Here is a 59,592-nt window from a genome sequence, read left to right as displayed (position 1 = left end):
TACACATGTAAGCACAGACATAGGGCTTCCCTGGTGGCTCAGCAGTAAAGAATCCACCTGCAGTGCAGGAGACCTGGGTTCAGTCCCTGGGTTGGGAAGATCCCCTAGAGAAAGAAATGGCAACCCACTCCTGGGAAACCCCATGGACAGAGGAGCGTGGGAGGTTACAGTCCATGGGGCCGGAAAAAGAGTTGGACATAACTTAGTGACTGAACAACAATAAACCACAGGTACAGATTTAGGCAAAACTGGAGACGGACTTTGAAAATTGCTGCATGTGAAGAACATAATGAGACAGAGAGGCATGACTGCCAAAGGCCAACTGTTTGGTCTTCTCAAAAGAGGCCAGGATCTGGTTAGAAATTATCTTCTAAATGGCCCAAAGATCACTTACACTAACCAAGTTCACAAGATACTGATGAATAGCTAATATTAACTAATATTTATTATTGAGTACTTAGTGTGTGTCAAAATATTCTAAGCACTTTTTATTATGCTATCCTCAAAAAAACACTGTGAAATGTGGTTATCTCCTGCTAATATCTCCATTTCAAAGATGAGGAAGCAGGCAGATATTAAACAGCTTTCCCAATGTTATACAGCTACTGAGTGGTAAAAAGGTTAGTCAAAGTATTATAATTAAATTGTTGTAAAAACCTCAGAAAGTAGGACAATACACAAAGAATCAAAGGAAAAAAAAATTTAAATACAGAAAGTTAAATCAGGGGAACTAATTATTGGCTACTAGGATATCCAGAGAAAACAAAGATTTTAAATTATGGGGAAGAAATTAGCAAAGAAAAAAAATGAGAACTTCCCAAATTCAAAAGATGAGTTTTGAGTTTCAAAGTGTCCTCTGTGTACCCAGAACAATGAAAGAAAAAGGTTCAATACCAAGGCAGATTAGAAAATACCAGAACACTGGAGGTTAAAAAAGAATCTCCTGTAGTACTAACCCATGTACTAAATAAAAGAGGAAGTAAAAATGGACTTCTCACTATCACAACAAATAATCCACTGAAGAAATTTTTGCTTTTCTTCCCAACAATGTTGGGCTCATGCTTTTTGAGATCTTATATCTAAGGGAGGAATGCTTCCATCAGGATTCAGATGAGTTGGAAGCTGAAAGTTCCCCTGGCTATCTTTGGCTTCTGGAGCTATAGAATTAAAGGCAGAAAAGGGTCACCATAGCCATGTGGTGATTAATCCCAGTCATCAAAGGGAAATTCAGTTGCTGCTATACATGAGACATAGATGATGTTTGAAATCCAACTGAGGCAACTCAGTGGAAATAGCCAATGTAAGTCCAAAAATAACTCCATAGTGGACCAAAATCATTTGGGAATTAAGATTTAGGCACTGAACTAGATAAAGAATGCAAGGTCAAGATGCTTAGAGGGAGAAAGGGATGTGAAATGAAGGGTTGAAAAATGAAGTTATGAGTATCAACTTAGGCCTCATGGCCACCTACAGAAGGCAGGATTCAGTAGCTGCTATACGTTACATTATTCTCACTCCCCACCCTACCCCCACCTTATATGAAGAGCATTGGCATTGGCTAACATTTTAAATTTAATTATGTGATGATATGATACCTGATAGGACTGTGTGTGTCCAATGCATTGGGGACATTGATTGCATACAAGAAATAATGTGTGGATTTCCTGTAGGTCAAGAGACACCAGGAAGATATTAGGAATTATTTTTGCAGTGTTCCACCAAAAGGGAAGACTCCTTAACAAAGCGTTGAGTTGGCATGGCCAAAAAGTTTGTTCAGGTTTTTCCATAAAATGTCATGGAAAACACAAGTAAATAAATCCAATAAATAACACAGAAAGGTGCCAGAGTTTCCTGTGAGGGTGTTGGTACAATACTGAGGTCCCTTCTGCTCACTGAAGGAATTGATGTGTGCTATGGGAGAGGCAGTTTGGAACACTGAGGGCAGTCAGTGTCAGCTGGAGAGGGATAGATGACCAAGACAAAGAGCAAGATTCACTTCTCCTCTATTCCTACTTCTAGCCCTCAATACCAGAGGAATTAGCCTTGCAAAAGAAAGAGGAAACAAATCCTAGAACCAGACACCCAGCCCAGTCTTTAGGGGCCCGATGAGGGAGAAGGAGTGAAACATTGGTTATCCTCCCCTTCCTCATTTCACGTCCTCTTGGCTACAAGTCTGGAGGGGGTTTTAGGACACCAAAATTTTAGAAACTAGGCCAGGCTGGACTTTGAGTAACTTAAAAGAGCAGAAAACTATGGAATCTGACTGTGGAGAAAGGGTGTTTATTCAACATAGTACAGGGGAGCAGTGACTAGAGGAAAAATACAATATTTTATGTTTATATTCCCACCAAGATCAGATTTCTTACTAACTGGTCACATAAGAGTAGAATGCAGTTTATGATATAATGTTAAATGAATTAATCAGAACTTGAAACTGTGCATATATAGCATGTACAATTGTATGAGTAATCTGAATATATTAAACAAGACCAGGAGCAGATAACTGAATTTTCTCTAAATCACAATTTTTCATAGGATCAGCAGTGATCATATATCTAATTGAACATGCATGCACGTATGCTCAGTCTCTCAGTCATGTCCAACTCTTTGCAACCCCATGGGCTGTAGCTCACCAGGCTCCTCCGTCCATGGGATTTCCCAGACAAGAATAGTGGAGTGGGTTGCTCTTTCCTACTCCAACGGATCTTCCCGACCCAGGGATCAAACCCGGGTCTCCTGCATTGTAGGCGGATTCTTTACCACTGTGCCATACTATCATGCACACTTCTTTTTGCCATTTATTTAAGAAGTAAAATAGGTTTATTTAGTAAGATTGCTTTTCACAAACTCATATTAGACAATGGAGACTTGACCACCCTCTGTGGACTTAAAATTAAGGGTTTTTTGTTTGTTTTTTTTTGCTTTTGGTTTTGTTTTTCAAAGATTAACACCATGGCATTTCAAAGAAGACTAAACAGGGTGTAATCTTCCAGTTCCTCCCTTTTCCATTAAAAATTGAGTATTATGCTTGACTTTTTCCATTATCTGCAATCATTCCAGTTTGCAGGGAGTCCATACATATAATTGTTAATATTGTGCAGATATTGCACAAAACATGTCTTTGAGCCCTCTAGTAAAGATTCCTTTAGGCCCACCTGATGTGAAATCATCTACCATAACTTATTCTATCTTCCATTCCAATTTCTGTGGCATTATTGGTATATTTATACACGTACTCTAATATATGAAGTCTTTCTCCCACATTGGAATATTTTAGGACACTGGGGCAGGGTAAGAATTTCCTGTGGCATATTGATACCACGCATCAGTTCAGTTCAGTTCAGTCGCTCAGTCATGTCTGACTTTTTGCAAACCCATGAATCACAGCATGCCAGGCCTCCCTGTCCGTCACCAACTCCTGGAGTTCACTCAGACTCACGTCCATCGAGTCCGTGATGCCATCCAGCCATCTCATCCTCTGTCGTCCCCTTCTCCTCCTGCCCCCAATCCCTCCCAGCATCAGAGTCTCTTCCAATGAGTCAACTCTTTGCATGAGGTGGCCAAAGTACTGGAGTTTCAGCTTCAGCATCATTCCCTCCAAAGAAATCCTAGGGCTGATCTCCTTCAGAATGGACTGGTTGGATCTCCTTGCAGTCCAAGGGACTCTCAAGAGTCTTCTCCAATACCACAGTTCAAAAGCATCAATTCTTCGGCACTCAGCTTTCTTCACAGTCCAACTCTCATATCCATACATGACCACTGGAAAAATCATAGCCTTGACTAGACGGACCTTTGTTGGCAAAGTAATGTCTCTGTTTTTGAATATGCTATCTAGGTTGGTCATAACTTTTCTTCCAAGGAGTAAGCATCTTTTAATTTCATGGCTGCAGTCACCATCTGCAATGATTTTGGAGCCCCCCAAAATAAAGTCTGACACTGTTTCCATTGTTGCCATTTGGCACTCCTGATTGCCAAATTCAGGCTTAAATTGAAGAAAGTAGGGAAAACCACTAGGCTATTCAGGTATGACCTAAATCAAATCCCTTATGATTATACAGTAGAAGTGAGAAATAGATTTAAGGGACTAGGTCTGATAGATAGAGTGCCTGATGAACTATGGACGGAGGTTCCTGACATTGTACAGGAGACAGAGATCAAGACCAACTCCAGGGGAAAGAAATGCAAAAAAGCAAAATGGCTGTCTGAGGAGACCTTACAAATAGCTGTGAAAAGAAGAAAAGCAAAAAGCAAAGGAGAAAAGGAAAGATATAAGCATCTGAATGCAGAGTTCCAAAGAATACCAAGAAGAGATAAGAAAGCCTTCCTCAGCGATCAATGCAAAGAAATAGAGGAAAACAACAGAATGGGAAAGACTAGAGATCTCTTCAAGAAAATTAGAGATACCAAGGGAACATTTCATGCAAAGATGGGTTCGATAAAGGACAGAAATGGTCTGGACCTAACAGAAGCAGAAGATATTAAGAAGAGGTGGCAGGAATACACAGAAGAACTGTACAAAAAGATCTTCATGACCAAAATAATCATGATGGTGTGATCACTCACCTAGAGCCAGACATCCTGGAATGTGAAGTCAAGGGGGCCTTAGGAAGCATCACTACAAACAAAGCTAGTGGAGGTGATGGAATTCCAGTTGAGCTATTTCAAATCCTGAAAGATGATGCTGTGAAAGTGCTGCACTCAATATGCCAGCAAATTTGGAAAACTCAGCAGTGGCCACAGGACTGGAAAAGATCAGTTTTCATTCCAATCCCAAAGAAAGGCAATGCAAAAGAATGCTCAAACTATCATACAATTGCACTCATCTCACACGCTAGTAAAGTAATGCTCGAAATTCTCCAAGCCAGGCTTCAGCAATACATGAACCGTGAACTTCCAGATGTTCAAGCTGGTTTTAGAAAAGGCAGAGGAACCAGAGGTCAAATTGCCAACATCTGCTGGATCATGGAAAAAGCAAGAGAGTTCCAGAAAAACATCTATTTCTGCTTTATTGACTATGCCAAAGCCTTTGACTGTGTGGATCACAATAAATTGTGGAAAATTCTGAAAGAGATGGGAATACAGACCACCTGACCTGCCTCTTGAGAAATCTGGATGCAGGTCAGGAAGCAACAGTTAGAACTGGACATGGAACAACAGCCTGGTTCCAAATAGGAAAAGGAGTATGTCAGGCTGTATATTGTCACCCTGCTTATTTAACTTCTATGCAGAGTACATCATGAGAAACGCTGGGCTGGAAGAAGCACAAGCTGGAATCAAGATTGCCAGGAGAAATATCCACCACCTCAGATATGCAGATGACACCACCCTTATGGCAGAAAGTGAAGGGGAGCTAAAAAGCCTCTTGATGAAAGTGAAAGTGGAGAGTGAAAAAGTTGGCTTAAAGCTCAACATTCAGAAAATGAAGATCATGGCATCTGGTCCCATCACTTCATGGGAAATAGATGGGGAAACAGTGGATACCATGCATAGTAAAGCCTTTTAACCCCTTCTTAAGCCAAGCCTGCTATTGCTGCTAAGTCACTTCAGTCGTGGCCGACTCTGTGCGACCCCATAGGCAGCCTACCAGGCTCCCTCATCCCTGGGATTCTCCAGGCAAGACACTGGAGTAGGTTGCCATTTCTTTCTCCAATGCATGAAAGTGAAAAGTGAAAGTGAAGTTGCTCAGTCGTGCCTGACTATTTGTGACCCCATGGACTGTAGCCCACCAGGTTCCTATGGCCATGGGATTTTCCAGGCAAGAGTTCTGGAGTGGGTTGCCATTGCCTTCTCCAACCCAAGCCTAGTAAGAGATAAAAAGTTTATGGCTATCTTTTTTAAAATTTCAACCCTTATGACCCAAGGAGAAATATATATGAACAAGATAGCATAAAAATAAAATAAAGCTCACTGAAGAATGACCTTTCAAATTACAGCTATTATTCTGTTACAGTGACAATTTAGGTAAGTATTTATCTACCTTTAATAAATGGATAACATGTTATCCATGTTTTGAGTTTTTAATATTTATTTTTATTTATTTGGCTATTCCAGGTCTTAGTTGTGGCATGCAGGTTCTAGTCCCCTGAGCAGGATCAAACCCGGGGCCTCTGCATTAGGAGCATGGATTCTTAGCCACTGAACTACCAGAGACGTTCCTAACTGTGCAGCTCTCATCTGTGCTTAGATAAGGGCTCATATACAATTAAGTCTCCTAATAATAAATAAAATTGTCATTTAGCATTTAAACATATTATCTAATTTATTTTATTTAACAGAAAGCAAAGCAAAACCTAAGGTAATTAAATCATACTAATATTATTTAAATGAATTGGACGTTTGTCATCTCCCTGATGCAGTCCTTCTGTGCATTTTACTCAAAAGAACAACATGTAGTTCAAGGTCTGAAAATAAAATAACTTGAAAGGCTGCTTGACAAGGGAAGAAAAGCAAGAATTACCAAATGAAAGAAACAGACAATTTAGCTTAACAAGGCTCTATACATCCAAGGGTAATGTAGATGTGCAGTCACACTTTTTTGAAAAATAAAAATTTTGTCCTGCTTTTTCCTGTGATCTTGGTCTAACAAAACTTGTATAACATAAGATGTTATAATTATTTGTTGATATTTTAAAATATTTTAGGAATCCCTTGACCTTATTCCTATGACTTTTTTAAAAGGGAAGTTTTCACTTTTCCAAGTATTCATTCTTAATTGAGAATATTACATATTTTTTAAAGTTAATATTCAAACTTTTAGATAAGATTTCATAAATGGAGAATATAAGATAGTATTGCAGTAAATAGATAATTTTGCTTATATAAGAATAGACCTTAAGGACCAGACAGAGAAGGGGAAGGAGACAAACATGAGAGCGGGCCTAAGAAGAAAGAATATAGGCAAATTTAAATGTTAATGTATTCAATACAACAGTTAATTTGAATAAAAATCTTTAGTAAATGTTACTTAAAAAAATTGTTCTCACTTCAGGAAGAACTTGAAGATGAAGGCAAAACAGTTTCAGGTCTGGAGGAGATATCAATAAGAAGTAAATAGGTTTAAGAGTGGAGTAAGTGATCATTCACAATTATTCCCTAGGAGGACAGATCAGAAAGTGAGGCAATCCTTCTGTGATAAGCAGGCTCACTTTGCTGAGTGAACACAGCAGACCCCAGATAGGACAGCCCTCAGCGAAGACAAGTGCAGAGAAGTGAGGGAAGGGAATAAAAGCCTCAGTTGGGGTGAAGTGTGGGGCTGCTGCCAGTTCTAGCATGACCACATCCCTGTCTGTTGTGGGAAATCCAGGGAGAAAAGAAAGAACAGACTGTTACATCCACCATACCACTTATTCAACATACACTTCTCTTGGACTGTGTAATTAGATTCCAAATAGGGCCTGGGTTTGGGGAGATGGCAGTTTACATTTAGTGCCTAAACATTTGGGTGCTGAACTGATTGAGAGAAAGAAAGAGGTATAGAGAAGGAGGGTAAGCTCCCAATTAGGAAGCTGGCTAGATAGGCTTAGAGCTGTGTAAGAAAGCCAGAACTTAATCTAAGTTAAAATTTTCTGGGGAAAGCCAAGGATACTGACGATTTGGGTTTGTCTATAAGAATACCTGTGTCCCATGGAACCTTGTCTTTTCAGCCATTGTACTGGGGATTAATTTACTCTGGCAAAAGACCATCTCCTGAGGATTGTATTGATCACTCCCTACTCCCTGATGACATCCAGAGAACAATTTAATAGAAGAAAAACACCTGTGTTTTATACATGTTGGTAGTAATGGGTTAACATGGATAAAGTAGGGACTTCCCTGGTGGTCCAGTGGCTAAGACTCTGCACTCCCAGTGTAAAGGTTCTGGGTTCCATCTCTGGTCAGGGAATTAGATCCCAACCACCGCAGCTAAAGAGTTCTCATGACCCACCGAAAGATCATGCATGCTGAATTGAAGATCGAAAATCCAACACGCTGCAGCTAAGACCCAGCACTGTCAAATAAATAAATAAAAATACATATTAAAAGAAAAACCCAAACATGGATAAGTTAATTTTTAGTCTCTTTGATTCTAATCACATGCTCATGGATGTTTTAAAACAAGGAAGGAGCAGTTTCCAATACCAGAAACCATGGAATGCTTGAACAAAAGTGGAAGTTTAGATGTTTGGGGGATTAATTGTGTTCTTGATGGTGTTACTGCAAAGTCACTTAACAAATATTTATCAGATATCAATCACATGCTAGACCCAGTAACTTTCTTTGCAAATTAAAGCATTTCATGAAGGAAATAGCCCTTTGTATAGAAAGAAAGGAAAGAAAAAAATGGGAAAACATAGGACCAAACTGAGAGACAGGTCACAGTATCAGCTTTGCTAGTTATTCGCTAAAGAACCTCAAGCAAAGGGTGTTTTAAGTCAGGGATCTTCAGGGGTGCACAGGTGAACAACTGAGATAGAAAATATTAAAAAATGAGCATTCATATTCTCTTTTGTCTAAAAATTTAAAAATAATAGCAATATTTAACACAGGAATTAAAAGGAGATATGAGCAAAAGTTTTTATGCACATGCATACCAAATTTTAAAAAAACCATGACAATGACTAGATTACCTGATTTCTAAAATCATTTTGTTCTAAAAATCCTGATTCTATATTATTTAAAGCACCTTAATTGCTCTTAAACTATATTTAAAAATAATACCATATCTATAATATAAACTGCCTCATATACAACAAAACTTTATAAAGATATGTGAGAGAAAGCCATTTATTGTTTAAATGTATCCTAACCCTACCAACATTTGAGAAGGAAATGGCAGCCCACTCCAGTGTTCTTGCCTGGAGAATCCCAGGGACGGGGGAGCCTGGTGGGCTGCCGTCTATGGGGTCGCACAGAGTCAGACACGACTGAAGCGACTTAGCAGCAGCAGCAACCCTACCAACAAGCCCTTTTTATCTGATGACACAGGTTCTCTTTGTATTATACGGTGCCAGTTAGCATGACAGTTTCTTTGCTCATTAAATTCTGGATTCCCTCTAGCAACATTTTCAGAAAGAATTAATGTTACTAATTTGCCCCGTGATTGGTAGCTCTAGCTTGTTAACAACTATATGTTGATATATTCCCTCAAAATTCTGATTTGAAGAAACATTACTATAAAGCTGTCTTATTTTATCATCCTTTTAAGGAACAGTTTTAGGAACTAAACACTTAACAGTATTATATAGCTGGTATAAAAACTCTTCACTTTGTGTATCCAGGTCATAGGAAGTTAACAGTCTTGTTTTGCATAGTGATATGAGTAAACAGGTTACAAAAGAGGTGGCTGAAAACCAGTCCACTAGAATGACATGTTCACAACAATGTGAATATACTTAGTGCTACTGAACTGTATGCTTACCAATGATGAAGATTGTCAATTTTATGTTGTGTATTTTTTACCACAATAAAAAAAGACAGAATGATTGAAACAATGTATCAGTTTAAAATGAATATTACTAGTCATAATTTTCACCACTTTTTATTCTTAATTATATAATATTCCCTGGTGGCTCACATGGTAAAGAATCTGCCTGCAGTGTGGGAGACCTGGGTTCGATCCCTGGGTTGGGAAGATCCCCTGGAGAGGGCATGGCAACCACTCCAGTATTCTTGCCTGAAGAATCCCCATGGATAGAGGAGCCTGGCGGGCTACAGTCCATGGGGATGCAAAGAGTCAGACACGACTGAGCAACTAAGCACAGCAACGTTTAATAACAAAGTGGCTTTGGTAGTTTTCTTCACCCTCCTCCTATACTGAAACTCTTCCACCTTAAGGCACAACACAAACAACAGCAAAAAAGTTTAAAGCAGAGAAGTAATGGCCATTTTTCCATTGGCTAAACCTGAAAAAAAATTAATATTTGAAGCAATAATTATGAAATGTGAACTGTCATAAGCATTATTATATTACTCACCCTAAGTAGATGTATATAATTAAAGCATTTTTTACAAACTACAGTTTCAAAAAGTAAACGGGGCATCCCTGACTGGTCACTTTGTAAACAAGAATAAGCAATTATAGTCCTCTTTTCTTTCTGACTATTCTTTGCTTATAAATAATGACAGAATGCAAAACCAGAAATATTAATTTTCAACTAATGTTCTTTGTGCCAATTAAGCTGCTTCTCTTTATTCTATGTGTCATAATTTACCAGACATAAAGAAGAGTGTAGTTAGCCACCATGTCTAAAAACTTCCAAAAGATTGATGTTTTTAATTATAAAAGAAACCAACATATCCTCATTAAAAGAAGAAAACTTTTTTTAAAATCCCTGATTAATCCTCATCTCCAAATTCCGTCTCTTACAAGTAGCCACAGTTAAACTAGTTGTTTATGCTTCCAGATGTTTTCTTTGTTTATATCAGAATACACTGCTTTATACAAGTAAAATTGGGCTTCCCTGGTGGCTCTGATGGTAAAAATCTGCTTGCAATGCAGGAGACCTGGGTTTGATCTCTGGGTTGGGGAGTGCCCCTGGAGAAGGAAATGACAACCCACTCCAGTATTCTTGCCTGGAGAATTCCATAGACAGAGGAGCCTGGCCTATATTTCCTGGCATCGCAAAGAGTCAGACATGACTGAGCAACTAACATTATGCACTATACAAGTAAAATAGCATTATAATGTTATGTAACTTACTTTTAACTATGTAATATTCTGAAAGAGATGGGAATACCAGACCACCTAACCTGCCTCTTGAGAAATCTGTATGCAGGCCAGGAAGCAACAGTTAGAACTGGACATGGAACAACAGACTGGTTCTAAATAGGAAAAGGAGTACGTCAAGGCTGTATATTGTCACCCTGCTTATTTAACTTCTATGCAGAGTACATCATGAGAAATGCTGGACTGGAAGAAGCACAAGCTGGAATCAAGATTGCAAGGAGAAACATCCATAACCTCAGATATGCAGATGATACCACCCTTATGTTAGAAAGTAAAGAGGAACTAAAAAGCGTCTTGATGAAAGTAAAAGAGGAGAGTGAAAAGTTGGCTTAAAGCTCAACATTCAGAAAATGAAGATCACGGCATCCGGTCCCATCACTCCATGGGAAATAGATGGAGAAACAGTGGAAACAGTGTCAGACTTTATTTTGGGGGGCTCCAAAAGCACTGCAGATGGTGAATGCAGCCATGAAATGAAAAGATACTTACTCCTTGGAAGAAAAGTTATGACCAACCTGGATAGCATATTCAAAAGCAGAGACATTACTTTGCCAACAAAGGTCTGTCTAGTCAAGGCTATGGTTTTTCCAGTGGTCATGTATGGATGTGAGAGTTGGACTGTGAAGAAAGCTGAGTGCCGAAGAATTGATGCTTTTGAACTGTGGTGTTGGAGAAGACTCTTGAGAGTCCCTTGGACTGCAAGGAGATCCAACCAGTCCATTGTGAAGGAGATTAACCCTGGGATTTCTTTGGAAGGAATGATGCTAAAGCTGAAACTCCAGCACTTTGGCCACCTCATGCGAAGAGTTGACTCATTGGAAAAGACTTTGATGCTGGGAGGGATAGGAGGCAGGAGGAGAAGGGGACGACAGAGGACGAGATGGCTGGATGGCATCACTGACTCGATGGAGGTGAGTCTGAGTGAACTCCGGGAGTTGGTAATGGACAGGGAGGCCTGGTGTGCTGCAATTCATGAGGTCGCAAAGAGTCGGATATGACTGAGCAACTGAACTGAACTGAACTGAACTGATAGTAGGCATTTCCTCAAGTCAGTACATATTAGCTAGCTCCTTTTGATGAATGTTTCAGCCATAAAGAAGGCTGAACCAGAAGAATTGATGCTTTTGAACTGTGGTATTGGAGAAGATTCTTGAGAGTTCCTTGGACAGCAAGGAGATCAAATCATTCGATCCTAAAGAAAATCAATCCTGAATATTCACTGGAAGGACTGATGCTAAAGCTGAAGCTCCAATACTTTGGCCACCTGATGCAAAGAGCCGACTCATTAGAAAAGACCCTGATGCTGGGAAAGATTGAAAGCAGGACGAGAAGGGGATGACAGAAGACGAGTGGTTGGATGGCATCATTGACTCAATGGACATGAGTTTGAGCAAGCTCTGGGAGATGGTAAAGGATAGGGAGGCCTGGCATGCTGCAGTCCATGGGGCTGCAAAGAGTTGGACACGACTGAGTGAATGAACAACTGTAGTGTATTTCCCCAAGTCAGTGCATTTTAGCTAGCTCCTTCTGATGAATGTTTAGACTATTTCCAATGTGCCAGTAAAATTAATGCTGCCTTGAACATCTTTGATTATTTATCTTTGCATTCTTGTGCAAATAGCTCTGTAGGAGAAATACTTTTAAGTGGAACTGCTACTTTAAAGATATACAAATTGAAATATGTTATATTTGTTAAAATTGCTAAATTGCCTCTCAAAAAGTACTAGTTGACACACCTATAGGTAGTATATGAGAACTGAAAAATGGAATGTGTAAACTGTTGGTACTGTCCCTCTTAAGCTATTCCTCCAACATTACTTTTCACTTTTTATTTTCTTTCATCTCATATGAAATTAATCTATCTGGGTAGGAGATTCTGGATAATTGTTCTGGGAACTGACACTCACACCCCACATCCCCACCATTTCCACTATGTGTTAAACAAATGAATTAACTGGTTATTGTTATTTGTTTGTAGACAGGCATATATTTTGAAATAAAGACACGTCAAGTACCTGCATTTTTCTTTTGGATCTGAAATTTCCTCCATCCACTTTCTGATAACCATCTTTTTAATATCATGTTTTGTTTTATTTTTATTTTATTTTTTTAAAATCCCTTGTGGAGGTTTCAGGATAGGATGACAAAATTTACTAGCCCATATGCACTTGAACATGTACAAAACATATGGTTGCTAGTTCATTCCTAGCAATGTAATATGACTATTTGGTATGGAGAAAAATGCCTTTTCCAAATTTCCTATTCTAGAATGAATGGTATACTAATACCACCTCATATTAATATCAAATTTTTATAGTTTATAAACTTCTTTCCTAAATATCGTTCCATTTGCTTTTCACAACAACCCAATGCGATGAATGGGAAGGAAGGTATTATTATCTCCACTTAATAGAGGAAACAAGGTCTACCAAGGAGTAGAACTGAACTTTTCATACCACAATGCAGCCTCCTCCATATACCTCAGAACAGCAGATTCCTTTTGCAGAAATTTTACTCTGTGGCAGTAATATTCACTTCCTAAATCCCCTTTAGAATAAAGTAAAATATAAATTTAAAAAGAAGGGGAACACCCTAAAAAATATTTTTTCCTTTTTGGTAATTTTACTATTACTTTTCTGAAAGAAGTCATTCATTTGGCTTTTAGCTAAACTAGTGAAACACATATTCTGTGACTTTTTTTCCATTTTATTTTTATTTATTTATTTTTGGCTGCCCTGTGCAGGCATGCAGGATCCTAGTTCCCAGACCAGGGATCCAACCCATGCCCCTTGCACTGGGAGCACAGATTCTTAACCATTAGACCACCAGAGAAGCCCCATGACATTTTAATGAATATGCATGAACAGTTCTAAAACAAGGGCAATTTAAAACTGTAACCTCAATTCTGCAAGCAAATCATAATACTAAATGTCACAAAATACATAGGTGTCATTTTTTTTCATATTCAGCTTATTTCTTACTCATCATATGTATGCTGTGCCGTGTTTAGTCGCTTAGTCATATCTGATTCTTTGCGACCCCATGGACTGTAGCCTGCCAGGCTCCTCTGTCCATGACATTCTCCAGGCAAGATACCAGAGTGGGCTGCCATGCCCTCCTCTAGAGGATGTTCCCGACCCAGGGATCGAACTTGCATCTTGTGTGTTTCTGGCATTGGCAGGTGGGTTCTTTACCACTAGTGCCACTTGGGAAGCCCACAACTAACTATGAAGTCACATGAAGTCATAAACTCTGTTTCAGATTTGCTGCATTAAGACAACTCCCTTTTAATTTCTTGTTTTAAGAATCATAATTGCCAGTCAGCTATTGACCAATCTACAGGTAAGGTAGTTTTGGAAAGAAATGATGAATCTTGTCATTTTGAAAAAATGATTATATAAAAAAGATTGTTTTCCATTTTTGATCAATAATGTCATTAGTGACAATGATTTCAGTTTCCTTAATATTATGATCATAATTTCTTATGTTTCATTAAGGCTTAAAGGAAAGGGATCTGAGCATTCTCAGTACCTTTTCTGATCTTTATCTTCACGAGGGCCATATCCATGTAGTGAAATACCTAGCTGAGAATCTGGAAACCTGGGCTTTTGTATAAGCTGTATACTGAGTATGAATTTGGGTAATTCTCTTTTCTAGGTTTAGTTTCCTCGTCTTTAAAAGGAGGAACTGTGTTAGTTCTAGATTGTCATCCCAATGGTCCATTTTAGCTCTAGTATCATCATCATAAAACCTATTAACCAACATTTGTTGAGACAAGGCATTCTAGTATATAGACATGTGGGAATAATTGTGGATACCTAAACAGGGGCTTCCCAGGTGGCTCAGTGGTAAAGAATCCGCCTGCCAACGCAGAAGACTCTGGATTCCTGGGTCGGGAAGATCCCTGGAGAAGGAAATGGCAACCCACTGTGGCATTTTTGCCTGGGAAATCCCATGGACAGAGGAGCCTGGCGGACTGCAGTCCATGGGGTAGCAAAGTCTGACAGGACTGAAGAACTGAGGACGCAGACACGCAAACAGTGGTTTATACTCTGGGACAGTTTCAGCAGCTACTAAACACTAACAAGCCCTATGGCCCAAATCGGGTAGCATCCTGTGCTTGTGGTTTTGGCCACTAGGACTTGAGACATGTAGGAGCAGAACAAGTCACCTGAGGTATTACTGAGTAGCAATTTCGGTATACTAAACTCTGTGAAGAAGGCTGAGCGCTGAAGAATTGATGCTTTTGAACTGTGGTATTGGAGAAGACTCTTGAGAGTCCCTTGGACTGCAAGGAGATCCAACCAGTCCATTCTGCAGGAGATCAGCCCTAGGATTTCTTTGGAAGGAACGATGCTAAAGCTGAAACTCCAGTACTTTGGCCACCTCATGCGAAGAGTTGACTCACTGGCAAAGACTGATGCTGGGAGGGATTGGGGGCAGGAGGAGAAGGGGACGACAGAGGACGAGATGGCTGGATGGCATCACTGACTCGATGGAGGTGAGTCTGAGTGAACTCCGGGAGTTGGTGATGGACAGAGAGGCCTGGCGTGCTGCAATTCATGGGGTCGTAAAGAGTCAGACAGGACTGAGCGACTGAACTGAACTGACTGAACCTCTTGTGTGGGCTTCCCTTGTAGCTCACTCAGTGAAGAGTCTGACTGCAACGCGGGAGGCTTGGGTTCCATCCCTGCGTTGGGAAGATCCCCTAGAGAAGGAAATGGCAACCCACTCCGGTATTCTTGCCTGAAGAATCCCATGGACAGAAGAACCTGGCACGCTGAAGTCTATGGGGTCGCAAGAGTCGGACATGACTGAGCGACTAAGCGCAGTGCAGACTCTTGCGTAATAAACTTAAAGTGAAAACAGAGTACCGAAGTCTCACACCGTATACATATTGTTAAAAAACATGAAAGAAAAACGATGTTAAACAAGTATTTACCGCAAAAATATAAACAAGTGAAAATTTCTCCGGAAATCACAACTCAGTCCCTTTATTTTACCGACAGGGCTCGGGTGTTTGAATCTACCGTCCAGGTCAAGTGGAAAGTTTCTCTTCCACTCCCAAACATCGCTAAGGGGGTACAGAAAACTGTCATAAGGTATGTATACATTCAAATCAAGCCGATAGAAACTCCTCAAGCCAGCGACCGTCTTAACAGAGAATATCCCTTCGCGGCCTCCTCCAGCAATTCAAGCCTGCAAAGGGACTGACACCGTCCGAGCCCGCCCCCCCAGTCTTGGCCCCGCCTCTCAAGACGCTCCTACCACGCCGCGCCTCGAACCTCCTTCTCTCATTGGCTAGCTACAGGCTAGGGGTGGGCGGGGGAAATGCGTCAGAAAGTGGGCTCACTTCCGGCCTGGGAGCGCGCGCGGTTGATTCGTCCTCCCTCAGCCGCGGGTGCTCGCAGCTCGGAAATGGCGGGTAAGTTCCCGGGAAAAGTTTACCAAGGGGAGAGGGTGGGCAGGTTTGGGAACGAACACCGAGACGGAGGTGACAGTACCCGCCTGGAACTTTCGAGCTCTTGCCTGGGGTTTAGAAGGCCTGTTTCAACCTCGGAGCGCGGAACTGTCAGCCCAGCTCTTTTTCCGCCGAGATTCGTGCCCCCGCCCCCAACTGCTCGGGGTTCTGCACCTTCAGCGGGCAACTCGGCCCCTGAGAGGGACCAAGACACCAGGAAAAAGCGTGGTGGTTTGGTCTTGTAAGGTGCCAGGTGCCTGGACGCTTGTTTCTCTTCTCGTTCCTTTTGCCCACTGCTGCCCCAGCCTCTAGTCCGAGCCTGTTCCCGCCAGCTGATTTTAATGCTCAGACCCTCCTCTTCCAGGTCTTCCTTCACCCTATACTTCAACTTCTGAGCCAGCGCAGTGCTGCCTTACCCTGCGCCAAGGCTCTCATTTGAGTCTTGTTTGACTTCATAGTAGTCTCCTTAATCTCTCACACTTAAGTAGTCCTAGGATTTATATAGATTTCCTTTGAGAAAGAGGATTAAGCATTCTTCCTTCATCTAAACTTCTCTTTTAGGGGATGTCTAATATAATTCTGTATTTATTCCATTCTGCTTTCTTTATTGAATCTCTTAAATTTAGCGTTTAATAACTAATTATTGCCATTATTTTGTACGTGTATTAAGATTGTTTTGGTGTGGTATATGCTTTTTTTTTTGTTTTGTTTTTCCCTGTTACATATCTTTTGAAGTGACGGACAGTTTCTTTTTATCTTTTCCCAGTGCCTTCCTAGTAGTCTCAGTAGACGTTTGTGGATGTGCTGGATAGACAGGGTATAGCATGAGCTCTACAGATGTTTAACGAAGACCTCTTCTACCAGATAGAGACTGTAGGATTTTAGGGTCCATTGGTACTGTCTTAAGAGGGGGGACCCGTGTATGGCACAGGGTGAACTGTTACAAGAATTACATCTAAATTCGAATCTCAGTCCCACCATTTAGTAATCAAGTGACCTTTAAGCAACCAGACGTCTTGCTAAGCCTGAGCTTTTGAATATGAAAGGGGGCTGATAAAGTGTCTACTTGTCTTGCAGAATTGTGAGGATTAAACTAATGTATGATTTGTTGCTTAGATTATACATAAATGCCTTGAGGTGGGTTCTGTTCCCTCCTTTTCATAGATGAAGTTTGAGGTAGATTCTATTATACTCTTTTTATCCATTTGTTCAGAGAAGCCAAGTAATGTGCTCTAGGTCATAGATGCGGTAAGCAAATGATGAAGCCTGGATTTGAATCCAGCAATTCTGACTCCAAACCTTTAATCTGTACTGCCTCAAGTGTTGCCCATTTTCTGTGTACTTGTGTTGTAACCACTAACTGAAGTTTATGGCATGTCATTGTACGCTGTTTTTCATTTCTACTCATGACTTTTTTTACCTGAGTTTTCCCTAATTTTTATGATTAGTCAGGAGATTTATTGCCATCTTTGCTTGAAAGTTTCTCTTGATAATGGTTTCTTCCATTGTTAATTATCATATACATTGATGGATAGCCACCTTGTAGTAAAACCACTTGATTATTCCAATAGCCTATGTCTTTGCACATGGTTAAAACATTTCTTTCCTAATCATGTCCTTGTTCCTTCTCTTTTATACTAAAAATAGCAGTGTTTACTGGTTTCTTGTGTATCCTTCCTGAGATAATCTTTCTATGCATTATTAGTTGTTGGTTTTGAAATAGTTGATCTGAAAGTACTTTGGGTAGAATTTTTCCAGTATTATGAATAAAATGCTATGTTGTAATTATTGAAGGACATTCTTAGCTTGATTCTTAGTGGAGCAGTAGCATCCTTTTTATATTTCTTTTTAAAAGGCTGCTGCTGCTGCTTAGGTATAAATCCTAGCAGGTAATTTATATTAATATTAAATATTTAGAAATGTCAGTAGTCTGTTATGTTAATTATCAAGCTTACTCATTTCTGTAAAGTCAGTCTGGTTCACAAGCCTCTTTCTCAAAAGTGATATTTATTCTGTTTAATAATGAGACAGTCATATACTCAGTACATTTATGTAGGAGTATTTGGAACTCTGTGGTCTGTTAGCATAGTTAAAGACTTACCTTTATTCCACTTCTAGTAAGAACCCCTCTTTTTTTTTAAGGTTTGATTAATCACTTCCAACTAGTCTTTTTAAAATGCTGTTTCTTAGGATTTGGTGCTATGGAGAAGTTTTTGGTTGAATACAAGAGTGCAGTTGAGAAGAAACTGGCCGAGTACAAATGTAACACCAACACAGCAATTGAACTGAAATTAGGTATGTATGCCTTTTCTAAGTAGTGTTAAGTATATGAAGGGGAATTTTGTGTAAGAGCAGTTGTTTATGGCACTTGTATGGCTTATTTTATTGTTTATTGCAGTTTATGTTTAGTTTTCTATACTAATTGAGCACATCCAGATTTTATGAAGTCTTGATTTACATCATGGAGTGGGTAGATGTTTGAGAGATGGCAGAGTTTACAGGTCAAAAGTTCAGTGTGGCAAAACAATGACAAGTAGAAATGGTCTTAACCTCTTAAAAACATTTACCTTTACCTTTTTGCTTATAAAAATTATAGAAAATAAGTGTTGGTGAGAATGTGGAAAGAGACTCATATATTCCTGGTGGGTGCATAAAATGATGCAATTACTTTGGGAAACAGTTTTGCAGTTACTTTGAAGAACAGTTTGGCAGGATCTTAAAGAGTAAACATATATTTGTTATATGACTGAACAGTTCAACTCCTAGATGTCTACCCAAGAGAATTTAAATGTTTGTCCATCCAAAAACTTGTATGTGAATGTTCACAGGAGTATTATTCGCAATAGCCAAAGGATATAATGTGGATACCAATCAGCTGGTAAATGGTTAAACCAAGTGTGGTATATCCATGTAATGGGATACTATTTGACAGTAAAAAGGAGTGAAGGGCCGATACATGCTACAGCATAGGGGAACCTCAAAAACATTCTAAAGTGAGAGAAACCAGACATACTGCATGATTCCATTTGTGTGAGTGTTCAGAAAAAGCAGATGCACAGAAACAGAAAGGTTAGTGGTTACCTGGGTCTCAGGGTGGCAGCAGAGAATGACTGCAGATTAGATTTCTTTTGGGTAATGGCAGTATTTTAAAATTAGATTGTGGTAGTGGTACACAAGTCTAAATTTACTAAAAATCTTAAAATTATACTCTTAAAACAGTTGAGCTTATGGAATGTAAATTTATAACTCAATAAGGCCGTTTAAAAAATATGTGCTAATGAGTTCTGGTTCCATCACTTTCCATTCCTTAGATCTTTCATCTTTAAAAGGGAATTAATATTATTTGTAGTGAATTAAATATGAGATTAAATACAAGTAAAGTGCTTGAAAAACTTGATGTAGACAGTCACAGTAAATGTTAGCTATAATTATTTAAAACAGTACAAATGTGACGAATACAGAGAAGGTGATAAAGAAGAGACTTGTGTCCTGACACCTCACTAAAAAGATAATACTGATCAAAGTTTTTTTTTCCTGTACATATATATTTTTTTAAAACCAGGATCCTGTTGTAAGGCTGTTTTGTTATTTAGCTTAACCATAACTTGAATATCATTGTTGGTAACTATATATAGGTCTACCTCATTCTTTTAAATTATGTAATTCAGGATGACTGTATCATAATTTAGCTAATTTATGATATTTTTTTAAACTTTATTGTGAGGTTTGCGTCTCCTTTTTTGCTATTAAAAATGATTCTCCAATAAATACCCTTGTGTATATATGTACCCACTTGTGTTGAGTGATCTGTAGAATGTGTGGCTAGAAGTTGAAATGCTGGATCAGAGTTTTTCAGTTTCAACACTGTTAACATTTTGGGTTAGGTAATTGTTAGAAAATGGCAGCCCATCCCAGGTGGCGCTAGTGGTAAAGAACCCAGTTGCCAGTGCGGGAGACATTAGAGACACGGGTTCCATCCCTGGGTCTGGGAAGATCCCCTGGAGGAGGAAGTGGCAGCCCACTCCAGTATTCTTGCCTGGAGAATCCCATGGACAGAGGAGCCTTGTGGGCTGCAGTCCAAAGAGTTGGACATGACTGAAGCGACTTAACAGCAGCCGGTATTTTTGCCTGGGAAATCCCATGGATGAGGTTACAGTCCATGAGATCACAAAAGAGTCCGAACAACTTAGCAACTAAAGAACAAAAGGATTCTTTGTTATTTTGTACTTTGTAGTATGTTTAGCAGCACTCTTGGTCTGATAACTAGATGCCAGTAACATTCTCCTCCAGTTGTGACAACCAGAAATGTCCTCTGACATTGCCATACCTCCTAAGGATGGTGTGTAAAATTGTCTCTGTTTAAGAACTGTGCTAGATCAAAGGGTTACGAACATATTCTACTTTAGTAGCTGTTTTTAAATTGCCTTCCAGAAAAAGTATGTGTGGTTATACTGCTGCAGTCTCACATTTGAGATAGTCCTTTTACCTCTACCCTGATCAGTGTTGGATATTACCATTTTTTAAGAAAAGCAAAAACACCTTGCCTCTGTGATGTGTGAAAGGTAGCTTCTTATTTCTGTTTGCAATTGTCATGAGAAACACATAACTTAAAATTTACTATTTTTAAAGTGTACAGTTCTATAGTATTTAGTATACTCTCGTTGTGCAACTAGTCTCCAGAACTTTCTCATTTTGTAAAATTGAAACTATTTATTAAAGAAAGAACTCCTTATTTCCCCCCTCTCACTGGCCCCTTGCTAATACCTTTCTACTGTTTTAAAATTTGACTGCTTTAGATACCTCATATAAATGCAGGCATACAGTATTTGTTGTCTTGTGACTGGCTCATCTCTTTAGCATAATATCCTCAAGATTCATCCATGTTGTAGCACTTGGCAGAAATTCCTTCCTTTTAAGACAGGATACTATTACATTATATATATTTTAAACATTATAATATTGTTATATGTAATATTATATGTATTACATGTAATTATAAAATTATAGTATTTATAATGTTTACATTATATATATTACATTATCTATATATAAACATATATATACATACCATATTTTATTTATCCATTCGTCCATTGATAGATACTTAAGTTGCTTCCTTCTCTTGGCTATTTGAATAATGCTGTTATGAATAGGGATGTGCAACTATCTCTTTGAGATCAGTTTCAGGTTCTTTTGGATATGTATCCAGAAGTGGAATTGCTGGACGATATAGTAATTATGTTTTTAATTCTTTGGGGAACCTCCATAATTTCCATAGTGGTTATTACAACTCCATTTTACATACCCACCAACAGTGCACAAAAGTTGCAGTTTCTTCACATCCTTGCCAACACTTACTGTTTAGTGAGGTTTTTCGTTTTCACTGTGTTTTTTACTATTTTTTTATTTGAGAATTAAAATTGATTTTTAATTCTAAGGGAAGTATATCCTTTATATTTAAACGAACCAGCCCTCCTTTTGTCATATTTTGCGAATACTTTGACATCTGTTTTGACTTTTGTTATGTAGAAGTTAAAACTTTTTATCTAGGGAAATTTCTTTTTCTTTTGTGAGTTTTCATTGTGGCTTATAAAAAGGGCCTTCCTTCTCTAAGATGATGAAAATATTCATTGTTTATTTTAATAATTTTTAAATTTTTTCTTTTTTAATTGAACCTTAGAATCTTTATCTTGATAAAGCATAGAGTAGGAATCCAGCTTTATACTTTGCCAGATGGTTTAGACAGTTATCTGCCTGCCAGTTTGTTGTCTCTTAAACAATTAAAATTTCTTTTTTTAATCACTCTAAAGTATCATCTGTATTCTTGGGTGTACTTTGAGGCCTTTTGTTCCCCTTGAGCCATTAGTGTACTATTACAATAAATATGATTAATGTATGGTGTGACTAGATCCCACTCATTACTCTTCAAGTTTCTGTAATGTTTTTTCTTCTAATGAACATTTTACTAAGTTCCAAAGAGATGTTTTGTTAATTTTAAAAAATTGAAATCCTATTAAAATTTGTTTTATATGGGGAAAAGTAACGTCCTTACATTATTGAGTCTTCCTTACTAATAGCAAGCATATCTTTCTATTTATTAAGGCCTTTTTTTGTCTAACTGTAGAGTTTTAAATTTTATGTATAGATGATAAACATTTCTTATTGTTTATTCCTAGGGATTTCATCTACTTTACTGCTATTATGAAGTGTCATCTCTTCCATTGTATTTTCTGTCTTTATTGTGTGTAGGAGAATGATGGAAAGTAATTTTATATATATATATATTTTATCACATCAAGATCCCGTTACATGTACTCTACACATATTTGACATAACTAAAGTTGACTGGGTTATTTGGGCAATCTAATTCCTACTATCAGTAGCAATAATTTGCTTCCCTGAAACCAGCCTTTCTTTCTATCTCCCTCTTTTCCCTTTCCCCTTTCTTTGGAGAAACGTTTATCAGAACATTTATAGACATTGTTCTAGACACATGGGATAACTTTAACTCTTGACTGCATACCAATAATTCCACTAAGGTTTATCTCAAGATTCTTCTCCATTAATAAGCTATTTTCACTTTGTGTGTGAGAGATTGACAGGCCTACTTTCCCCACAGAGATCAGTATTCTGGGGGTAGATTACTATAGAAAAAAGTCCATCTTTTTTTATTACACCAAACTCTATGCCTGTTAAGCAGAAATTCCACATTCGCCTTCCCCTCCAGCTCCTGGTAACCGCTAATCTACTTTCTGTCTGTATGAATTACCCATTTTAGATACTTTGCTTAAGTGGAATATTTATCCTTTTCTGTCTGGCTTATTTCACTTAGCATATTTTCAGCTTATTTACTCAGCAAATGTTTCATGTTGTACCATGTATCAGAACTCCACTCCTGTTAATTGCTGAATAATATTCCACTGTATGCCACACTTTGTTTTAGTCATCTGCTGATGAACACTTAGGTTGTTTCCACCTTTTGGCAATTGTGAATAATGCTGCTGTGAGCATCAAGATAGAATTATGTGTTGTCCTTGTTTTCAGTTCTTTTGACTATATAGCTGCTGCTGCTGCTGCTAAGTCGCTTCAGTCGTGTCCGACTCTGCGACCCCAGAGACGGCAGCCCACCAGGCTCCCCCGTCCCTGGGACTCTCCAGGCAAGAACACTGGGGTGGGTTGCCGTTTCCTTCTCCAATGCATGAAAGTGAAAAGTGAAAGAGAAGTCGCTCAGTCCTGTTCGACTCTTGGCGACCCCATGAACTGCAGCCTACCAGGCTCTTCCATCCATGGGATTTTCCAGGCAGGAGTACTGGAGTGGAGTGCCATTGCCTTCTCCGACTATATAGCTAGGAACAGAATTGCTGGGTCACATGATAAATCTTTGTTTAGCTTTTTAAGTAACTGCCAAATTATTTTCCACAGTGGATATACCATTTTACAGTCCCACCAGCAATGTATAAAAGTTCACTTTTACTATATTCTTGTCAGCACTTAATTATTTCTATATATAGCCAATCCTAGTAGGTGTGAAATGATATTGCAGTTTTTATTTGCATTTCCCTAGTGACTGATATTGAGCATCTTTTCATGTGCTTATTGTCACTGTGTATCTTTTTTATAGAACTATCTGTTCAAATCTTTTGCCTAATTTTTAATTGAAGTGTTTTTCTTTAATATATTTGTTGTTTTTTTTTAATGAATTTTAAAACAGATAATCTTACTGGATTCTTCTACTGTTTTTGGAGAGTGGTTTCAGCTGATTTTCTTAGTTTTTCACTGGCATGCAGTCATATCTGAACATCTTAGTAAATTCACTTCCTTTTTTATAAATATGCCTCTTATTGCGTTCTCTTTCCAATTTGCATTTTCTAGCACTTTCAGAACACTGTTAAAAAATGATAGTGGTCATTCCTTTCACTTAAATTAATGAAGATGGTTATAGTAATTCTCCAATAAACCTGGCTTGTTACATTGAAAAGTGTTTTTCAATTTTCAAAATTTTTTATTCAGATATACATATTAGAGTATATTGAGGGCCATTTCAGTTTACATGGAAATAATTTTGATAATGTTGTCTTACATACAATGTAATGCGTAAGTATTAAATTATTTTTTGATTTTTAGATGTTGAATCATCCTTTTATTTCAGTACCGCAGTATATTTTGTTTCTGTGAAGACTATATTATCTTTAAATATTCTTGCATTATTGTTTGTAGGTGAGCTTGGTCTGTTTTTCTCCTCTTTGCTTTCTTTTTAGGGGAGGTGAAAGTCAATTTTTATAGTCTTGTGTGCCTTCCCACTTTACCGTTCCCACTCTGAATAGTTTTAAAGCATTAGATAGATACAGTTTGTTGAAAGAATTCACCTTAATGACTATGAAGAGGTTGTTCTTTTATGCCATTTAATGCTTTCTGTGCCTGAGTACAATTTAGATTGCATTTTCGGATTTTGTGCTTTATGATACGTTTTAAAATTTTATTTATTTAGGTTGCTCTGGCTCCTTATTGCTGCATGTGGGCTTTCTCTAGTTGGCGCAGGTGAGGGCTACTCCCTAGCTGCAGTGCGGGGGCTTCTCTTTGAGGTGGCTTCTTTTGTTGCAGAGCACAGACAGACTCTAAGGCAGGTGTCAGTATTTGCAGCACGAGGGTTCAGTAGTTGTGGCACACCTGCTTAGTTGCCCCCTGGCATGTGGAATCTTCATGGACCAGGGATTGCACCCATGTCCCCTGCATTGGCAGGCAGATTCTTAACCACTGGGCCACCAGGGAAGTCCTGCAGTGTCACTTTTAGTAGTGAAAAGCAAAAGGGGAAAACTGGCGACAACATAAACATCATCATCATCTTGCAGTCATAAAGAGTGATGTGACGATATGAGGTCATCAAACTCAGATTATTCTTGTTCTCAGAATGTTTCCTATAGCACCTTGTTTCCTTTGTACTAGCTTTTCTCATCTCAGTGTGCCTCTTTTTGGTTTTGTTGTCTTTTACTCTTTGTGTTGTGTACGAACATAACAGAAAAATAAAAACTGAATTAGATGCCTCTGTCATACCTAGGTTTCTAATTAGACTCAGTAGGGTTTTGATGCTGAAGCACTTTAAGTAACATTCTGATTTTTATTGTCGCGTGAGAATCCAGTGTAAATCATATAATGGAAAAGTGACATTTATAAGTAAAAAAAAATATGTTGGCTATATCCTGGTTATAATGAGATTCTCAAAGTGGAAATACCTGTCACCTTTAATGTCTTTAATATCTCTATATTTTTTATTCTTTTAAACAGTTCGTTTTCCTGAAGATCTTGAGAATGACATTAGAACTTTCTTTCCTGAGTATACCCATCAACTCTTTGGGGATGAGTAAGTAACTTAGTAAGATATTTGTCAAATTAGTAGGGAAAAGACATTTTTTTGAAAATTTAAAAATCAATTTATTTTCTTTCCTATTATTGTTCATGTTTCTTTTAAAATATATTAGAATAGCATGTTTTATATTGAGACACCAATCTACTGTATAATACCTATCATTTAGTGTTATACTGTCAGTACAGTATGATATTTAATTTGCATAATCTTAGCAATGGTATCATCATATGTAACATTAACTGGTGGGGTTGGATAGTTGCCTAGGGACATATGAATGACTGAAGTTCAGATTCAGTCAGTCAGACTGTAGAGCCCATATTCATAACTACTAGTTTTGCATGATTTTGCTATACTGCTTCTAGAAAACACTCCCCCAACACTGGAAAGGTCAAGTTTTTTTCTATGAGAAATAAATAAGCAGTTGGGAGAAATTTATTTTCAGAAGCAAGTTTGAAGATGTTCTGAATGTTCAGCACAGTTTCTTAAATTTCTAATGCCTTCATTACGTTACTAAAACAGTCCTTTTGATTTTGAAGAAAATAATCAACTTTGCAGTAAGTTTCAAGAATAATATTCTGTATATCCTTTACATACATCAGTTATTAACATTTAGCTATATTAGCTTTAATCATTCTCATACACATATATTGATAGATTATTGTTGAACCATTTGAGAGTTGGTTGCAGATATATCTTCTCTTACTCCTAAACTCTTTAGTATGTATATTCTAAAAACAAGGACAGTATTGTGGTAAAATTATCCAAACTCAGGAAATCTAACAGTGATGTATTTTCTAAAATATCCACATTTCAAACTTTGCCAATTGATTCCCAGTAATTCTTTTGTGTATATTCAATAAATTCAGTAATTCCTCATCCTTGATCCAGTCTAGAATCATGTATTGCTTTTAGTTGTTATCTTTCTTTAGTCCCTTTCAACTGGAACAGTTCTACAGACTTTTATTTTCCATGTCATTATTTTTGTAGAGAATAGCGGCTGGTTTTGTAAACCTTCATTTTGGACTAGTTTGATCGTTTCTTCATGATTAAATTCAGATAATGCATATATTTGTAGTACCGCAGCAGAAGTTGTATCTGTCCTCAATGTGTCGTATCAGAACGTTCTTGATGTCAGTTTGTCCCATTGTTGGTTAACTTGGGTCATTAAGTTTGGAGGTATCTGCAAGGTTTCTCCACTGTAGGGTTTTTTCTTTGTTATTTATATGTAACCTGTGAGGAGATACTTTTGAGAGTGAAAATACCCTGTTTCCCATCAGACTTTCATTCAGTAGTTTTAAATCTGTTAATGATTGTTAGTATTTTACTATGATTCTAAAAGGGCGATTTTCTAATGCTGCCACATTTTCAACAGTTATTAGTTTGCATTCTGCTGTAAAAGAGAGTGTCTCTTCTTCCCCTTACATATTTTTGTTTATTTCAGAATAGACTCAGGATTTAACTTAATGAGTTACTGTCTGTTACTGTTTTTAATGTTGATGCTCAGATGATCCCAGATTCAACAAGTGGCTCTTCTTTGAAACTGGCTTTTGAGTCCTTTTGATATATCATCATCGTTTTGAGGACACTTTACTTTGTGATACAATCAAGTGTTGCACATTCAACCTGTACTTTACTAGTTCTGCAGAATGAATTGGCCATATCCTCTAGGAACCATGGATTTTTTTCTTAGTAGGAAATGGTGTTTAGATATAGTTGACATTTAAAATATTCTTCTATATTGCTCTTTTCCCTGTGCATTATTTCAGCACTTTTGACATATTTATTTAATATATTTTTAAATTGACAAATGTCTCTTCATGGAACAAGTTTTTAAGAATTTCTTGTGAATATATCAGATCAGGTATTTTATATGCTTTTAAGTATTAATAACTGAATTTTATAATTGATTCATGCCAAAATTTGAGCCTCTCATATTTTAAAGAGGTTTTATTACAGCATAAAAATAGGAATGCTTTCTTTTGGATCTCTATCTCTAAGGAGTGCTTTGTCTTGCTCTCTCCCTCTTACTGCTACTTGAAGTCTCTTCCTAAGGTAATATCTTAGTGAGTAGGGTCTAGTTTCGCAAGTACGGCTTCTTTGTGGCATTTTGCACACTCACTTTGCACATCATTAAAAGTGGTGTGCTTGCACACCCCTCTAAGGTAGACAGAAGAGAGTCACATAATCATGATAACTCTGTATTTTGGGAACCATTACATTGATCTTAATCCTAGGATGATTGCCACTCTTTTCTAGTACACATAATTTTCAGAGCCCTGGAATGGACACTTCTTACATTTTGTTTCGGTAACCTAGACAGAAATCTGGAAATGACACTGCTTCTTTCTAGCATTCTTTCAGAATTCATCTTTAAAAACAACAAAACCCTTTATCATACAATAATCTTTTTAAAGTGTACAATTCTGTGAGTTTTAGCATATTGAAAGTTGCATAGTCATCACCACAACCAATTTTGGAACCTTTTCATCATTTCCACCAAAATTCCCATTGTGACCAGTTAGCAGTGGCTCCCTCTTTCCCATACCCTCCCTAGCCCTGGATAGTCACTAATCTACTTTCTGTCTTCATAGATTTACCTATTCTGGACTCTCTTGGGGGGCTACACCATGTTCTTGGTGGAATATTTGTTTCCGACACAGGGACTGAACCTGGGTCAAGGCAGTGAAGGTACCGAGTCTTAACCACTGGACCGCCGGGGAACTCGCCTGGCTACTTGAGAATTCTCTATCTGGAAGATTTTTTTCTTTAAAGGAAATAGGCATAGATGGATATCAGGGAGCAAGGCTGGGAAAACAGCAGCAGCTCCCCATGTGCTTTCTGAGTTCGTAAGTGGGGTGTGGTCAGGTGCTTCCACTTAGCACTTTCAGCAGCTCTGGATGTTTGTGTTGGACATGCAAATGATAAGTTGGGAGAACTATAAGTTGGGCTCTATAGCTCCATCTTAACTGCTTGCCTAACCAGGAATCAGTTTAACAGTACTTGTCTCTGATATGAAATACCTCATAATAGTAGCAAGAGTAAAAGCAGCAACAGTAGCTGCAGTACACTTGTATATTGTACCAGTGAATGTTATGAGCAATTTATATGTATTGACTTGTTTATATAACCCATATAACATCCCTAAGGTAGGTGTTATTATTCTGTTACTTTATAAACTAGGACAGACAGCTGAGGCACAGTTTCATTACAGTATGGTTTTTTTGTTGTTGTTTTTAGTAAGTATAGTTTAAAATGTTGAAACTGCCCAGTAAGTTAAACCTGTTTCTGTGTAGAGTTAATACTTTGTAATGACTTTTTTCATTTTTGGGTCTTAGATTACTGCTTTTTTTCCCCTTTCAGTGAAACTGCTTTTGGTTACAAGGGTCTGAAGATCTTATTATATTATATTGCTGGGAGCCTGTCAACAATGTTCCGTGTTGAATATGCATCTAAAGTTGATGAGAACTTTGACTGTGTAGAGGTAAGAACAGAAATAAATGTATTTTAAACTGTTTCCTAATTGAATATAAAACAGATTATAAAATGTTAAAGATTTGAGGGAGGAGAGAATCTGTTATATTACAGCTTTAAAACCACATATTTAACATTTAATTATGGGGATGATTATCTGCCTGTCATTCCAGTTAAACCTGTGATCATGATCCTTAGCCTTTTCTGTAAAAATCTTCACTTTTTTGATCAGAGTTTTATTTCATTTACCAACTTTAGGTCTGTTGTTTTAAGCATATATTCATGTGAAAAGGAAAACTTGTAAGAAATGAACTTGATTATTGAGTTGAGTTTTATGAACAAAGTATTGAAGTTGTGGCCTGCTTTCTTGCCACTTAAAGTGTAAGAAGAAAGAGAGAAATTGAGAGAAGAGCTGTTAAGTAAAAAGGATTAGGACTTGATTTGGGAAATTCTCAGCCTGTTCTGAAGACACTAAATTTAGAAAATTCACTGGTGGGGAAGTGTGCTCTGGGGAGAAAGCCAATAGTAATCTTGGCTAAATAATCTTGTTTTGCTGAATAGACAGGTGTGACTCATTGATCTCCTCAGTAATCTCAACAAAGCCAGAAATAGGGATTGAATTCTGTGATATAAATTCAGGGAGCACCTGTGGAGGACCATCTTGTCTATTGGCATGAACTTTCATGGCATACATACATGACCCAGAAAGTGTTCCAGAGTGTCATATCAGCAGAAATATAGCCAGTTTGGACTGACAGAATACGGGAAGGCTAATGGACTTCTAAAATCCAACAGGCAAGAAACAGGTTAATAACTCTATTCATCTGCAAACATGTGCTGCCTTTCAAGAAAAAGGATGAATGATTTTGAAGGAGGAGCTTCAGGCTCAGAGGGTAGTGTCATAGACCACAGTATTCCTAAGTCTGATGAAATTTGAGCCTTCCCGGGTGGCTAAGCAGTAAAGAGTCTGCCTGCGAATGCAGGAGATGTGGGTTTGATCCCTGGGTTGGGAAGATAACCCTGGAGAAGGGAATGGCAACCCACTCCAGTATTCTTGCCTGGAGATTTCCATGGATAGAAGAGCCTGGCAGGCTACAGTCCATAGGGTCGCAAAGAATCGGACATGACTTAGAGACTGTACAACAACAATGGCATTTGACCTATTGGATTCTGAAATCATTTGGTGACTTATTTCTTCCTACCATTTTCTCTCTTTTGGAATGACAAAGTCCATAACTTTTATCCTATGCTTGTCTTGCCTTTGTTCTTTGGAAGTGATAACTTGTTTTCTAGTTTCACAGGTGGAAAGGAATTTTGCCCCATGATACGTCATACCCATAGTCTCACCTGTACCTTATTTGAATAACATAGATGATGAGATTTTAGACTTGAGTTGATCTTGGTGGATGTTGGGGAGTGGGTGTCTTTGGCATGTTTGGATGGACATGAATCTTTAAGGGACCTTCAAAAAATTGTATATTTTAGAGTTTTTCTGTTCCTAGACATTCCTATTTAAATGTTTTCAAAATTTTAACTAAGTTTAAATTCCTGACGTAAGTCTTTTCCCAGCCTCATGCTCCACTCTTATTGTTAAAACCTTCTCTCATTACAGAGATTGGTTGATTTGCTCCCTTTTTATTATGTTTGTTTGCTTTTTTCATTTCATTGTAAGGGACTTGTCCAAAGTCACACAACTAGTAAACAATTTGTATTGCACACAGGAGAGAATCACTTATCGTAGCATGCATAATATATGGTAATATCCTCCTCAAAGATGTTAGAACTATTTATGACCTGTTCTAAATGGTCCTGGGCTTTTGTGCTTTTTAGGTTTTATTTCTGTTTTTCACAGTGTATATTTTATTTATTTGCCTGCTCCCATACTTTTATGCTATTAGCTCTCAGTTTATTGCTAATATGAGAGACTTCCCTCTTGCAAACAGTCCCCTTATGGGTAAAAATTCCGTATTAGTAAGCTTAAAGGAATGGAAACGTGTATGATATATAGCATAAAAGAAATCTGAAATAGTCTCTTATGTCCATTATTCAACTTCAGTGTCAGAAATATTTTGAGCACTAACTTTTTAGTTCTCATTTGCCACCCCTATTTGAGATGACTGTTTGTTAGATAAATATATATAACTTTCACTTAATATTTGTTTTTTTCAGTGGTTTGTGTCCCTTAGATATTTTTGAAAATTTGCAGCTATAAAAATGCCTCATTGACTAATGCTGTAGTTGTGGTGATTTGATATTTGAAAAGATTTAATCTTAGATAAACTAGCATTTAACACAGAATTTACTAAAATGGAGCTTTTTATAATCAAATATTTGTTAGATTTTCAAGCCTAGCTACTCTTAAAAAATGTATTTTTCCTTTGTGTTGTACAAAATTCAGTGTTGTTTGAGGGGTTTGCTGGTTTTTTGCGTTTCTTTTCTTTTTAAGTTCTGGCTGGTAGTGCTGAATTGATTTCTTCTGAAGGAACTATTAGTTATTGATAAATCTTTCAAATACTATGTGCAGTGAAAATAGCTGTGTATTTGCATTGACTTCTAATTGTTCCATTCTTAAAAACGAGGTTTCTCCATTTAGAAGTAGTGTGTTAGGAGTAAGGAATCAGTCTTTTATAATGTCTTTTTGTAGGATTATTTATTTGCTTCATTGTCAGAGATCATTTATTTAAATTGCATGTTCAAGCAGAGACCTCTTTTTCCCCTTGTAAAAAAAAGAATGGGTAGCAGATGTGGGGGGAACAGGCTTGGCTCTTTCCCATTCGCAGTGAGAATGTTCATTTCACAGGGGTATAATGGCAAACAAGGCAAAGTCACTGTTCTTAAGACACTTATGTTCTTGCCAAGAGGAGCAGTCAACAAATAGATATTAAATAAACAAATTAATATGTATGAAGAAACGTTTTGCTGGTTTCTGAATGAAGCGTAGCCAGTCATGTGGTTATCTGAAGGGATCAACCTATACAGAGGCCCTGAAATGAGAACATTCTTGGCATTTTTGTTGTCCAGAAAGATCACTGTTGTTAAAATGTGGTGATGAGAGAAGAAGGGTAGGAGATAGTTGAAGAGGGTTGGCAAAACTCGGTCGATGGAATAAGAGTAGCTGGAATAAGAGTAGCTGAAGCCCTTGGAAGTTTTAAGTAGGTGGGGGTTATGTGATAGTGTTTATGTTGTTGAAAGATGATTCTGCCTGCTATGCAGAGAACCCACTGTAGAGGGCAAGAGTGAGAGGAGAGAGACCAGAACATTGCAGCGTTGTGGGCAACACTGCATTTACCTGCTTGAGGGTATTTCTTTGGTTGTTGTTCAGTCGTTATGTCTGACTCTGTGTGACCCCCATGGAATGCAGCACACCAGGCTCCTCTGTCCTTCACTGTCTCCAGGAGTTTGCTCAGACTCATGTCCATTGAGTTGGTGATGCTATCTAACCATCTCATCCTCTGCTGCCCTCTTCCTCTTTGCCTTCAGTCTTTCCCAGGATCAGCGTTCTTTCCAGTGAGTCTCCTCCTCAGAGAGAGAGTCAGCAGCATCTGTTACTGAGTTAAATATGATTGTTGAGGGAAAGAGGAAGGAGGAGGATGCCATAGCTTCAGTGGTGGTGGCACTGTTCCCTGAGATAGGGATGACTGGAGAAGTAGATTTAAGTGGGAAAAACCCAAGATTTTTGTTTTAGATGTATAAGGTTTGAGACTATAATATGTCATAATTGAGTTTATGCACACGGTACTTTGCATTATTTTTGCATGTGAAAAATATACCCTTTTAGATGGTCAGAAACCAGAGCACATCTGCTTAGAAGTTATTTGTGTATTAAAATTTTGCCATTATATTAATCTTTCATCATCCATTCTTTTTCTTTTGCAAACTCTCTAGTGGCACCTAAATTTTTTTTAGTCACAAGGTGTCTGTAGAACATCTCCGTAGCTATCATCTTTAAAGATAATGTAATTATTTTGAATTTTGCAATATAATAAACTTGATTATTCAGACACTGATGGTTTGCTCATCTTATGGTTTTGCTTTTATCAGTACCTCCAGCCCTCTCTTAAGGTAATTTCATTGCTTTTTAGTAGAAGAATGTGTAACAAAGATTGTTCAGTCTTGCTGATTGCTGACATTTTAGGGAAGGGTTTTGTTGAAGAAAGTTGAAATACATGGATAAAGTTTGTATTATCTGTGAGTTTCAGTCATCTATTTTATCCTTGTCTCTCTTTAATTTGGATACAATTTGAGAGTAAATGAGAGCAAATTTCTTTAATTGTCTGGATTCCTGAGGGCTTTTTTAATAGAAAAATCCTGTGTATGTATAAAAATATAATCTTGAGAAAGTGAAAAAAATACTTTGGTAGACTAATAATATTTCCTACTGAATTCCACTGCATTCCTTTTTTGATAATGGTGACAGTATTCTTAATGAGAAGTTCTTTTTGTGAAATATCATAAAAAGCTTTAAAATTATATGTTTAGATCTTTATCTTAGAACATCGTTGTGAGTTTGGTGGTGGTGGTTTAGTTGCTAAGTCATGTCTGACTCTTGCAACTCCATGGACTTTAGCCTGCCAGGCTCCTCTGTCCATGGGATTCTCCAGGCAAGAATGCTGGAGTGGGTTGCCATTTCCTTATCCAGAGGATCTACCCTACCCAGGATGGAACCCAGGTCTCCTGCATTGCAGGCAGATTGTTTACCAACTGAGCTATTGTAAGTTTAGTTAGGTTGCAAAGCACTAATGCAGTACAATTAACATAATGTGACCTTTGTTTTTCAAAAAGTGGAAATGCTCATAGTTTTTCTCTACTTAATTTCTCCAACAATACTGAAATTTCTGCAGCTTGCATATTGTCAGCGAATGTAAGATTGAGCAAGTTTATGTAGATGTGGAGTTTTTTGGCTTGTTTTTGCAGCATATCTTGGGTATTCTTAGAATTACAGTTAATGTTAACTCTCTGTGACTTTAGCCAAGCCTTAACATGCCTTCAAAATTGGTATTTCAAAAATTATGCACCACAGACAAATTTAGACAAATGCTGCTATTTAGGTTAAGAGGCTAAAGAGGTAATTTGTTTTTTAAATCTGTATTAAGTACATGTGTATGAATTCTGTCCGACTACCATTTAAGTCTCAGGCACATTGCTTTATGCAGTGATGAGGAAATGTAAAAATTGCTTCGTGGAAACATCAGATATGTAACAGTGTATAGAACACTGGAAGTTGAAATGACCATAGTCAGAGAGTATACTCCAAAACATTTCGTCTTAAGTCACCTAAGAGAAGACCTAAATAGAAGGGTTACCTTTATGCTTTCCTTATTAAAAAGACATTGGCAGTTGTTAGAAAAACATTTGTAAGGCATGTCCTTATTAATTAAACATATCATGGTGTACTCTAGATTCTTGATCAGCTTAATTTCTTATCCTTTCTATAACTGTGGGCTTCCCGGGTGGCGCTAGTGATGGAAAACCTGCAGGCCAGTGCAGGAGATATGAGAGATGTGGGTTCAATCCCTTGGTCAGGAAGACCCCCTGGAGGAGGGCATGGCAACTCATTCCAGTGCTCTTGCCTGGAGAGGCCCATGACAGAGAAGCCTGGTGGGCTACAGTCCATGGGGTCGCACAGAGTCGTACACGATTGAGTGACTTAGCACACGTAACTATTTCTATATAGTTTTGATTAAAGGTTAGGATAGTCTTGCTGCTGCTGCTGCTAAGTCACTTCAGTCATGTCCGACTCTGTGTGACCCCATAGATGGCAGCCTGCCAGGCTCCGCCGTCCCTGGGATTCTCCAGGCAAGAACACTGGAGTGGGTTGCCATTTCCTTCTCCAATGCATGAAAGTGAAAAGTGAAAGTGAAGTTGCTCAGTCATGTCCAACCCCTGGCGACCGCATGGACTCCAGCCTACCAGGCTCCTCCGACAATAGGATTTTCCAGGCAAGAGTTCTGGAGTGGGTTGCCATTGCCTTCTCCAGAATACTCTTGAATATAGGGAATTTTTCAGTGATCTTCAGAAATAGAATCTAAGCCTTTAACCACAAGCGTTGGAACTTGTGTAAGTTTCAGTTAATGTTTAATTCTACATTCAATTTTAAAAGATTATATGGGATTTTCTCCAGTGATAACTATTACCTGGCCAGTAATCCAGTATGATAGATGAATATTTAAGTGAACTAAAATAAATTTATTCTTTTAGAAAAGAGTGTAGATCTGTAAAATATGATAGTTATAGGATTTTTTCCCCCCTTAAAGTAGAATCCATTTAATAGAGAAATGCAGACATTTCTCCTTTAATGATACAGAGTTCTGAATTCCAAGTTTGAAGAGCTGTTGGTTTTATGTTTCGTATTTTATATAATAGATATACATTTTCTCTAGTGTAATACATGTTAACAGATTACTTATTTTTAAACGTGGCCCTTTTTTCCTCTGTAAAAGTTCTTAAAATAATGTATAAACTTGCCCAGAGCAAAATATTTATTTGAAGATACTACAATCAATAGGTATCCTTCGAAGGCTGAAAGTTAAACATTAACTATCTTTCAACTTTGTTGAGCTCAAATCTTTGGGCTGCTCTATAGTCCATCAGAACTGCTACTTGAAACTTAGAGTTTCAAAGAAATCTTTGAAGTACATTTAGTGCCAGATATGTGAAGTTATTTGATCATGCTTTGCAGTGCCTTATTGAGAAGACATGACACTGGGGGTAATTTTTAAAAGTTAAAATTATATATACTATGTGTGTCTTGAAATGTTTTCTTTTAAACTGATAGATTATAAACCTCTTTATTTAAAACTAGTGTTTCTTGACTTTTTAAAATTTGAATTAATACTACCTTTACCCATTGCTACTTTGGATTTTAATAGCCACACAACAGACATATTAGACCTATCCCTTATTATTACACTTTCTTGTTACAATTATTGAAATTGTACAAATTCTATAAAATATGCTTAAGATCATCTCTTCATATTAGTTAGCAGTTTCAAGAGAAAATATTTATCAAATAGTACTTTAGAAATAAGCAAAAGTAGTTCTGTCAAATGTAGTGCATTTAACCTTGAGCATGAATGGATTGTACACACTGGTGTACATGTTAGAAATAAGCTGTTGGGTAAAATGTTGAAGAGCTATATTTTTAAATAATAGCTCCTTTTTATAGCTATAAACAAGTTATATATAAATGTTGGTGTACCAGAGCATTGAAAATGAAACTTGTTTGTAATAAACTCCATCCCTGGTTCTCTATCCTGAAATGTAACTGAATGATAATAAAGTGCTATTCATCTGCAGGTGCATTGCTTCTACTTAGTTAAAAGATGGTTGAAAGGACAGGAATTAGTAGCATGTTGTATTAGCCTTTTGTAGTGTATTTTGTCCTAAGCATCTTAATTTCCCTGTTTTGAATGCTAAGTAGCAAGGGTCTTGGTTTAGAACTAATACCCATCATGCATGTAAACGGTATGAAAGAGCTGCTTAGTAAGTTAACACAAAGTGTTCTTGTGTCAGTCCTTGTGGAAATAGATACAATACAAACATTACAGCTGAACTCACGGCAAACTCCATTAAGTAAAAACCTGGCCTCATTGTTCAGGAAAAAGTTTGAATAGAATGCAAGCTCATTTTGTTGAATGTAATGTCAGGCTTTTAGGGACTGTATTGAGGGATAAGGTTTTGTTAAGTTGAGACCAATTCATTAAGTTTTATTGCCTGGTGAGAAGCAGTAATACTTTATTGTAAGACTTCATCAAATATTCATGGTTAAAGAGAAGTAGTAAATGTATTCAATCAAGTGGTCTTTTGGGGTTTTGAAAAGGATTATGAAGTCTGCTCAGCTGATAGTTTAACATTCATCGAGGTTGTTTAACAAGGGTAATTTTAATCTCTGAGTTTAATTTTGTTGTCCAGGCTTGTCTCTTTTTACTGTCACAAATCCAACTCTGTAAAAATTGTGTCACCTTATAGGATGAGTGGATAATATATCCAGTCATATAATTTATGTATTTCCTAAGTGGGCATATTTTAAATATTATCTTAATTTTGAGTTTTGGTGTCAGGGAGTTAATGACCTGCTTGCTCATGGTGAGGTTGCCGTTTGTTTGGTCTGACTCTAGCCTCACCTCACTACTGCTGGTGATCCTTTCATGTCTTAAATAATATACTCTTCTTGACACATGTAACTTAATAAGCAGTCATGTAAAATAATAAGCAGTCTTTTGTTTTGGCCAGTTCAAATTGTCTTGAAGGGGTGTAGTCAGCCTTCTCTACATGATGTTAGAAATTTCTATAGGGTTGCATTCATTCTTGCAGTTGATTTCAGACTCCCCACCTCCTCTTTTTCATTTCTGTGTTATACTTGTGTTCATCTCACATTTCTGTGGCAGTGTCTTGTACACATGAAACTCATCCTTTCCCAATTTGCTATGTGTTCACTTCTTTAGTTTCACAGTGAATTAAAGTTTTGTGAATTTTGTCCCTTTCAAAAAAACTAAGCATATTCAACTAGGTCAGAGTTATTAATTTCTGTGTGTGTCCTTTAATCTCCATTCCTTAGGCAGATGATGTTGAGGGCAAAATTAGACAAATCATTCCACCTGGATTTTGCACAAACACGAATGATTTTCTTTCGTTGCTGGAAAAAGAAGCTGATTTCAAGCCATTTGGAACCTTACTTCACACATACTCTGTTCTCAGTCCAACAGGAGGAGAAAACTTTACCTTTCAGATTTATAAGGTAAAGATAGATCTAAATGTTGCCTTACTTAATTTGCCTGAAACCTATGTTCTGTTTTGATGTGTTATTTTCAGTGATTTATTCTAACTTCAGGAAACAAGTCTTTGTCAGCAATAAAAACAACGATCTGTTTTGTATGTGTGTCTGTGTACACATCTTAATCTGAGACTTCTAAACATTTTCCCACAGAATAGTTTTGTGTTCTGCAGACTTTCACTTACCTCTGTGATGAGTTTCACCTGACTTTTCCTGGCTTTTTCCCTAGGCTGACATGACATGTAGAGGCTTTCGAGAATATCATGAAAGGCTTCAGACCTTTTTGATGTGGTTTATTGAAACTGCTAGCTTTATTGACGTGGATGATGAAAGATGGCACTACTTTCTAGTGTAAGTACAGTTCTAAAGCAACAGTAGACCTTATTACCTCCACAAAGCCAGCATTTTAATTGTGGCAGCCCAATTATTGGGATAGTATAATGATATTTTTCCCAGGAAAGAAAAACTATTGTTTATGAGGCTTGAGTTTTCCTTCATTATGCTTTGGGAGACCTTGAGAATAGAGCCGAATTAAATGCTGTTGTCCGTTAGGGCTCTGAATGTAGGCTTAAACAGTAAAATGAGCTTTGCCTGTGTTTTCTTTTACTTGCCACCTATTCATCTTTATAATAGGCAAGTGCACTGAAGTGATGTAAAGAGGTCTGATTTATCCAAGTTGCTGCACACCAATTAAGTGAATTGTATATTCAGAACATAGCAGGTGTACCCATTGGGCCCTCACAGAGTAGCTTGCTGACACTGAAAATTCAGTCAGAGAATGGAAAAGAAAATGGACACTGCATGGGAGCGCGACTGTAATTGACCTGCTTGGCTTTCTGTTTTATCTGCAGATTTGAGAAGTATAATAAGGATGGAGCTACACTCTTTGCGACCGTAGGCTACATGACAGTCTATAATTACTATGTGTACCCAGACAAAACCCGGCCACGTGTAAGGTAATTGGCAGTATAACACGTGCCTTGTCTTTTATTTCAGAAGAAGGAACTGCTGAAGTTTCTAATACTGTAATAGTGTTGATTTGTTTTAAAAAAATCACCATTATTCATTGGTTGTGTACTGATTTATTTCATTGTTCCTTTTGAAACAGTTTGGAAGATTAAATGTTTGCAATTTTGAGTGTCTCAGTGATTTTTGGAATTCTTAAAGATGGATTAAAAAACCACACAAACTTGAAAATGTTTTTGTGTTACTGTAGTGATTTGCAGTCTATAAACTGGTCAGGTTGTAATATTTTAATATAATTTCTTTACTATAGTCAAATGCTGATATTGACTCCATTTCAAGGTCAAGGCCATGGTGCTCAACTTCTTGAAACAGTTCATAGATACTACATTGCATCTCCTTCTGTTCTTGATATTACAGGTATGTAAATTTTGTTACTGAAAAAGCCTTTCCAAATCTCTTCTTTACTAATTTTGGTTTTGTCAGAATTAACTTTTGTTTTAAATAGCAGCAGTCTCCTGAGGTCTTTTTGGAGCTGTTTAAAGATGACTTAAGTTTCATTTTAAATCATAAGCCCTTTGTGAAATTGGATTGCATCTCTGAGTATGAAGTGCTTAATTAGTTGAACAAATTGAGGATAATGAACTGAATATAAAATGGGAAATCTTGGTTAGGAATATATATATATTGCAAGTATGGTATGACTATTTGTTCAGTCTATTTCTCAAGCATTTTATAAAGTTGATTTATCTTTTCATCTAACTTTATTGCTACTGTTAAATGATTTGGGAACTTGGGAGATGAAGTAATTACTAAAGTTAGTTTCAATCAAAAGTTATAAATTGACACTTTCACTAGCTTAGTGACTTGTAAAATTATAGAAACTTTACACAATCAATAACACTTCTTTTTAGCTAAGCTGAAAGTTGTTTAGCTTCTGTTTACTTGTAGAGCTTGGACTTGGTACTACATGAAGGGACTTTTTGGTGATTTTAGTCTGGAGATTAGGGTTTCCAGAAGTAGTCTTTGTCTTCTCTAGTGGGTAATGTGCCAGCAGGGGTTGTTTCTGTGAAGCCTCTTAACCACTTTCTTCTGTCTACTCCAGCCTATAAAGTCCTTGATACTTAGCGCCAATTAGCAGATAAAGAATTTTATTTCTTAAATCTCAGTGAAGAGTCATCAATAATGGTAGCCTTTATTCATTGCAAACTGAAGTCTCTAAAGAGAAAATGCTGAACATGTTAAAGGACTCCTGAATTTGAAAACTGGGTATTGGCCTTTATTTTCAGTGTTAACATTTCTTAGCAAATTACTAAAAATCACTGATACACTTGTTCTCATTAAGATATTTCTCCTAGATTTCCATTCTCGGTCTTTTTAAAAAAAGGATAGAGTTCTCTCTTTGGTTGTTTTAGTTGTGTATAGATCCATTATTTTGCATATTTTTAAAACTTGTTGGATCTTTTGCAGGCTCTGGATTTCCCTTTGCAACCCAGAATATTCCTTATACTGAGATGGCCTTTTGCTTAATTGACATACAGCCAGATACAGTAAAAATTCAAACCTAACCATTGATGGCCTATGTTACAGGATAAGTTTTTGTGGTATAATTGCCACCCATTTTCTTTTTTTAGCACTTTTCTTTAGCACATTATGCCTCATGACTTGCAGGATCTTATTTCCCAGACCAGGGATCTAACTTTGGCCCTGGCAGTGAGACTGTGAAGTCCTAACAACTGAACCGCCAGAGAATTCCCTTTTTTTAGCACTTAAAGTAAAATACTGGAAAACAGTTCTTTAAATCATGTGCCATTTTTCCTTTTGAGGATGTCAGTATCATAAGATACACAGCGTTTTAACACATCTTGGTTGTATGACCTTACATACAGAATCAATGATTTATTCCTGAATTGCAAAGAGAGTTGTGTTTGACAGTTGAAATTGATCCTAGGCTATATATCAGTGTTATTAACCTATCAGTGTATGTTAAGAGTTAATTAAATCTGTTCTTTAACTATTCCATGTAGTACTGGAATATGTTACATGGCTTTTTTAGAATTTTATCTGTAAATGTTTTGTAATATGAAGAGTTAAAAGAGTGTTTTTCTAAATGATAGAAGAGTATTAATGTTGGTAGATGATATATTTAACTTGGGGAAAAAACTCAAGCTTTGAGGCCCATGTATAACTATCAATTTATATCCAAGCAAATTTCATCTTTTAAATGCATCACTTATGTAGCATAGAAACAAAGCAATTGAAGGATGTCACAAATTAATGGGTGTTGTCATTTTAGGTTCATTTTCAGGCTGACACCTTTAGTTAAAGTGCTTAAAGATGGAGTGGTGACTTGGCCACTTATACTAATATGAAACTACAAACAAAATATTGTTAGTCTATAATGGCTTATTTAAACCTGAGTGGAAATTTTTTTTACACAGGTTTTTAATTTATATGAAAATTAGAGATAATGTGGTGTGAATTTTTTTAGATTTTTCTCAACTGTAATTCTGTTACCTTTGATGTGTTTTCCCCTAAAATTCTGAGGGGATGTTAGTTACTTAAGATACTTAAGCTTTCACCCATACTAAATTTTATTTTATACTGGTATTAGCAACACAGTTCTTTTTTTCTAAACCAGTTCAGAAACAGGTAGACGTGGATAAGCATGTGCGTCGCTATTAGCACTTCAAAAACATTTTTTTCAAGAGATGCTTGCTTAAGAGTTTGTCACTTAGTAGAGATTTCATTAAAGCAGCTTTATTGAGGTCTGATTTCCATACCATTAAATTCATCCATTTTAAGTGTATATATAGTTCAATATTTTTAGTATACTTGCCTAGTTTTGTGGCCTGTTTTACAATATTTCTGTCACCATAAAAAGATTCCCTCATGTCTGTCCCCAGTCAGTCCCCATCCCCAGTCTCTTGTATTGAGATCTGTGATCCGTTTTGAGGTAAAGTTTGTGCATTATGTGCGGAAAGTTTCTGAATTAATCTTTATATGTGATCATACAGTTTTTCCAGCAGTTTGCTAAAAAGACTATCTTTTCCTCTATTGAATTGCCTTGGTACCTTTGTTCAAAATAGGTTGACTGTAAACGTAAAAGATTTGTTTCTGGACTCTCGAATTATCTGTGTCTGTAGTGCTGCTGGAACCATACTGTCTTGATATTTTTATTGTAGTTTTCTTACTGAGGTTTTTTTTTTTGTTTTGCCTTAACAGCAATGTCAAGTTTAGCCTGTTAAATGCATAAGTTGAATTTGTGGAGCCTGTTTTGCCAGGGGGCTGTAAACTAAACCGACAGTTCTTCAAACGATTGATGAGTAGAGTTAGAAATGGGTACTGGCCTTGGCCAGGTGGGTGGGAATGGAGCAGAGAAGTGGGGCCTCAGGGACCCAGAGGCACACACTCCCAGAAGACCGTCCTGCTCTCCATGAGCATCTAGACAACACAGAGTAGGGCTGGTTGCTGCAAACTCACCATCAGTGAGCAGTGTGGGTTTGCTGATCTCTTTGGGACTGAAATGCTGCCTTGCCCAGCCTTGGTGGCCTTGCTTTTGCTCTCTGGGGGCGTCATGGCTCCAGTGGTAGCAGAGCCTCGACCTTTATGTTGAGTTTTGAAATCGGGAAATGAAAGTCCATTGTGTTCTTTTTCAGAATTGTTTTGGTGTGTTTTCATTAAAATTTTTGTTTTGTTTTCTACTTCATTGATTTCCACTTTAACTTTTATTATTTTCTTCTTACTGCTTTGAGATTAATTTACTCTTTCTAGTTAAGATTGAAACTTAGGTTATTGATTTGATGTCCTTTTTTTCTAATATAGCTACCTAAATAATACTTAAATATTATTATATAAATACAAGTACTGGTTTTACTGATCATATAAATTTTCGTAAATTGTGCTTTCATTTCATTCAGTTCACGTTGAAGTTTGATTATGATGTGTTTAGATACATAACATTATGTTTTTCCTAATTGAAGCTTGTTGAGTTTCCTGGATGTATAGATAAAAATTTTTTCATCGAATTTGGAAAGTTTGTGGCCAGTATTTCCTCAGCTGTTCTCTCTCTTCCCTTTCTTTGAGACACATGTTACAGTTACACTGGTATACTTGAATGGTTTTAATTTAGGTTTGTGTCGATCCATTTTACACTTTATAAAGCTGCAGAGTACAAGTGAGGAAAACAAGGAGGTTATTGTAGTAGTTGAAAAAAAAAACACTGGTGGCAGCACATAGGAAAGGAATCAGAATGTCCTTCATGTTTCTGGGTGACTTGTATAACTGCATGATGTGACTAGATTAATAAGGAAAAGACTGAAGAATTAGACAAAGTAACTAATTACAGTGTTATGTTTATTTGGTGATTTTCTGTAGGTCTGCATTTGTTATTTGGTTTACTGTTGATTTCATTTTCTGTATATTCCTGATCTCAATTTCATACCAAACCAATGCCATGACAGAATTTCACTTTACCACCTTAAAGCCATAGTCATATAATGTTACTTAATAATTATATGTATATGAAGTGCTGCATAGAAGTATAAAGACAGTATTTAGTACATATAGATTGAATGAATGAATGACTCAATCATAAAACATTACTGTTAGCTCAGACTGGTTTTTTTTTAATAAAAATTTTATTGTGATATCATTAACATGTCATACAGTTCTCTTATTTAAAGTGTTCAGTTTTTCAAAAACATGTTTACAGTACAGCCATCACCTTAACCTAATTTTGGAGTATTTCATTCTCCCAAAGAGAAACCCAGTCCTCATGAGCAGTCACTTCTTTCCTCTTTATTTCCCTACCCTTTCAACCCCTCACCAGTGCTACATAGCCATTAATCTATTTTTTGTCTCTGTAGATTTGCCTCTTTTGGACATTGGAATCGTACAATAGAATGATTGACTTCTTTCACTTGGCATAATGTTTTCAAGGTTCATCCTTGAGCATCCATTAGTACTTTATTGCCAAATACTATTCCATTGTATGAATATATTATATTTTATTTATCCATTCGGCAGTTGATGGATATTTGGGTTGTTTCTACTTTTTGGCTCTTCTAAATAATGGTATTATAAATATTCGTGTACAGTTTTTTGTGTGGACTTGTGTTTTCATATCTCTTCGGTACATACCTAAGAGTGGAAATGGTGGAAAATCTGGTAACTGTGTTTCCCCTTTTAAAGAAACACCAGAATGTTTTCCAAAATGGCTGTGCCATTTTATATTTCCACCAGCAAGTAGATGAGGATTTCAGTTTACCCACATCTTTGCTGATTCTTGTTATTGTCTTTTTTATTCTAGTCATCCTAGTGGACAAGAAATGGTATTTCATTGTGGTTTTGATTTGCATTTCCCTTTGGCTAATAATGTTAAACATCCTTTCATGTGCTTACTGTATGTATTTATATCATCTTGAGAAATTCCTATTTAGATTTTTTGCCCATTTTCTAATTGGGTGGTGGGTATTTGACCTTTTCTTACTGAATTCCAAAGTTTTTATATAGAATGTCTGGTTACAGTTACATATCATATATATGACTTGGGAATATTTTATCCCATCTCTAAGTTATCTTGTCATTTTCTTAAAGGTTATCACTTGAAGCACAAAAGTTATAAATTTTTATATAGCCCTGTTTATCTACTTTTTCCTTAGTTGCTTGTGCTTCTGGTTCTGTTATCTAAGAAACCATTGCTTAACCAAAGGTCTTGAAGGTTTACTCCTCTATTTTCATTTAGGTCTATGATCTGTTTTGAGTTACTTTTTGTGTACTGTGTGAGGAAAGGGGGGCCAACCAACTTCATTCTTTTTGCTTACGGAGATCCAGTTGTCCAAGTACCATTTGTTAAAAGACTATTCTTTCCCTCATTGAATTGTCAAGGCACCCTTCTCAGAAATGAATGGACCAAAAATGTATGGGTTTATTTTAAACTCTCAACTCAGTCCCATTGACCTACATGTCCATCTTTATACTAGTATCACAGTCTTGATTACTGTAGCTTTGGAGTAAATTTTGAAATTAGGAAATGTGAGTCCTCTAACTTTTGTTCTTTTTTCAAAGTTGTTTTGGCTATTCTGATTTTCTTGCATATCAATTTTAGGATGAGTTTGTTAATTTCTGCAATAAAAAAAGCCAGCTGGGATTTTGACAGGGATTGCATTGAACAGTTGGTAGAGAATTGATACTGTAACAAAACTGTTTTATGACCCATGAGCTAGCTCAGACTTCAATATTCTTTGTTTATACCATCTACTAATTAGAAAATGAGGGCTCAGAGAAATGAGATAATTTGCCTAAAGTCCTTCATCTATGAATGACAGAACTGGGACTCACACTCATTCTCTGACTATGCAGTGTTTTTTCTGCCTGTATGTTTTGGTATCTTCCCTATCCACTACTCAGTCTAATGTAGATAACATAGACAAAAGTAAAGGAAGACCTATGCTACTCAGATGCAATGAAGAAAGAATCAAAATCATATTCTCTAAATGAAAAAGAGTGTTTTGTAAAAGGAAGAACTTTTTTTAAAAATTAGGTTAAAGAAGCATAGAAGACTTTGAAGTTTCTTAGATTAAAATAAGGGAGTTATAAACTTAGCTTTGGAACCCTTAGCTATCAGAAAATGGCTTTTGGAATTGATTATCCAAACTTGAATCTCTTGTGTATACAGCTGCTTTAACTGAAAATGAAACTAAGGTACATATGACCACAACATGTCAAAAATTTATATGTAATGGGAGAGTGGCATTGAAACATGTAAAATATCATATGTGAAACAAATCGCCAGTTCAGGTTTGATGCATGATACAGGGTGCTTGGGGCTGGTGCACTGGGATGACCCAGAGGGATGGGATGGGGAGGGAGGTGGGAGGGGGGTTCAGGATGGGGAACACATGTACACCTGTGGCAGATTCATGTCAATGTATGGCAACATCAATACAATATTGTAAAATAAAATAAATTAAAAAATTATATTTGAAAAGGAGTAGTTTCTAATTTCACAAATAATATATATGTATTATTTGCAAACAGATTGTAACTATAACTTTATTTGACAAAGATGGTAGTGCTATTATTTGATTTATAATCTTTCATATTGTAACTTTTGTATTATATAATTCATTGAAGAATTTTTGCCTTTCCAAGGTTAGTGTGTATACTGAGGTTGCAGATGATGAATAAATTATGCTGGGTAAGGGAAATGTTATTCTGCTTTCTTTCTTTAGCGGAAGATCCATCCAAAAGCTATGTGAAATTGAGAGACTTTGTGCTTGTGAAGTTTTGTCAAGATTTGCCCTGTTTTTCCCGGGAAAAGTTAATGCAAGGATTCAGTGAAGATATGGCAATAGAGGCTCAACAGAAGTTCAAAATAAATAAGGTATTTTTATTCTGTAGAAGGAAAGCATTTAAATTTTGAAAAAAGTCATTTAAGTACATAATTTAAACGTTGCAAATACATTAAGAATACATGTGTAGGAAGTAGCAGTGGTTAAGAATACAGGCCCTTGGACCTGCCTGGTGGTTCAGTGGCTAAGACCGCATTTCCACTGCAGCAGGCATGGGTTTGATCTCTGGTCAGGGAATTGAGATCCCACATGCCGAAAAAGAAAAAGAAAAAAAAATACAGGCCCTGAGGCCAGATTGGCCAGGATCAAATCTGGCTTTACCACTTGCTCTTAGGGCAATTTAGTTTACTTCCTTGTGCCTCAATTTTCTCATTAATAGAATGGAAAGATAATTGACTTCATGGCTGCATTAAGTATAACAAGAAAATGTTTATTTAAACTGGTAAAGTAGTTAGTGCCCCTGGAGACTATATTGATGGGAGGAGGATTAGAATAAAACATATAATTTTCACTTTTTATACTTCTAGATGTATTTGTTTGGATTTTAAAGTAATAAATATCTTAAGTACAGACAAATAATGTAGGAATTCAGAGGAAATTATTATATTTATGTTAGCAAGAAATAAAATATTTCACAGTGGGAATACATTTGATCTAAGCCTTGAACAATGGGTAGGTTTTGGAATATAAAAGTATGAGGGATGAAGAGTGTTCCAGTAATGAGGACTAGTACTTGGTGCCGTTGACCTCCCCTCCCCTGGCTTCTAAGGCACTGCAGTTCCTAGCTTTTCAGTGAACCACCGTGCTTATCTTTTTTGAGATATTGTCACTGGCTTCTACATTTTTGTATGCTCCCTAAATACAATTCTTCCCCAGAGTTTTTTTATCCAATCCTCATTTTTTCTCATTCTACTTAATTCTGCCTGAGAGAGCTCATCTGTTAACATCTGTAATCCAGATTTTCCTCCTGAGGTCCAAAACTATGCCAAACGTTCACTGGTCACTGACCTTCAACAAACAATTTGAATTGAAACTTTCCATCTTCTCCTGCATAAAAACACTTTAATGGGTTCATGGTTTTAAGATTTAGAAATAATTTATATCTCAGACTGTATTAAACCTTTAATTAACTAGAATTTATTTAATAGCTCAGCTTTCAAGAGAAAGAGAATATGAACACATTATTACTGAGATTAAAGCTCCTCAGTATGGCATACAGACACCAGCATCATCTGGCCCGTGCCTGCCTTGCTCGCCTCAGCTTCCTCCCGCTTTCCCATATGCTTTGGCTCTACTGAACCTCTTGCCGTTTCCCAACTGTGCTACAGCTTTACTCCTTTTGCTGCTGCTGCTAAGTCGCTTCAGTCGTGTCCGACCCTGTGCGGCCCCATAGACGGCAGCCCACCAGGCTCCCCTGTGCCTGGGATTCTCCAGGCAGGAACACTGGAGTGGGTTGCCATATCCTTCTCCAATGCGTGAAAGTGAAAAGTGAAAGTGAAGTTGCTCAGTTGTGTCCGATTCTTAGCGACCTCATGGACTGCAGCCTACCAGGCTCCTCCGTCCATGGAATTCTCCAGGCAAGAGTTACTCCTTTTATGTACCTGTATATCAACTATTACCTTTGCCCTGATACCCCCTTCTCCAGTTTCTTCATCTTTGCCTGGCCAGGTAGTACATTTTTCAGGCTCAGTTCAGGTGTTTTTTCCAGAAATTTCAGTATTATCTTAACCTATGTATACCTGACCTCTTCCTCACTCCCAATAAATAAGTGAAATGACAGAAATAGGAAAATCATAGGCCTACCACAACTTCCTGATTTTTCGCATATTTTTCTTGACTGTTTTTGTCTGCTCATTAACTGGCACTATACTGCAGGCTTCTGACCTCCCCTCCCCACACACACACCCCTGTCTTCACTGTGTGTGTTTTCCTTGGACTGTCTTAACCATTAACCAGTCTTAAGGTTTAAACTCTATATTGATATTGCTTAAATCCTTGTCCTTGGTCTAGAATTTTCTTCAGATTTATATGTTCTCTTGGCTCCTAAATCTCTCCTACTCTGTGAAAATCTCACTGTCATTCCATACCCTCCTCCACAGTCTTCCTCCTCTTTATTTCTAGAATTCTTGTCCCCTTAGTATTACTGTTTGTGCTGTCTCAGTTAATACCATCATCATCTTTTGCCTGATTTAATAACTGAGCTTTCTGATTGGTCTCCTTACCCTTCTTTCGCTACCATTTTCATTTGTGTCCCAGCAGTGTCAAACTACTTCTGCACGTGTGTACGTGAGACATGCACACACATATAGTGCCCTGCCCTGTTTTAAGAACAGCATGCTCCCTTTCCTCTAAGATTCACTCAGGTTTTATTCCCCCAGGAATCCTCTTCTAACATTGTTCCCCCATTCTCAGGCTGTGCTGCTGGAGTGTCCTGTGCACATTTCTATCATGAAATTAACCATACCTCATTCATTTGTGTTACACAGTAGACTACTTGCCTTCTTGAGGGCAGAGACTTATCTTTTATTGCTTTTTGTCTGGCACCAAGCACAGTTTCTGGCCTCTGGCAGGTATTCAATATATGATGTGTTCTTTTGGGAGAGTGTTACTATTTGTAATTTGAAATGTTCATGTTCTTCTCTGGTTTATTAGCAACATGCTAGACGGGTTTATGAAATTCTTCGACTACTGGTAACTGACATGAGTGATGCTGAACAATACAGAAGCTATAGACTGGATATTAAAAGAAGACTAATTAGCCCATATAAGGTAGGACTTTGAAGAGTCTTAAACATTATATTCTTGTCACTGTTGAAAATGAAGACTATCTAGCAAATACCAATGTGTGGGAGAGTCCAAATCATTCTGCTAAATTAACTTTACAGAAGTGAAAATATTCTTCCAGTTAGTTATAAGAATTCTCCCTGTCATAATTTTCCAGTGTAAACTATAGATGTTCCCATTCACTTAAAAACTAATCCCAAGGATAGTTTACTCGTGGTTATTTTTTTATTTGTATGCATCTTTTAAAAAACTGAATGCCCAGAATCTTCCCTAACAGATTATCTTGTTTCTTTTCCATTGTTTTATCTGTCCCTATATTCTGCTTCCATTTGCTTCTTTCTTCCTAAATATGGCCTTGGTTGCTTTTTGTAACCCCTGTACTTGACCATAGCTGACATCGCAACTTAGTGTTGTTTACCTGTTTTGTCATTGTTCTTGCTCCTTTACCCCCTGCTTTTTTTTCATTTCCTTTATTTTCCTTTAACTCAAAAATATTCCCCTCCTAGATCAGGTCTGGCCTCCTCATCTTTTGGCCATTATTAAGGTAGATATTGTCCATGCACTTGTGTGGAGGAAGATTTGTGATTCTTGTAGTTGGGCAGTAATCTGATTGGAGAGAATATTCATTTATTTAACAACTAATTACTGAGTGCTGCATTTGTATGTACTATACCTAGAGGCTTATACAGCACCATAGTTGGGGACATGAATGACAAATTTGGATCTGTCTTAAGGTTTAAGGAGAAAGTCAGTTAATAATGAGTAAATATATCAAGTGCATAGTTATGATTTTTATGATTTTTCTAAGTTAATCCATTTTATTTATCATAGATTCTGCTTTATAGAGCCAGTCTTTTGAGTGTTAATGGTATATAGGGTTGCACTACTTGTTGAATCTCAGCTTTTTTTCCTTTATCACATCTTGTTTGCAATGTAACTATTTCTTAATTTATTATAATTCTAAATATAGCACATTCTGAATATAAAAATAATTATTTGCCTGATATATAAATCCTTGTGTCTAGAATTCATATATTTTTTCTTCATAGTGCCATTTCATTAAGCAGTTAATGGAATACTTAGTCAATTTAATTGATTTTCCAACTTAGGAACTACCATCTGCATATAACAGGTTGTAATAAATTATAACAACTATTCCCCAAAATTTGTCAGAAATAACATTTTATTCTTTATCAGTCTTTATGCTTGTCAACTCAGAAAACTTCAGAAAATTGGTAGAAATGGTACTTTCCAAAGATTTTGATCTTTAATATTAACTTGTTAGCTGGAAAATTTCTTTATGATGAAATGGGGCATATAGAACAATATAATTAGATGTTAGCAATGACAACATTTAAGAGTATTAAAACTTTTAGTAATTTATTAAATTATGTATCTCAGATACTTGTGATATTTTATATAGGCAGATGCAGCAAATAAAAGATGATTTCTAAGTATAAATAGCAGTCATGAAGTTACACCAAATAATGGGAATATCTGTAGTTCATAAAAGCAAGTATTGTCTACACTTAAGAATAATGATTTTTTTAATATTATTAAGTATCCTCACCTATCTAGCAAGTTCCTTTTCTAAAAGATGACCAAAAACTGGTTATTAAACTATTTAAATTCTTAACAGCCAAAATTGGTATCACCATCCTTGCACTCATACAAAATATTAAATTCTTTAGATACTTGCTCAAACCCTATTTATAGTATCCCATTTTTAACGAGTTTAGTTATCCAGTATTCTGTCTCATTGAGAAAACCAAGAAATCTTGATCTGGGTTGATAGCTGCAGGGTGATAGAAAACCTACCACATACTTGGTAAAAGCCTAGAAATAGTTGAATGCCCTATATGCAAGGGAAGAGTTGGAAGATTCCTTTGTTGAATGTATGCAGATGGTTTTCTCCAGTTTGTCATTCCAAGCTGATACTTGTATACTGTGCTGTGCTATCACAGCATTCTCAAATGCAAAATTATATTTAAGAATAAAGTAAAATTGCTTAATACTGAGTGTGATTTTGAATTTTTAAAAAATCTGTATATGCCAAATGGGGAAAGTTTGGAATCTAGAATTTATGTTATACTTTAACACATTTTATGATAAGAAAGTGTAACTTAGATTGTCTTAAGTTATTACGGAGGAATGGAATTGTTTATTGATAGCAGACCACCAATTCTGTGCTGCCTTTTTTTAAGGGCTTAAATTTCCATATCAGTTTAGTCCCACTAAGAAATTTTTTTGGGTAGATATTAGAAGTAGTTGTACCTTTAAAAGTTCTTTACTGATAATTTATTTGTATCAGTGCCAAGAAGGGATAAAAATAATTTGTATTAACTAGAATCATTTTAAAAGCACAAAAAGAAATTCTTAAGTACAGAAGTAATTTTCAGGTGTTCAAGAAAAGATAAATTTGAACAATTTGACTAAAGAAAAAAGAAAAGTTGGTGCAGCTGCTTGGTTTTAGCATTTAAATTCTTATATTGTTTCATAGGCATATTTTAATTCATAATTGGTTTGCAAGTACAAAATTTAGAATCATTGTTATAATAGCATTGGATTTGGAATCAGAAAACTCAATTTTGAGGTCTAGTTTTAACTTTTACAAATTGTGTGTGTTGAGAGTTTATTAAAATCTGGGTATTAGGCTTCTCTTCTCTAAAATGGAAATACTCCATAGTGAGGAACTGAAGAGAAAGAAATACAATCCAGTGTGCATGTTTTTAAAGATAACCTTTCGATAAGTCTTAGGACTTGTTATATGTCTCCACACCATTATTATTTTTAAATTCTTGCAAAAGAACCTTATTTCTGTAGTTCACAAAAGAGACTGGTTGAGCAGATGGAAATTAAGGCACTCTTAGAGGTGGTGGAATTTTTGAGATATTTGTAAACCTCCTTGGAACCTCTGAAAACTAGGCAAGAAGAGATTGTTTTTTGGACCTTAAATAAACTGACACTAATATGATCTTTAATTAATTTTTCTGCATTAATTAAAATTATCCACAGCCTTAATCTATGAAGGAATTAGCTTTTTAAGTTTTTTTTTAAGCATGGTTTAAAAGATGAATTTATAATATTTCCTACATATACAAATCAGTATATATACACAGTTTTAGGAATATTAAAATCAGTAAAACAAATAGCTCAAATAACTTATTTTAAAAAATGAACCATAGTTTACATGCTCATGAGGAACTTCTATAATAGTTTCATAGTTTTCCATAAAGCTAGTACATGTATTTTTTATTCCTAGGTACTTAGAGCTCTTAAACTTAATTCAGAGATGTATTGCCATGTCAATAAATCTGAGAAAAACTGACAGTGAAACTGAAGGTGGCAGTGAAGGGGGAGATAAACTGGGGAAGTAAACACTCTTAAGAGATCTGTTGTTTTTGTTCAGTCACTAAGTTGTGCCTAACTCTTTGTGACCCCATGGACTGTTCACCAGGGTACCCTATTGTTCGCTATCTCCTGGAGTTTGCTCAGATTCATGTCCATTGAGTCAGTGATGCTGTCTAACCATCTCATCCTCTGCTGCCTCCCTCTCCTTTTGCTTTCAGTCTTTCCCAGCATCAGGGTCTTTACCAGTGAGTCAGCTCTTCACATCAGGTGGCCAAAGTATTGGAGCTTCAGCGTTGGCATCAGTCTTTGCAATGAATTTTCAGGGTTGATTTCCTTTAGGATTGGTTGATTTGATCTTGCAGTCCAAGGGACTCTCAAGAGTCTTCTCTAGCACCACAGTTTAAAAGCATCAGTTCTTCAGTGCTCAGCCTTCTTTATTGTCCAGTTCTTACACTGTACATTTGTCAGCAAAGTGATGTCTTTGCTTTTTAGTAAAGTGTCTAGTTTTGTCATAGCTTTCCTTCCACGGAGCAAGCATCTTTTACTTTCAGGGCTGCAGTCACTGTCTGCAGTGATTTTGGAGCCCCAAAAAATAAAATCTGTCACTGTTTCCACTTTTTCCTCTTCTGTTTGCCATGATGGGACCAGATACCATGATCTTAGTTTTCTTAATGTTGAGTTTTAAAATATAATAATTTAAAACAGTATGTCAGTGGCACATGATTCATTCTGTAGGTTATTTGTAGCAGAATTGATAGTTAAGAATATTTAAGAATTGAAATGATGGTTCTGTTGTATACGAGAATTTAATATGATTGGAGGCATATTCAAGCAGTGGGGTTAGATTATTTTATAAATGTTATAACTGGTTAGCAGTTTAGAAGAATAATTGTTTTTCTTATAACATTCCATGATAATTTTTCGATGCGTTACCTTTTAGTTCCTGAGCCGTTTCCTTAACTTGGGTGCCGCCAAGAGGCAGTTGTGCCTCTTGGCAAAAAAAAAGTAACTTTGACAGCAGAAACAAAGCATTTATTATCCACATGATTGAAGAGTAAGGAATATACTGTCCTTCCAGGCCTTGGGAGTAATAAATCTGAATTTTCATTATTTCTCTAGAACTACTATTCACAGTGTGATTAGAAGATCAGCAACACTGGGAATTCTCTGGTGATCCAGTGATTAAGATTGTGCTTCCACTGCAGGGGCCATGGGTTCAATCCCTGGTTGTCAAACTAAGAATCCCCCAAGCAGTGCAGCCACACACACACACACACTCACACACTAAGTCAGCAACATTAACATCATCCAGGAGCACTTTTTAGAACCTCAGACTCTCACCCCACCCCAGACCTACAGAATGAGAACCTGCATTTTAATTTTAACAAGGTTCCCAGTTGATCTTAGTGCACATTTAAATTTGAGAAGCATTGCATGTCTTATATTCCAAAACTATTAGGGTTTCCTTTGAGAGACATTTATTAGTTTTTAGGATGGAGTTAAGATACTGTTTTCAGGGTTTTGTTTTGTTTTGTTTAATTGTATTTGGTAGGCAGTTATGGAATTCAGAATACGGACTTCTAATTAGATCATTAGGGGTTGGATCCTGGCTTCTCGGCTTACTGCCTGCCTCTATGACAAGTTATTTTTAACACCTGCACCTTTTTTTTTCTTTATCAATTGAAGAAAGTTATAGTACCTGTTTCATAGTTTTTAGGATTACGTGAGTTAGTATATGTGATTTCTGATCTCTATATAAAGTTAGCTCTTTATTAAATGCTTAAGTGAAAGAGGATATAATCTAGAACAGTTTATCCAAAATGTATGAAAGTGAAAGTCACTCTGTTGTGTCCACCTCTTTGCGACCGTGGACTGTAGCCTGCAGGCTCCTCTGTCCATGGAATTCTCCAGGTCAGAATACTGGAGTGGGTAGCTGTTTCTTCTCTAGGGGATCTTCCCAACCCGGGGATCGGACCCAGGTTTCCTGCACTGCAGGCAGATTCTTTATTGTCTGAGCCACCAGGGAAGGCCAAGAATACTGGAGTGGGGAGCCTATCCCTTCTCCAGCAGATCTTTATGACCCAGGAATCGAAACAGAGTCCTGCATTTCAGGTGGATTCTTTACCAGCTGAGCTACCAGGGAAGTCGAAAATGTATGAAAGTTTCATATATTACAGTGTTTTATATAATGCAATATTGCCACCCACCTAGGAATCTTGGAAGTCATTCTGCATTCTTTCCCCACATCATCCAGTGTTTTCTTCCCTAAATCTGTTCTGTACCTTCCATCTCTGCTTAGTCTCTTACTAAGCAGACTTGGTCTAGGCTTAAATCATCTCTTGAATTCTTAAACTAACTGCTAACTTGGTCCCCTCCAGTCCCATCCTCAGCATACTATATCGTATTGTTCTGATAGTGACCTGTCTAAAAGTTGTTACCAGATTCTTAGGGTGGTGCAAATCTCAGTTTCCTGACAAATGGTAGTTTTCCTTCTCAGTGAAATGGAGAGGGTTTAATAAGATAATGTATGTCTAGACAGTAGAGACTCAATAAATGCTAGTTAATACTGTTTTTTAAAGTGTGACCGTTTTTGGCTTATCTTCCTGAAGCTCTCCGAACAGTTTATGGTAAAATTAATATGTGGTCCATAAATACATTGCTGGGTAAGGGAACTCAGAAATAATAGTGGCAGAAGAAGCCAGCTTGGAATTAAGATTAATGTAATTAATGATTAAATCGATGAAATAATAGCACTTAATTTCAGTTGTCTGTCTTCAGTTACAGTACCTTATTTATTAAAGAAATATTTGAGTATCTGTACTGGCCAGTTCTTTATTATGTTTTGGAGAGGGGGCTGTCACTCACATACCTATATTTACCATTAATTGATACAAATTCCATGTCTTTTGGAACCCTCTTTTTAGAGGGCTTGTGATTCATGTTAACATTATGTTTAGGCTTCCTTAAAAATGGTATGGGATAGATTTGGGCATTTTCCTACTATTATTATTTTTAACACTGGAGACATATTTTTTTATATCAGCTTTCTTAATCTAACCAATAATTGTGTTTGTGGCTTAGAAAAAACAGAGAGATCTTGCTAAAATGAGAAAATGTCTCAGACCGGAAGAACTGACAAACCAGATGAACCAGATAGAAATAAGCATGCAACATGAACAGCTGGAAGAAAGCTTTCAGGAACTCGTGGAAGACTATCGACGTGTCATTGAACGCCTCGCTCAAGAGTAGAGGTTATACTTTTCTGTACAGAAAGTTTGCAGATTTCTGTACATGTGTTGTGAAAATCAGATGATGACTTTAATTTTAAAAAATCTTGTAACATTGCTTACATTAAAAGTTATCTATCTTTAGTTGAATATTTTCTTTTGGAGAGATTGTATATTTTAAAATACTGTTTAGAGTTTATGAGCATATATTACATTAAAAAAGATATAGCTTCTGAAATACCACTGCAGTTACTTCCCTTCTTAAATAGTGTAATAAATGCTTAGTTGTGATATGTTAATGTGTGCTGATATGATTCTTGAATACTTACGATTAACTTCTTCCATCTTGTTAAAAACCTTTAGGTTTTAAGCTTTTATTATTCCTCCCACACTTTGCTTCTAAGCTTTTAACACATTTCTTTAATGTCTTCCTAGTAATCTTGGTCTTGCTATGTGATTTTTCTAAGTAGAAAATGTTCTTAAAGTAGAACTGTTTTAAATAAACTATTAACTACTTGTTAGGAGTAGCATGGGTAAGAGAGAGAAGGGAAACTAAATACAGCCTGAAACCTAGATGTTTGGCACCAAATATTGATTGAAGATAATTCAGAAGTTGCCATAAACATTTTATTTATTTTTTAAAATATAAATTTATTTTAATTGGAGGTTTATAAACGCTTTATAAATAGTAAGATACAAATCAGTTAACAAAAGTCTAGTTTACACACTATTGTTGAAATATGTAAAATGAGGTTGTGATTTAATATAAGGTTATCAAGATGTTGAAGTCTAAGAAGGGGAAAAAAAAGATAAATTGCTTAATATAGTCCTTATTTTATCGAAGTAGAACTAAATAAGTTGCTTGATAGTCATTAAAAGTAAAGCCTTGATTTTTTTTTTTAACATGTGCCAGTAAGCCAGTAACATCAAAAATGGGATGTAAGTTGAACTTTACTTTTTTTTTTTTAGTTGAACTTTACTTTTAAAATCTGATTTGTTCAATGCTCAAGGCAAAATCCCATCTTGGACAAGCACTAACTTGTCCTTCATCAGCTTTTTTTCATCAGTAAATTCTGTCAAACATAGAAGCAAAGTGAGTAGTACCCTCTGGACATAAAGTAGTTGTGGCCACCAGCATACCAATGGCACTAAAGCCAGACCTTTACAATAAGAGTTCTGCGAACATTTCAGACAGTCTCATCTCAGTTTATATACATAAAACTTGATTTCTGAACACATACCTAAGTCGTACAGATAGAATGAACCAATGCAAAGTCCTTCTGAAGCTATATGGAAAAAATGTGTTTTCCATCTGAATTTATTATGAGATTTAAAATTTTTTAATTTGGAAATTAACAATTGATGCCTAAAAATGAGCTCTGAGGAGAAAAAATCAGTACAATCTAAATATCTTTCAACATCCTTCTTTATGTAGAAACCAGGAAAAGCCAATGTGATACCAATTTCTGTAGTTTTTTTAAAAAATACAATGTTCTATGGTTAAAGGTCTAGTTTATTAGCATTAATCTTTCAGACTTGAAAGGCTGTACTTTCATTTTGAGTTAGAAGAGTAAGTCTGATAGTAAGATCTGTACTTAGAACAGGATAGTTAAACACCAGGATAGATACATAGGACCATGTGTGAAACCCAGCGCAGCTACCTTTTGGGCTTAGCGGTCACTTCTCACCCTGGGGTAGCAGCCTGTATCTCCTTTACCATCCACATACACATAGATGTACAGTATTTTATTTGCTGCCTTTACCTTCTTCCCTTCCTCCCCTCCACTACTACTTTTTCCCATGTCTTCTCCAAGTTGCATTTTCTCTACATGTAATACCATGTTTCCTTTCATGGAAACATCAGAACAGTGAAAAACACAGATGTAAAATGAGGTTGTATTAGACTTGGCTCCAGGCTTCCGCCCTGTTCTAATATCTGTGCTTATCCTTTTTACATGTTTTCTCATCACTCTTGAGCTTTTCTACTCAGATATGGATATAGATGTGGTATACATCTAAAATAATTTTTTTTTAATAAATCACAAAGTTCAGTTCATACCTGAGTTAATGTATAAGAGGAGAAAAACCCACTATATGCCCCTGTCTCCAAATTGCAGGGGCCTCAGCTTGCTGTACTAGAGTCTTGTCTACTCTGAAGATTTATCTCACCCACCAATATCTTGTCCACTAGAGTTTCCTCACAGCAAAGCCTTCAATGCTGTATCAAAGAAAGAAAGACTCACAGACCTCAGAGGTCAAATGATTGAATTCCTCAAATTCATTCTTTATTAGAATTTACAGGCCAGTTTAAAAATATTAAATGCTGATTAAGATACCCATATTTCTTCCAAGTGAAATTATTTTATATTTGAATATTATCTCTGTATACATTGAACAGAGTAGCATTTTCTCTTTAGCATTTCTAGTGTTCAAAATGGTTCTCAAAGATGTACAATATTTCAAGTTGATGTTCCCATATTAAACCATTTGCCTAGATTTTTTCTTTTATTATTACAACATTCAAATGAATTATCTTCATGTGTGTGTATATATGTATACACACATATATATATTTGTATCCATTAAGTATCCCAATTCCTGGGAAGTATAGTTACTGAGTCAAAGGGTAGGGCTATCTCCATGGTTCAGTTATGTAAACATGCCATATTTTCCAGAATGCTTTGTGAATTACAGATATTAATGTTTGTACTGATTTTAACAGAATTTCAGTGGTATAGTATGTTGATTTTGTTGTTGTCTCCACAGGTATAAAATCTCAAATTTGTATTCCTTTTGCTTAATGGGAAAGCTGAATACTTTTCCATGTTTTTGTGAAATTTTTTCCCTTAGGAATAGGAATTATCCATTTCATTTTTCAAATTTGACTTTTAGGGGCTACACTCTCACTTTTATAGACAGACAATAGATCCGGAAGTTCACTTGCCTAAGGTCACACTGAACTAGTGGCAAAGCCAGGACTATAATACCTGGCTTCCACTCCCCCATTTCATTTTCTATCAAGTAGGCTGACCAAGTCGTAAGCATGCCAACCCACGAGGCTCTTCCTAAGTGGGGCTTGCTTTTATCGCCATCTGGGAAATACCTCACTTGCATGTTTGATGTAGTCACAGGACAAATACCCCAGCTGTCCCCTGTTCAAAACCTTAAGTATCAGGAAAAAGGATGTTTATGTATAATGACTGAGATTATTGGTGCCTCCTTTGAAGCATGGCTTGAAGCTCCTCATTTCCTCTCAACATTTTCAGTTACTCAACATCTACAACTTTCATGTTTCCATATGCCTTTACACCTTTATTGTAACACATATTTCATTCTCCTTGTATTATGCATTGCAGTAGCGTTACACAGCACATTGAATTTACTCCTTGACTTAGGCAGAGCTGTCTATATAAAAAGTAGTATGCACATAGTACGAAAATGGAAAAGGGCATATTGTGAAAAGTTCCTTGCCCCAAACCTTCAGAAACAACTGCTATTTTGGGTTTTTGTTTTTGTTTTTTTTTTTTTGGCTGTGCAGCGCAGCCTAGGAGATCTTAGTTCCCCAACTAGGGATTGAACCCATGCCCCCTACAGTGGAAGCACAAACTCCTAGCCACTGGACCACCCAAGAAGTCCCTAAAGTTAATGGTATCCTGGAAATCATTAGCACTATGGCTGCGTGGTAGCCACTGTACAGATATACCAGAAGTTACTCTACCAGTTCCCTATTATTTATGTTGTTTCCAGTATTTTCCATTACAGACAATGCTGCAATGCACGCACGTTCTTGTACATGTGCTGTGTGTAGAGATTAAAGTCCTAGAAATCATGACCTTTAGTCTGAACTCATTCTTACAGTGACTATACTACTGTTTACAGCAGTTAAAATTATTAACACCAACTAAGGTTACAGATGCTTGATCCTGTACCAGTCTAGAATTAGCTGTGTAAACAAGAGCATTTTGGACCTCTCCAACCATCCTCCTACACAGCTAGAAATAATGAATTATCTTAAAGGCACAGTGGTTTGAACACTTAGGTGTAGGCCCATGACTTTCTTTTTGTCTCTTCCTTTAGTTTTGCTTAGCTCTTTTCAAACCTTACCATCCAGAAGAACTGCTCTACAGCAGGGTTTCTC

At 36.7% G+C, this 59,592-nt stretch overlaps 1 protein-coding gene across 2 annotated transcripts; it reads left to right on the top strand.

The window, feature by feature from the left end:
* Positions 1-16,001: 16,001 nt before the first annotated feature.
* On the top strand, positions 16,002-59,286 carry HAT1 (histone acetyltransferase 1). 2 transcript variants are annotated; one of them, XM_004004594.5, is made up of 11 exons: positions 16,002-16,130; positions 18,357-18,461; positions 25,449-25,524; positions 28,891-29,011; positions 37,559-37,738; positions 38,004-38,125; positions 38,626-38,730; positions 39,051-39,157; positions 45,973-46,124; positions 48,745-48,861; positions 55,309-59,286. In XM_004004594.5, exons 1-11 carry the CDS (start codon positions 16,037-16,039, stop codon positions 55,474-55,476), a joined length of 1,347 nt encoding a protein of 448 aa, XP_004004643.4. In that variant the 5' UTR covers positions 16,002-16,036; the 3' UTR covers positions 55,477-59,286. The 2 variants fall into 2 exon arrangements, with proteins under 2 accessions (XP_004004643.4, XP_042099657.1); XM_042243723.2 differs by lacking the exon at positions 48,745-48,861.
* The last annotated feature ends 306 nt before the right edge of the window (positions 59,287-59,592 follow it).

The sequence above is a fragment of the Ovis aries genome, chromosome 2 (assembly GCF_016772045.2).
Source record: "Ovis aries strain OAR_USU_Benz2616 breed Rambouillet chromosome 2, ARS-UI_Ramb_v3.0, whole genome shotgun sequence".
NCBI classification, from domain to species: domain Eukaryota; kingdom Metazoa; phylum Chordata; class Mammalia; order Artiodactyla; family Bovidae; genus Ovis; species Ovis aries.
The sequence above is the reverse complement of the archived record's forward strand: the minus strand, read 5'-3'. Positions and strand labels throughout refer to the sequence as shown.

What these genes read in the sequence shown, in the direction of transcription:
- HAT1 (XM_004004594.5), top strand. Translation starts at nt 16,037, where the DNA reads ATGCGTCAGAAAGTGGGCTCACTTCCGGCCTGGGAGCGCGCGCGGTTG. An exon ending in TCGCAGCTCGGAAATGGCGG is followed by an intron (nt 16,131 to 18,356) that starts GTAAGTTCCCGG and finishes GCTGTTTCTTAG; the next exon opens with GATTTGGTGCTATGGAGAAG. An exon ending in AGAACTTTGACTGTGTAGAG is followed by an intron (nt 29,012 to 37,558) that starts GTAAGAACAGAA and finishes TCCATTCCTTAG; the next exon opens with GCAGATGATGTTGAGGGCAA.